Raw genomic sequence first — 69,153 nt, 5'->3', positions numbered from 1 at the left:
GGGCAGCCAAACTCCAGACACCCTCTTCTCTTTCCCATTCGTCCAGACGGACCACAGCCTGTCGTCTCACTCGCAACAAACAATTCTCAGCAACACAACGCAACGCGCAGCACATGGATGTGGCAGCTGCATCAACAACCTAACGGCAATTTTCCCAACCGATCAACCACACGGAGGAATTTCTTTGCACCTCTGCTGGTTTTGATGAAAATGTCTTTTTGATCTGCAGAACCAAGACAACTCTCCCAACCGATTACAGATCCAATTTATTCTTGAAAATTCGTCTCCTTGCTCTTGATCTGTAAGACTATAGATTGAGAACAGATTTCAACTCTGAATTGACCACAGGTTTGTATCAAAGTTGAAACTGAGAAAGGATATACTATGAAGCATTCGGTTAAAAAAAACAGAGAGAAAAACATGTGTGCGTATTCACCTATGGCCGTTATCCGCAGTGTAGTAGAGAAAGATAGCGCACCAATCATTTGGGATGATGAAAATTAATCTGCCTCTTGATAGGAATCATATACATACATGGAGATTAAAAGCTAATACGGATTAAGGAAGCAAGAGGATTAATAATTAACCAAAGTAATTAGGCATGATGTTTGAAACAAAGTTGTTTAGCAGTCCAAGATAAGGTGGAAGGCGGCGCCCCACCAAACCAAACATAAATTCCTCGAGGCGATCGGCGACTGGGGATTCCTTCCTTTTGCTGTTCTGCATCTCGAATGATTGATTTTCTCTCCTCCCAATGCAAGGTAGCGGGTAGCGGCGGCTATGGGCGCCGCCGTCTCCGAGAGCTCAGTGGCGGCTGAGCGTGGACAGCGCAACCACCTGCGCCCACTGCTTCAGCCGCATCTTCACCGTCTCCGGCGGGTCGCCTGCATGAACGAACGGGTCAGATAGATATCGAAACTATAATCACGTCCAAATCCCGTTGCATTTGGATCGACACATAAGAGGTTAATTGCATACAACAAAACCTCGCACAGCGAAAAAAGTACTGTACTATCAGGTTAGATGCGAGCACGCCGGAGATTACCTAGAGAGAGTATGGACATGGGGCTGCCGAGCGGCGACTCTTCGGAGGATACCTCCGACGCGGCACCGCACGAGCACGTCAATCCCTCCGCACCGCCCGCTCCGCCGTGGACGGCGTAGTAGAGGTCGAGCGCGGGCAGCGTCTCCAGGAGGCGGTTCCTCCCGGCGCAGCCGCACGCCGCGCACCCGGAGCCGGAGCCGGCGGGGGCCGGCTCGAAGCCGAACCCCAGATCGATGCACCCGCGGAGCTCGTCGAGGTCGTCGTCTGTGACGCTCCGGACGCGCCGCAACGATGTGCCTCCGCGGCGCATGCCCCGGCGCCGGCGCTCCCACGCCTCGTCGCGCTCGATGTCCGGCGACCACGAGTTCTGCTTCTGCAGCCCCAGCGCGGGCGCCGCGGCAGGCCCCACCTTCTTCCCGGCGCCGCCGCCGATAAGATGGCGTTGCCCCGCCTTCTCCATGGCCACGGGGGTCGGGGGCACTGCTGCCGTATACCCTCCCACCTCCCCTCCGCCCCCTCGCAAGGCGAAGGGGGGACTTGGAGAAGCGAGCTTCGAGGTGGGTGGAGGCGGCCGCGGCGGATTTTATCCCTCCCCTCCGTCGCTGCGTTGGCGTAGCGGATGCGGGCGCGGTCAGCCGCGTGACGTCTGCCGACGTAACGAGCCGTATATATAGAGAGATCGTACCTTCCTCGAATCGAACGGTGGATTTTTTTGAACTGGAAGGCAGCAAGGGTAATTATTAGGCATTTACTTCGGTCACGGGAGAGGATGGCAGGGATGAGAAAAGGACGGCAACAAATTTTGCGCTGACACTTATGGTTATATAAATGTCATTTCTGTTTGAGTTTTTTCTTGTACAAATTGGAAACCTTCGTCGATCCAGCCGTGCAGGCACACATTATGGTTCAACCACCTCTTGGTAACGTTCCATTTTGAGCTCCAGTACGTACCAAAATTACCCTTCGCAACATTTTTTTTCCTTTTCGTGGCGATCTACCCTTCGCAACATGACCAATGCCAGGCATGAATTTGCAAGCAAATTCGAACGGTTTTAGTTCAGATCTTAATCTCGCGGTGTATAGCACACGAACCTAGTTTAACTAGGTCCGGCACGCTTTGATGGAGCAGTTGGTGAGTGGAAAAAGGCGACAGGCGACAGCAAGCTAGGACACGCGGTAAGTAGGGCGGTAACTGCTACCGGTCCTTGACAGTGGAGAGGGTGAATGGCAGCTTTTCCGGCGCTAGCGACGTGATCATGTGCGTGAGGCGTCGTTGAGACTTGCTTGCAGAGTAAAGAATGGATCGATCGATCTGCCAATCGAGTCCTCCATGATTACGCACGCAGTACATATATCAACAAGTTCTGTTCTCTTATTGCACCTCGCCATCAATCGCAATCTCGAGACAAGATCGCAGAAATATCTGCAGGTCGATATATCACCGCATACGAATATCTTCACTGAAGATTGTTTCAGTCCGGGCTAAGTAATGATCAGAATGAGATTCAGACCACACAAACGAAGTATCTCAATCGATTTCGCCCAGATTCATGCATGACCTGCGAAATTACGGTTATCGGTCACGGATTGTGACTGACCACTGATGCGAGCCGTGATTTGCATCAGGCTAATGATGCGTTTGGTAATTTTCGAAAATATATTTTTTTGAAAAAAAAAATCGCAATGGAAAAACAACTTGGCGTTCTGCATCGCGTTTTGCATGAGGTCCTGTCTGCCTTTTTTCTCCTGAACCTCTGACGGCGCTCCTTTTGGGCAGTACAAATATGGAAGCAAAGCACGCAAAGACAAGCTGCGTCGCGGTGCAGTGTTGGAGCAAAACTGGCAAACTTTGCCCCAAGTAGATCAGCGAATCAGATCTCTGTAGCGTGCCGTGGACAGTGACATGCCATAAACTGCACGGCATGCTTTGCGTCGCTTGAGCTCTCAGACTCTCAGCCTTGCAGACGGCGGTTAACATGGAAATTAAGCAACTGGACTTCCAACGTCCAGGAATTCTCTGAAGTCTGAACCGTCTTTTTCATCAGCAAAAGCAAGAGAAATCCTTCAGAGTTTCTATGCATAAACTCAAACCGTGTGATGCAGTCTGATGATGATCAGAACCAATTACTTCTAGAAGCAACTAAGCAAGTCAAGTCGTTCTCCATATTTGTGATTTGATTAGTACGAGTCTAATTTCGCGGAAGACTGTCTCCAACTCCACTACATCATGGGCTTACAACAACCGGTAGCATATATATATAAAAAAAAGTATATATTGGTACGGGATATATGAGTACAATAATTATAATTATTATATAAGCAAGTTGTCTTTTGCTGGATCGTCGTTTCCTTGGCCAGGCAAGTAGTAGCTAGCAACTCATCGAGGGAGAAAGACCAAACGCAATATAATGAGAACGACAACGTCACGTTTCAATAATTGCGGTTTTTTTTTCTCTAATGGTGGCATCCCATGGCATTGGCAGGCCAAGATACGCATATGCTCTTATCACTGCTTTCCTGTTGGGAGCACAGGGACGAGGTGGTTAAGCCTAGATGAACTACCATCTGCTCTGCAGAATAATCAAGTCTCAAAACTAAACTATATAAATACTTTCCTGATTGTTTGTATGTGTAGTACTAGTCTGAACCGAAAGAAAAGTCTGATTTCGCCTGTCAAATTAAAGAAGGATTTAATAATGACAAAAATACATGGAGGAGTTATGAATCTGAAATACTACTCTAGATTTGTTTTCTGTGTGTTACGCTCTGTTCGGATGATGGTTTCTGCGGCTGATAAGCCGTCTGATGCTGTTTTATTGTAAGAGAAAAACATTGTACTATGACTGATAAGTAGTTCAAGCAAACAGGACATTAATTCGAACCTCTCTGGATTGTTCACAGAATCACAGGTAAGGTTTTGTAGAATACTCTAGATTTTTCATTCGAGAGCTTCCAACCCCAGAGCATTGATCGGTTATTATTATCGTCGTTTGCAGATGTATATATCCATATCTAGTGTCTAGATGACCTGTTTCAATTGTTTTCTTTACAACTTAGGAGTAGAAGTGTATGCATCAGATCAGAATAGTTAATTTGGCGCCTTAGCTTCTTCTTCCTGAAAGGCTGAAATCCTGAGACGATAACAGAGTTTCCTGGAAGAAAGCTGACTCTGACAGAAAATACAGGACGGAACTAGGACTAGGCCTCGTTCACTTTACAAAAAAAAAAAAAGTGAACCCGATAAATAGTACTACTTTCGTCTTATTTGACAAATACTGTACAATCGTGGACCAACTAGGCTCAAAAGATTCATCTCGTGATTTCCAACTAAACTGTGTAATTAATTATTTTTTTTACCTACATTTAATACTTCATGCAAGCGGCTAAAAATTGATGTGATGAAGAAAGAGCGAAAAAACTTGAAATTTAGATGGCATCTAAACCAGGCCTAGGGAGTATGAGTCCATGACATCACCTTCGATAGAGCAGTACTGATTTTGTCGTTCCCGAGAAGACTTGACCTCGGTTGGAAACTGGAGTACGAGTAGTAGTAGTGACCCGGAAACAGGGGCAGTACGTTTTATGTCAATGGTCAATGCATTACGGCCGTATTGATCACTACGCACCTCGCTAGTTCTCCAGTAGCCAACCTGAATGGACAGAGTCTTATGGAATGGAATTCATCTCGATAATCAAGCCCTGAACGCTTGAACATGTCAAAATCTCCGATCTCCAGGTTGACTACTACTACTTGCATATCTGAACATGTCACAAAAGCAGGATGTAAACACATCGTCAATTCTATACCAACTAGCGCTAGTGATATGTTTTAAAAAAGGACAGTAGCAATGGAGAAACATGACTTCAGCAGCACACTAGCAATCTCCCTCTCTCTCCCTTGCAGTATTTGTATACGCAGGTCGTCAGTGCGTGAATGGTCACCACGATCGGGCCCTTCCACGCCGACCCCGACGTGGAAGGTCATAAAAAAGAATCAGCGGCGGCGGCCGCCCCGTGCACTTTTACAACATGTTCTGCTTAGGCTAAAACGATCGTATACGATTGTGGATTATCACTACTGGCTGGTTTGATGTGAGATAAAAATACTATTCTGGCTAAAAATTTACGATCGTTTACGATCAAGCGAACGTGCCGTTAACTTGTAACGCTATCTGATCGCCCGCTAGAGCACGCCAAAAGCTTCTCCGTTCCCGCTTGCCTTCGGCCGAAAGATATTCCTAACCCCATTCCGTCTGAGGTCACCTTGCACCGTTCGGCGAATCGGCGCACGCTCGACGGATGGGATATTGGGATCTCTCAATCGACGGCGGGTCAACGGCCGCTTACGCGAGTGGAAAGCGTCTAGGGCTCGTCCCTTAATCCCTTTTTACGGCTTTCCCCGTCAAGAATTCACATGCACGTAAGCTTTGAACTGATCCAGCGGTGAGATTGCGATGCGAATTCTCGCTCACCGACGCGGCGGCGATAGCAGCATCTGCTGGACATTCCTGCAGAGAAGTATGCATGCATCGGTCTGCGTCTACCATAGGCTAGCCCGTAGTACACCGTACCGTACTAGTCTACGTGCAGTAGACTGTGGTGATCTCCTGTCCAATGTGGCAAACGTTAAATTTGTCGAGTGTTTTTATATTCGTCGAGTGTATTCTCTCGGACACTTAGCAAACAAGTTTTTTGTCGAGTGCTACGCTAAAAGCACTCGACAAAAAAAAACAGTCAGTTAAAAAGAGATTTGCCGAGTGTAAAAAAAACACTCGGCAAAGATGAGGTTTATCGAGTGTTTTTTTTATACTCGGCAAAGAAGTAAAAAAAATTCTAGGAAAAAAAGAGAAGAAAAAAAAACTTTCCTAAGTGTCTAGATTTAGGACACTCGGCAAAAGAAAAAAATATTTTTTCTGAGAAAGAAGAAGAAGAAAAAAATGAAAAAAAAACTTTGCGAGTCCTCAGATCTAGGACATTCGACAAAGAAAAAAAAAATTTAGAAAAAAGGAGAAGAAAAAAATGGAAATAAAATTTGCTGAGTGTCCAGATCTAGGACACTCGGCAAAGAAAACAAAAACTCTTTTTAACCGGCCCTACCCTTCTCCCCGCGCAGCCCCCTCCACTTCTCCCCACGCCGTGTTCGCACGCCCCCTCCCCTTCTCCGTGCACGCGCACGCGCCGCCCCCTCCTCCCTCTCGGCGCCAGCGCGGCCCCGCCCTCCCCTCCTCCCTCTCCGGCGTCGGTGCGGCCTGCCCTCCCCTCCTCCCTCGCCGGCGCGGCCCGCCCTCCCCTCCATTCTCGTCGGTGCGGCCCGCCCTCCCCTCCTTCGCCGGCGTGGCCCGCCCTCCCCTCCTCCCTCGTCGACGCGGCCCTCCCTCCCTCTCCCGGATCCAGCTGCGCCGACCCCCGGCCCTCCCTCTCCAAATCCGGCGGTGACGGGCGTGGTAGTGGTGGCGGAGGGAGGAGCGGCGGATCCGATGGCGTGCTCGTCGGCATTCGCAGCTCCACGAGGAATGAACGGGCGACGTGCGATGCTGGTGAGGACGGGCTTGGGCGAGGCTCGTCGAGGTGGATGGCACGGCGGTGGAGGCTCGACACCGTGGCTTCCTAGTGACGACGAGCAGAGGTGGCCACGACGAGGGTGTCGCAGCTCAACGGCGTGGCGGAGTAGGAGCCCGCGATGGTCGCGGATGACGATGTCGCTGTGGCGAGCGGCTCAAGGAGGTGGCTTTGCTGGTGGCGCGGTGGTGGTACGGTGTGGTGGGGCCCTCTCTTCTTCCCGGCGTGCTTTTTTTTATTTTTTTAGAAAAAAGTTTGCCAAGTGTTTTTTTTTGACACTCGGCAACATAAAACACTCTACAAACTAGCGTTTGCCGTTAACAAATTTACTAAGTGTTATTTGCCGAGTGCAACACTAGGCAAATCTTTTGTCGAGTATTTTTAGAACTTCGCTGAGTGCCCCTGGCACTCCGCAAATATCCTATATTCGGTAGTGGTCGTCGTCTCGTCGAGGATGGATGGTTTGGTATCCTTGCGCAGTTGTGCTGTGGCCCGTGTTGGAGTCCGGCCGATCGGACGGAAACACCGTGCCAATAGCTTCCCGCGTACGCATGGTTCCTGGCAAATATTTTTCGCACTAATTTGATTCTGCGTCGTGCCTCGCTCATCTCGCATGTCTGTATGCAGGTAGCGCGTAGTTCTCCAAAGTTGGCAGTTAATTAGCCAGATAGGGCCCACCTCACCCATGTCTCTCTCACCTCACGTAGCACGAACTAAAAAAAAAAATTCATAACTGTTAAACCAAACATTCAAAATAAATTTTGATTGCACCATCGTGTTTCTTACAATAAATCATTCGAAACAAAATCTCAAATGGATATACTTAGATAATTTTTTATTAACGAACATTTATCTTATGAGGATAGAACATTTTTTTATCAAGCAAAAATGATGTTCTCTTCATAAGAACAATGTTCTCGCTGTAGAAGAATAGTATTCTGGTTTTAGGTTTATAAAAGTGGTATTATAATACACATAAAATAAATAAATATATAACATAAATAAAAAACAATAAAATATAAAATAAAGCATAAGGAAATAAATAAATAAAAACACATAATAGAGAAAATTTTCAAAAGAACATCACATGGTTACTTTTCAAATATCCTAAATATACTATAGAACATCACATATATACTAAGTGAACACCATAAGATATATTATAGAACATCGCATACATATTACATAAAATCACTAAATATAACACAGAACATCATATGTATAGTATGTGAACGTCACAAAATACATCATAGAACATCATAAAATATATCACAGAACATCATATATATATACTATGTGAGCATCACAAAACATAAAATAATTAATTATATAGAAATAAAAATAAAATATAATATAAAATGAAAATATTTTTTTATTCATAAAAAATAACAGAACATCTGATGTATATCACGTGAACATAAAAAAACATTACAGAACATTGCATGTATAACACATGAACATCACAAGAAAAACATAGAGCATCACATGAATACTATATGAACATCACAAAAAACATCATAGAACATAACATTATATACTACACGAACTTCATAAAATACATCATAGAACATCACATGTATACCATGTGAACATAAAAAAACACCACAGAACATCACATGTATAACACGTGGACATCACAAAAACATAATAGAACATCACATGTATACAATGTAAACATCATAGAATAGAACAACATTGTATATTACGCGAACGTCATAAAAAATTATAGAACATCGTATGTATACTATATGAACATCACAGAACATGACATCATATACCACGTGAACATCGCAAACACCATAGAACATCGCATTAAGTAAGGTAAAATAGAAAAATAAAAAATAAAAAATCCATAGAAAACATAAAGACAAAGGAGAAAAGGAAAAAGAATAAAATAAAATAAAACAAACATAATAAATTAATTATAGCAAAAGCAATAAAAATACAACAAGTAAAAAAATAAAAAATAAAAATATAATGAAAAATCACATGAAACGAAAAAATAAAAAAAGATGAAGAAGGAAATAAAAAAATAAGAAAAGAAAAGAAAACAAAAAAGAAGTAAAAGAAACAAAAAATTCAAAAAATAAAAATAAAAATGAAAAGAAATAATAAAATAAAATATAAAAAGAAAAGAAAAGAAAAAAGAAATGAAATGAGAAGAATAAGAAAAGAAAAAGAAAAGGCAAAAAAAGAAAAGAAATAGAAATAGAAAAGAAAAGGAAATAAAATAAAAATGAAGCACGTAAAGAAAAAAAGAAATAGAAAAGAAAAGAAAGAAAAAGGGAAAAAAGAAAAAAAGAATAAGAAAAAAAAGAAAACTACCCTACCTGCTTCCGTCGGGCCGCGGATTCCCGCGCTCCCGTTCGACATGATGCTGGGTCAGGCCGTTCATACCCGAAGCTTTCCGGTTGTGCTGGTGTCTCATGCACGCAGCAGCGCTAGGGGCCTGGCCGCCCGAGCGACTTTTCCACGCAGCGACTGCACGGCCCCACCTGACAGCACGACCCGTGGTGTGGTTGGCCAATGGTCATCACGGATCAGTTGTCTGCTGCTGGTATACCTGGCTATGCAGCCCGAGGCCCGACAGCCCGAAGCCCGGCCTTTTGGCTCGACACGAGCACGGCCCCGCATGGAGGCTAGCGGGCCCGGGCTGGCCCGGCCCGGAGGGGCAGGCTGTGCCTGGGCCTTACCCTAGGCACGTGGGCCGGCATGGCACGGCCCGCTATAGAGCGCGCGGCCCGGTGACGGCCCAGCCTGCCAACCGCCCGCGCCCCGCATACATTAGCGGGACTCCCCGCTCGCCCACCCAGTCGCCCCTTCCCTCAGTCGCACCCGACGCCCCCGCACCGCACCCGATGCCCCTCACTCGCCGCTCCCTCTCCCTCACCTCGCTCTCTCTCCCATGACAGCCCCCACCCGAGGCTCCTCCCTCCTCTCCCAGATGTCGTGGCCGACCCTCCCTCTCGGTCTCTGAGATGCGGCGCCCGACCCTCTCGCCCTCGGGCCCTCTCCCTCTTTGTCTCTGAGATGTGGCGCCCGGCCTTCACCCTCCAACGGTGCGGTGGCCCCAGGAGCACGGCGGCGCTGGCCCCAGCCGGCCCACGTGCGCCCTCTCTCTGCCTCTCTCCCTTCGGTGGGGTGCGCCCTCTCTCCTCCCTACGGTGCTAGAACGGCGCGGGGACGCCAGCTCCGGCGACGTCGCTGCGCGGGGAGGCCGGATCCAGGCATCCAGCTATGGCGGGCACGGGGAGGTCTCCCGCGGCGCCCTCTCTCCTCTCCTCCATTCGACGGCGCCTGCACGTGACGACGTTGGAGACTGGCCAGATCCAACGAGGTGGAAGCCAGATCTGGCGAGCAACTATCGGATCCAACGAGCGGGCGACCTCCTCCAGTGAGCGGGCCGTGGGCTGGCACGGCCTATGAAAATGGCCGTGCCTCGCGGGCCGGCCCGGCACGGAAATCGCCCCATAGTGCTGTGCCTGGGCCGGAGGCGAGGCCCGTGGGCCTGTGAGGCATGGCGTGCCGTGCCGGCCCGTTGGCTATCAGGCCATGCTGGCACGGGCCCGTTGGCCATCTATAGCTGCTGGTGATTCGGCCGATGCGGATGCCGCAAAACCTGCCCACGGTACGGGGGGTTGCTGGCTTGTTGCGCGCCACGCACGGGGCAGGACCAAGGATAGATGGATGGCCAGTGCCGACCGTACCATACCGTCGGTGCTTTCCTCTGCTTGGTCTCATCATAAGACCGTCTCCAACAGCCCTCACCTAAATACAAGATGCATTCGTTCGTTTGGATCTCGCATGAAAAAAGGGTCACGCACCCAAACCTTCAGGTTTCCAACAGCAGATCCAAAAAAGGAGAGCCCCCCGAGCAGCCGAGCCTCCGAGCGCCGAGCAGATCCCGCTTCTCCACCGACGATGACCCGAAGCCCTACGGCCCCGCCTGCCGACTGCGAGCTCATCAACGTCCTTGCCTCGACCACCATTTGCACCGCGCCAGCGAGCCCGCGACCTCGACGCGCCAAGCCCCTGGGCCGTCGCTCCGGCCGCCTCTGTCGCCTCGGTCAACCGCGCGGGAGCCCCGGCGACCCCGCCTCGCGGCTGCTCGCGGGCCTTCCCCTACGCGGCCTCCCTCCCTCCCCTGAAGAAACGCGGCGAGCACGACTCGGATCCCGGCCAACGAGCTCCCTCCCCTGCGCGGCCTCCCTCCCACCCTCCCTCCGCCGTTCCCTCCCTGCGAGATCTGGCAAGCGTTGGGCGACCACCGACGAGCACCTCCGCCCCCACACGGCGTTGCTCATCACCGGCGGCGGGGGAACAGTCTCAGATCCGGCGAGGCAGCCAAGGCCGGCGGCTCTAGAGGTGCTCCCACGACGAGCTCGCCTCGCCGAGCTAGCCACGCCCCGCCACGGTCCCGCTTGGCAGCGCCGGCTGCTCCACCCCGACGCCTCCTACGGGCCCACCACTACGGGCGCCGGAGGTTTGCGTCTTGGAGAGAGACGACGCGAATAAGCGTCCTAGTTCGTCTCGTATCTAAAATACGTGCTCTGTTTACTTCTTCTGATGGAGTGCTGTTTTTCTTTCCATCTCGCTTAGCATGAGCTGTCGGAGACAGTCTAATTAGTGCTGTACTCCGTACGCACCAGCGCCTGATTGAAGGTTATTATGGTCTCGACTCTGGAGTGCAATGCACGTCGGCCCACCGATCCATGATCCATCCGTCCATCGCCTCGTACCGTGATGCCATCGTTTTGTCAGTACTTACGTACAGTATTTTGTTAATCCCTGGGGTGATGATTGCACGCACAGCGGCACAGGGGTGAACAGGGAGATTCGCGGTGCCAAACTGTCGATGGCTCGACGCGTTTCCCTCCAGGCTCAAAGCCTGCACTGCACAAGTGCACATCATCATCGAATGTGAAGTTTCATGATTAGACAGGATCACATGAACATCTTACTTCCCCGGTCCCATAAAACACGTAATTCTCACTTTTCACGACAAATTTACGTTTGTTCTCATGCGCTAGAACTCAACAGCACTCTAAAATGTTCCTTCAAAGTACAACATAGGATGTATTGGTTTTCTAAAGGTGCAGTGTTTTTTTATTGTTGAGGTTCATCTGAAAAGGTAACATGAACTCTAGGATTACATCAATTTTAGGATAAGATTTGAAGTTCAGGATTATGTCTTGTGAGACGGAGGGAGCAAGTCTGAATATCTCACGAGACGGGAGCAGGTTCTCGAGTGACAGCTCAAAATGGAACGGAACGAAAAAGGGCGCAGCCGCAGCACCACCCGGGATCCTGGACCTTGCGGCGCCGGCGGCCGACGGCGCGCCTCCGGCTGGATCGAAGTTGCGCCCATGGGCTGCGCTAGGTGTAAAGCAGCGCGCATCTGGGCCGTCAGCGGCATAAGATCGTGGGATTTTCCGGGTAGATCCTCAAGGCCTGGGCCCAAAAGAATTGGCCTGGCCTAAGACGATGCACAGGCTGGTTTTCTACACAAATGCCCTTAGGCCCAGATGTACAGGTCCACTGCACCTCTCATTGCGGAGGAAAAAAGTTATTTTTGGAGGCTCTAGCGCCCGGATGTCCGGACAAAAGCGCACGCCCGCAAGCATGCGCCGCATCTGCTGCTCATGAGAATATTTATCGTTGCCTAGCGTGTGCTTAGCGTAAAACGCGTGCTCGCCCGTGCCGGCCACGCCCGCGTAACAGGAGGACCGTTACCCCCGCTAGACCATACCAAGAGCGTGTCCCCGCGCCTGCCTCACCCCGCATGTGGATGCGCACCGGGAGGCATCTGCTGCCCTCCAGCGCCCGCACGGTGACCACAGGCGGTGCCCCAGCAATAGTAGCAGGCGGCTATGGCAGATCGCTGTCCGCCAGCCACTGGGGCCATTGCTACATGTGCTCCCCCAGATCTACCTTTAAAACATCCGATAGAAACACTTGCAACATGCGACTGAAACACAGATAAAACACTTGAAACATATATTTAAACACATGCGTGTGTAGCCATAACAACATATGCAATATTCAGATCTAGTTTTGCAACATCTAGATAAAACGCTTACAACATACGTATGAAACACTTAGAACATGCGTTTGAAACATGCATGTTATGCAACATCCAAATATACTTCTACAACATCACGATGAACACACTTGAAACGTACTTTTGAAACAACTAAAACGCTCGAAAACATATGCTTGCAACATGCGCATATTGTCATTGCAACATCCCAGATCAACTTTTGCAACATTTAGATGAAGCGCTTGAAACATAAGTCTAAAACGTCTAAAACACTTGAAAAACGACATCATCGGCGCCCATGGCCTACCTAGTGGGGAACTATGGTGGGAGATTGGGCGCCGCCTCGATCAGGGCTTGGGCGGTCGGTGCATAGCGCGACGTAGGGTTGTGACCTGATTTTGTCGAGCTCCACCTGGTCCCACGCCGTCGCCCGCTTGTCCGCCCGTTGCGTCGACCCGTTGCTCCACCGCTTCGACGTCCTCTTCGTCGTGCTCGTTAAGCAAGGGTTCTCCTCTGGCGTTGGCGACTCGCATGGGCTACACTGCACTGCCCAAAATGGACCGAAAGGTGTGCAAGATGTAGCGCTTGGTGGCTGCCACGACACATGTGCCACGAGCTCGACATGCTCGCTGAGCTGGAGCAGCCCGCGCTGGCGCCAGCGCCAGCAGCGTTGCATTAGGGAGCAGTCAGGCCGAGTGCGCGCGTGGTGTGGCTAGGAAAAAAGTAGAGGGCTTCTGTGTGTTCATCATATGGATGAGAATGAGCCACGTCGCTAATTAAAAGAACGGTGCGGACGAACTGAAGATGGGAGCAGGCCCAGCTAGGAGCGTCTGGGGAGCGGACACGAGCTGTGGAGTAGTATTAGCATTAATTTTTCCTCCTGGACTACTATCATAATTCATTTTTCCTCCTCGAGCTCTAAAATCGAATAGTCTGCCTCACTCAACTTTAACTCTCTCTTTATAGTTTCTTCTCTCCATTGAAACAATAGGGTCGTTATGCTTATTACAAAACTTGTCTTAGATATGACAACGGAACCATGGTATACCCTTTTTATTAGAGGTTAAATCGATCATCATCCGAAGAATTAGGGAAAATAGATATATTATGAGAAAATTAAACTTTCATGAAAGAGAAGCAAAAGAAACACTTTCATAAAAATTATTGTAGAAATGAGAATGAAGTTTTCATTCCGTATATATGCCAAATAACGAATTAGTAAGCACAACCAATCTCGGAGAAGTTTCAATTTTTTGGATTGGGATAGTTTCAGAATACCCATTAATAGGATAAAAACTTACTTCATGCTATTTTCATAAGATTGCTCTTTCTTTCTTATTCTTGTTGAGTAAGCCCCCGAGGGGGCTTGGTTCCCATTTTCCTAAAACTAAGTCTAATTTCTTAATGCTTATAGATTCATTTTCACGAGCTTTGAGTATTTTGCCCTGTTCATTTGGCTTATAAGCCGTACTTTTTCAGCCAACAAACAATATTTTTCTCTCACAACAAATCAGCCAACAGTACTTTCAGTCATGGCTTATTAACCAAGCGAACAGGGCATTTATTTGGATTTATCATGTGCTAATACACTTTTTAGGTTTTTTTTTGAATTTTTTAGAAGCTTCATATTTTTTTGTGGTTCAAAAATCTTACTCACTCTATTCTAAATTATAAGTCGTACTAACATTTCTAGATGCATAGCGACAACAATGCATATAGATATAGTGTGTATTTTGATGCATAGCTTTTAGAAGCCACGATGACTTATAATTTAGAATTTAGAGAGTACTAATTGTTTACCATGTTTTCTATAATTAAAAATAATAATAAAACCACCTTGAGACCACTTTTAAACAGGATAGCGAAATAATTTATACGTAGATTTTGGGAGGTAGGTTGTCTGGTTAGAGTTTGAGAACTACTGCGATAATTCAGCCATAGTTATAGAGATGAAAAATAATTTCCCCCCTCTGCGATAATTTATCAGAAAAGCTAAAGCTTGCGTGTGTAATTTGTTTTGCCTCATCACACAAATTTGTGTACGCGTCAATCTCTGATCTTCTCATCTTCTGTCATAGTCATGGGCGGAGCTACGTGGAGGAGATCCTGGGCGATGGCCGATGCCGAACCCCCCCCCCCCCCCCCCCCCCCCCCCCCCCCCCCCCCCCCCCCCCGCTTCATGCAAATTTCTACAGACTCAAGTCACTAGTACACTTGCCCAGTTAGTCTAGTTGACGTAAGGCTATCTTCAACAACAACACCTAAAATATAAGATCCATTCGTCTTTTGGGTAGCGTTACAGGTAAAAAGTTTAATACCTATTCGACATCTTCTCCAACAATAAGACCCAATAGAGAATTATTTCTACAAATGGGTTTCCAGGAGAGTGGATACTCCGTATAGATAGTCTGTTGAAGGCTAATTTTGGATCTTTCGCTATCCATTTTGGATTTGGATCTCCTTATTGGAGACCGTCTAAGTACATGTAATTAAGCATCACAATTCACTCAGAGTCTCGATGCACTCTCTGATTTTTCTTCGTCACCATGGTTATGTCTCCCGAGATAGCAGTAAGCAAGTACTCTCTGCTAGTCTGCTGTACATCTCTCCATGCAGCTCCACACGCTGACTGTAAGGTTAGGCTCTGCTCGGCAGGTCTCGAAGCCGTTTGTGCTAATTTATACAGATAATTTATTGGAAGAAAAAAATATTATGCCATGATTAAGCCGGCTTATAACCCCGATTTGGATGTGAGCTCTGCCACTGGTCATAGTGCCATTATTTTACCTTTAACCGTTCAAACGGTAGTGTCACCTTGAATTATGCTCTGACATACAAATTTACACGTCATCTCACAATGACGCTTCATTCCATTTTGTAGTTTGTACCTGATGCCGTATGCTTGGAGCCTGCACGTACACCAACACAAAAAAGACATGTACTGGACAGTTTTGCTTTGTCAAGTGACAGTAATTATTATTTCCAGTTCACTCATTGTTACCGTGGACTTTGCCTTTTGCTTTTAGTTCATGCGTTGAGATTTTAATTATGTTTTTTAATATTGTTGTGTTTGTTAATGTTGTTTATTTTGACAATAACTCTTGTTTTTTACTTAGATGGCTGGCCTTCTAACATTGTTAATTTGCATTCATCAAATACTACCATTTTTTGTTATTTCTCACCTTTTTTCCTTTGTAAGTTGAGATTTCCCTATACTTTTTATATGTTTGAAATTGAAGGCTCAATTTTTTTTACAATTTTTTTAACTTAGATTATTTGTTGATCTCGATATGCATTGTCCCAATTCTTAAAATTTATTTAGTTTCACTACATATATCATGCTCGGTTGTAAATCTTCTTTTTGTTACCTAGATTTTTTTTTATTTCATCACCTTTCCATTTCTTTTTCCTAATTAGCATTCATGAAAGGAACTAAGATCTGAGTCAAATTAGTCTCTCCTAGAATCTGATTTTAGTTACTATGAATTTATACTAGATTTACACTTTACTTGGGTTCATGTTATGGTGATTATTTTGGTATAATTCCTAGGTAGTATTAGTGTAACTTAATATTAATGTGAAGATTTGTGTTTTTTCTCAATTGTATTTGTTATTTGAAATTTTCCTATTTTGATATGTTTGGTTAATTGAAGGCTCAAATGTTTTGTTATTTTGCATCCATAATAAACTTTTGTATTTTGTAACTTTGATTATTTGTTCTTTTGCATATGCTTTGGTATAATACTTAAAATTGAAGTCCCTCTATCTTTGTTACAGAATAATATGTGTTTCTTTGTTTTTTTATAATTTTTTGTCATCTGAATTTTTCTATTTTTCTATGTTTGATTAATTGAAGGCTCAAATATTTTGTTATTTTGCAATTCCTAATAAAATTTTGGATTCTGTAACTTTGATTATTTGTTCATCTACATATGGAAGTTCCAAAACTTGAAAATTATCTAGTCTTACTATATTGCTCTGTTGCAAATGTTTATGTTACCTAATCTTTGCTTTCATCTCCTTTCCATTTACTTTTCCTAACTAGCATTCATGAAAGGAACTAAAGTTCAGGTCAAATTCTTTTCTCCTGGAATCTGATTTTAGTTACTAATTTATACTAGATTTACACAAGAAGTTATGGTGATTATTTTGGTGTAATTCCTAGGTAGGATTAGTGTAACTTAATATTAATGTGAAAATTTGTGTTTTTTCTCAATTTTATTTAATATTTTTTTTCATATTTTGATATGTTTGGTTAACTGAAGCTCAAATATTTTGTTATTTTGCACTCCATAATAATTTTTTGTATTTTGTAACTTTGATTATTTGTTCTTCTGCATATTCTTTGGTATAATACTTAAAATTTAAGGCCCTCTATCTTTGTTAATTTGCAATTCATAAATAATATGTGTTTCTTTGTATTTTTCACAATTTTTTGTTATTTGAAATTTTCCTATTTTTCCTAATTAGCATTCATGAAAGGAACTAAGATTCGGTTCAAGTTCTTCTCTCCCAGAATCTGATTTAAGTTACTATGAATTTATATTAGATTTACACAAGAAGTCATGGTGATTATTTTGGTGTAATTCCCAGGGTAAGGTTAGTGTAGCTTACGATTATGTGAAAATATTTGTTTTTTTTTCTCAATTTTATTTGTTGTTTAAATTTTTTCCTTTTTTGAGAATTATTATTTTCCTATTTTCAAATAACAAAGCAGATGATTTTTCCTATTTTCTTCTCATTCGAAGGCTAAAATGTGTACTTCTGTCATGATTTGGTCTTGTATAAATCTTGTGATGCATAGGGTTTTATCACATGAATACTTGGCATTATTAAATCGTGTGATTTTGTAGTTCCTGTCATCCGAGTGAACAGGACGAGTCAAATCGGATTTGCTTTCTCAGACCTTTATTTGTGTGATTTGACCGTATCAATTACTCGAGTGATCAAAGCTTACATATCACTCAAGTCATCAATAGACGGATCCTAATTTAAACGTAGATTCTGGGATTGGCCAATCGGGAGGTTGCGCAGCAGCAACCACGATTTTTTTAAAAAATAATATTTTTAATAAATAATTGTAAATATATCATCTGAAATTGTGAGAATCGTAAGCCGATAGGACCACTATCGACGACTGGCGGGCCGACATGACCGCAGGGCAGGCGCTCAGTCGCTCAGTGCTCACTCCCGTTCTGCGCACACAGCCAGACCCAGACCTATCCACTCCTCCGTGCAACTTCCCAGCCACTGGCCACTGCTTGCGGCATTCCCACCCGCCGCGCGGCGCAACCCAGACCCCCCCCGGCCCCTCCAGCTCGGGAAAACCCCCCGACGAGCCACCGCCACGCGACGCACCCTCCCTCCCTCCTGCCGACCGGCCCGCCGCGCGAGGCCGGGCCTGGGACACGGGGGACCCCGCCCGTACCCATGCCGTAATTGCCAACCGAGCCGCAGCCGCCTCGCCGCGTACACATGCACTTCCCCTCGCCGCGCGCGCACGCCATGGCCGCGCCGGCCGTCGCCCGCCCTCGCCTCGTCCCCGTGGCCCACCCCGCCTCGACCTCTTGCCTGCTGGTCCTCCGGAGCCGAGGGCGCGGGCACGGCCGCGCGGTTGCGGCGGTGAGGGCGCGCGAGCAAGGCGCGGCGCCGCCCGACCCGGCGGCCTTCCTGCGGCGGCCGGAGGTAGCGACGGTGACGTCGACGGAGGAGGAGAGGGACACCGATGCGGAATCCTCGTTTGATGGCCCGGGGGACGACGAGGCGCCCGAGGAGGAAGGGGTTCAGGGGAGGAGGAAGGCGACGGAGAGGGAGTGGGTGGACTGGGAGGATCTTATCCTCGAGGATACCGTGCCGCTCGTTGGATTCGTGCGGATGATCCTCCACTCCGGCAAGTACGCAACATTTCCCTCTTCCTGCCTTCTGCTTTGTTGATTAGCACCAGAAATTCATCACGAACTTTGTCATTCAGGTTAATACATTTTAAATTTAGAATAGCCTAACACCGTAGGTCATTGGTGCTGTCGCAATTCATCGAACTGATAGTCTGCTAGGTGAACTTATCGTGCGCATGCTGACAATGCCCCATTGATGGAGGCACTATTGGATCAATTACAGCTATATTTTTCTTTCTTTTTATCCAACTCCATTGCTATAATGGCACAGTTGGTTTTATGCTGGACAGAACATTATGGACAATGTTGACAAAGCTGTGAATTTATTGCTTTCTTAAAATCAGAGTATATATATATTTTTTTTTTAAAAAGAGAAACTTGTGAATTGCTCCCTCTGTCCCAAAAAGAATGGAAATCTAGGTTAACAAGGAGCAAACAGTCCCAAGTTTGACTAGGTTTATGATAGTATCAACACTTGTATCTTCAAATAAGTTTATTATGAAAATAGATTCCATAATTAATCTAGTAATACTTATTATGCATACAAAATATCAATAGTTTTCTGTATATATTTGCTCAAATTTGGGATTGCTTGACTCCTCGAGAACCGAGATTTGTATTCCTTTTGGGACGGAAGGAGTAGTTCAATTGGTTTTGCACCATTGGTTGCACAGATGTATTGCACTCAAGGCATGCAGTAGATTAATCTATCATGTATTACATATATAAGAGTATAAATTATCATATGTCGCAATTTGAAGGGAAGGTGCCATGACATGCTGCAGAAAAAAATGACAAAATCTACAACTCTTATAGGAGCGTTTGCATTTAATCCTACTTATCACCTGAGTGCACTTGATATGTTTTGGTCTCGATTGGCTGCAGCGCCTGGCTAGGGTGCCAGCAAAATTCTGAGTACACTTCTGAAGTACCTAGACTATTTATTTTTTTTAGAGCAATAATTCATTTTGAGAGGAACCTGCACTATTTTGACATGCATAGTTATTTGGATAGTTGATTCCAAAATGTGTTTCCTCCTTTCTTTTACAAAAGACCTTTCCTTGATGTATCTCAATTACATGCGGCTGTGAGCAAGGCGTTACTGAACCACCATTCCCCCTTGTCCATCCTTTTCAAACTTTTAGAGATGGTTACGTGTTCCTAGTTACTATTAACAACTGCAGATGGTGAACAAATACTCATTACTACTTGATACAAGTATCACTGTGTCTAGGTGGTAGATTCACTCATACAAAAACTTTATCGTCTACTTTTTTTGAATGGAAAATACAGCAGGGGAGGCCCCCATTGTTAGAGCTTTTTTTTATTAAAAAGAAGAAACTGTACAAAAAAGGAGCCACAACTATGAACAAAGCTCCCAAAGGGAGCCTCAAGCCTGAGGAAGGCTCGAGAACCAAAGACCTACTTGCATTGTTTGCTGAATCTTTCGAACAATTTAGGCAAAGGCAGCCAATTAGGCCATGATGTTTCGAAGAAACCATTCCATGCCATTTCGTGTCATTTCAGTGCTTTGTAATTTGCTTTTCCACCATGAATAAAATGTACCTTGGCAAAATTTTAGTAGCTACTCTCTTAATGGAACGTCGAACTAAAACCGAATACACGAGATGCGACTTTGGCAACGCTACACATGAGGAGGGAGAGGTGAGTTTGGAATCTCAAGTGGTGCCTAAGAAAGATACCTTCCGTTATCTAGGATCGATGCTACATAAGGATGGAGATATTGATGCAGACGTTTGCCATAGGATCAAAGCATGGTGGATGAAGTGGCGCCAAGCATCTGGCATTCTCTATGACAAGAGGGTACCACAAAATCTTAAAGGTAAGTTCTATATAACGGCGATTAGACCCGCTATGTTGTATGGAGCAGAATGTTGGACTACAAAAAGACGACATGTCCAACAACTGAGTGTCGCGGAAATGCGTACGTTGCGTTGGATTTTGGTCACACAAGGATGGACCGAGTTCGGAACGATGATATACGTGATCGTCTAGGGGTAGCACCAATTGGGCTTGTCCAACATCGGTTGAGGTGGTTTGGCCAAAGGAGACCTTCAGAGGCACCAGTGCATTGTGGAGTGCTAAGTCGAGATATCAATGTGAGGAGAGGTAGAGGAAGACCAAAGCTGACATGGGGGGAGGTAATAAAAAGAGATTTAAAGGGTTAGGACATACCTAGAGATCTTTGTTTGGATAGGAGTACTTGGAAAGTAGCTATTGACGTGCCTGAACCGTGACTAAGGGCTCATGTTGGGTTTCAACTCTAGCTTACCCCCAACTTGCTTGGGACTAAAAGGCTTTGTTGTTGTTGTTGTTGTACTCTCTTAATGGAACATGTTCAATGCACGTTCCTGAAAATGAAAAACAAAGCTTTGTCTGGTGCCAAGTTCAACAGAAAGAGTCTTCACACTGGTATATAGACCATGATACTGGTGTAAACATTGATCCATTCTACTATTCCGCACTGTATGTCTGTGTATATGCATTTAATTTAGCATTGTTTTGCGTTTGATTGAAGGGCGGGCCTGGTGCAAGCGGTAGAGTCTTACCGCCTGTGACCGGAAGGTCTCGGGTTCGAGTCGTGGTCTCCTCGCATTGCACAGGCGAGGGTAAGACTTGCCACTGACACTCTTCCCCAGACCCCGCACAGAGCGGGAGCTCTCTGCACTGGGTACGCCCCTTTTTTTGTTGTGCGTTTGATTAGTTTCCATGCGAGGCAGCAATTGTATGGTCGAAATATGCATCTTACTTAAACAAACATGCTGTTAGTGTATGGCTACTGAGTCCTGACTCCTGAGTAATGAAGCACACAAAGTCAGCACTAGGCTTACTTTATGATAACATGTCTTATATAGTATCGGACATGGCATGTGCTTCTATCATCATCCAACAATCAGCAGGATCCAGTTTAAGAACTGATCCGACTATACATCTATAGAAAAGGCTTAGGATACACCAACAGAAAGTATTACTTCTTCCTGTGGTAGTTGTCGTAGCTTGCAGTTTATGTGCTATGATTGCTGGATTGTTCTCTCTTTTGTCATAGTTTCACTTTGAAAACTGGGTGCAGGTATGAAAGTGGTGATCGGCTGAGTCCTGAACATGAGAAGGCAATTCTGGAACGTTTGCTTCCATACCATCCAGAATATGATAAGAAAATTGGATGTGGTATTGACTACATCACGGTATGTTGTCCTTGAAAATGGACCGAATAAATTACTCTAGTTGTCTTCAAGAAGTGGAGAGTTAAAGAAATAAACATGCACAACTGTCAAGATCTTATTGTTACCGAGTTTTGAGCTTGAACTCCCAATCAATTGTATGTCAACCTTGTGTTGTGACGTGTCAAGGACTTCAACACAATCTAGTCACAAGATGCAGCAAATATCAGTGTTTTCTGTTCTGAACAGAGATTTCCTTTTCTTTTTGAGAAAATCTGAATAGTTTGTTTGGTGGGTGAATGGTTAGGCTTAAAATTCAAATGACAGTTTTATTTCAATCATATCGAATGGTTAGCCTTAAAATTCAAATGCAAGTTTTATTTCAATCGTATCGAATGCTATTGGTGGGTGATAACTTAGTTGTTCATCTGACTTATTTGGCAACTAACATTTAGTATCATTTTGCAGGTAGGATTACATCCAGAATTCGAAAACTCAAGATGTTTATTCATAGTTAGGAAAGATGGTGAGCAAGTTGATTTTTCATTCTGGAAGTGCGTCAAAGGTCTCATCCGACAAAAGTACCCCATGTATGCGGACAGTTTCATTCTCAGGCATTTCCACAGGAGACAAGATTACTGAAGTAGTTGCTCGTATGATTGTTTCAGTGTAACATTTCTATGATATTGATTTTGTCCAGGCCTTTAATATCTGCGATTTTTTTGCAGTTGTTCAAATCCACGTGGAGTGTTCCTTTAACCATCTTATTCCACGCAACATAAATGGATATATAGGTTCGTCAATGCAGATGAAATTGTAGTGCTCCATTAAGTTACTAGCCTTTTGAAGCACTCAGCAGCCTGTTTATATATATTTTTCCTATTCGCTTAATGTACGAATGGCATTTAGAGGTCTAGATTAGACTACAAAATATGTACTCTCTCCGTTTTAGATATATATGACATCAATGACAATCTAATTAGTTTGTTGAACTAACTGGCCTGTCATAAACGTCATACATTTATATTAAAAAACCGAGGGGGGTAACTAATCGGTTTATGATCGAAATGCTTTTCTATCAAATGAACTCATGGAGGGGCCAGGGGGCCAACTCAAGCCGCTAAGTTTGAGCCAAGTAGCCAGCCTTGGGTCTCAAAATGAAGGAGTGTCACATAAGATGGAGACCTTACTGAAATTTTGGCACCAGCTCCACCGGTGGTCGTGTTGCCAAAACCATCAAAATTTGGTAAGACAAGCATGGTTCCTATGGCGCATAATCATTGTGTAAATTCCTTAAGGCCCCATTTATAAGATCCTTTTTTTTACAGGAATCATACAGAAATTATATCAATTTTAGATGAAAAAAACAGGAATTAGGAAATTTTTCAAACATGGCATAAGTTTTTTTTTTGTTGCTCAGCCTACGACTTTCGAACTACGGTTTCGTCTTTTCTGAACGAGAAACAGCAGCAGCTTGCATGCTCGCAATTTCTCGCCCAAATACGGCCTGCAGGACGCTTTCGTTCAATCAAAATCAAAATTTACGAAAACGAGTGTGTTTGCTACGCTTGGCTGAGCCCTGCGGGCTCGTGGCCAAGACGCGCCCCCGGGCCGGGAAGGTTGGCGTTGTCCAAGAGGCGCCCGCCCACCCGCCCAGGTCATCGGTACATCATGATGACACAATGGATGGGCACAGCCGCACAGGCACGTCGCCCTTGCAAGCGCATCAAAGGACAAAGGCCGCCCGGCCGCGGCGTGTGGCCTCCAAAGTCCAAACGTGTGGTTGGCCGCTGGTGCCGCCAAGCCACGCTGCCGTCTCGGCCGTTGCTGCCTGCTCGGCAAGGGCAGTCAACATAGCTTATATGGATATTAACTGTGCTACCACTTGAATTTTTTTTTTTGACGTGTCAAGATAGTTATCGAAGAGAGAGTAAAAATCATAGAAACTGAATTTAATGTTATGTTTGTTTGAGCTACTTTCCAGTCGTAGAACAGTACTTTTCTCTTACAATATTTTAGCATAAGCCAAATTTCATATCTACACGAGAATGAAGGGGGTGTGATTGATAGAGAATGAAGATAGAATATATATGATTGGATAAAAATTATTTGTTGAAACTATATATTGAGATTATAGTTTTTATATACAGTGTCTATAGAAATTAATGTGTATAAAAACTCCCGTGTAGTTTTGGGACTGCCTAGCATTGCCAGTACCGGTCGACCCATCACACACACACATGTTTGCCGCGTACGTACGCGAGTTTGCTTCCGCGACATTATCGGCTCTTGGGCCTGGGGTTGTTTGGGTGGGATGGAGCGACGCCGCCTCTGCTTCAGCAATAACCAAGCAGCTGCTGAAAATCGGGGCAGCTCTATTCTGCCTCTTCCTCTGCGTTTTCCATTGGTCCGAAACAGCTGCTCGTCCAGAACCTTGGTTCGGTGGTTATGGGGCTACTTAGATGTGAATGTGAAAGTATGTACTCTCCAGATTTTTTTTGAAGGTCTCTCCAGAAAATTTAGTTTTCCAAAGGCATATAATAATGGGTTAATTGGATCTTAGCCATTATAACTTTGTCATTTCTAAAGAATACCATTACTATTCGTCTATTTTAAAGCATGCCATTACAATTCTTTGTTTCTCACAAATATGCCACTGAATACGTATTGACACAGTCTGAGCCCAGCTGCAGGCGTATACGAAGACGTATACTTCATCTCCCCTGTCACTGACACGTGGGCCCCACATGTCATCTTCTTCTTCCCCCTCTCCTCATCACCTTCCTCCTGCTCCCACCTTCCGTCCATGGTTGTCGTGAGATGCTGGCATGACGCTCCAGCGACCGTGGTGGGCTAGCGGATGGCGGAGGAGGTCGAGGGTGGCCCTGCAAACACACCGATGGTGCCCTCGCCGATGAGAGCGGATCAGGTGAGGCCGACGTCGGTGAGGATGGCCCAAGGTCCGCCGACGTCCGTGGGAGACGAGGTTTCTAGCTCAGGTTAGCCACGAGATGTAGCGAGATGGCCTCTTCATGCGCTTGCGAAGCCGATGGAAGCAGCGGAAAGGCGCAAGATGGCTTGTGCGAGGAGATCGACGAGCTCGGGTCAACCCCGGCAATGGCGTCGGCGGTGCTTGGTGGAGGCGCTGGAGCAAGGAGGGCTTGTGCTGCTGCTGCTGCTCGCGGCTTGGAGATGCCCATCTCCTCGAGCGCGACCATCACCTCCTTCCCGAGGCCGAGCTCCTCGAAGCTCTCGACGGCCTCGACCTTCTTCCCCTTCCCCCGTTGCGAGCTTCGCTCCGCGGCCCTTGAGGCGGGCCTCGGGATGCCAGGGGACGAGGCGTCCTTGAGGTGGCGGAGGCGCTCGAGGAGGAGCTCGTGCCGCGGAGGGGGAGCGAGAGTGGAGGTGGGGCCGAGGGTGGGGGCGGCGCGGAGGAGGCGGAGCCGGAAAGGGGACGGGCGGAAGAGGAGGAGGCAGCGACCCGCGGTGGCAGCGCCGGCCATCGCCATGGGTGACCCGCGGAGGCAGCGACCCGTGGCGGTCTGGCGCTCGGGATGGAGAGAGAGAGAACCGGAGAGAGAGATTCACAGAAGAGGAGGAAGAAGATGACATATAGGGCCCGCGTGTCAGTGACAGGGGAGATGAAGTATACGTCTTCGTATACGCCTGCAGCTGGGCCCAGGCTGTGTTCATACGTATTCAGTGACATATTTGTGGGAAACAAAGAATTGTAATGTCATGCTTCAAAATAGACGAATAGTAATGACGTTCTTCGGAAACGATAAAGTTAATGGCATAGATCCAATTAACCCTATAATATACTTGAAATGTTGTGCTGTTCTTAACGTAGCTTATGTCAACGAGATAGCAGGAGTGTACTAGTATGACTGAATGAGTACCTGACAAAGGGAAATCAGCTTCAGGGCAAAGAAGAGAGAAAAAAAAATGAATATAACACATGCTATGCGAGCTGAGAGCCCATTCGGTGGCCGCCTGCCATTTCGTCGAGCTGCATCTGCCTGCCCTTTTGAACTCCCAAGAGCCAATAACCAGCGCGGCGCGCCCCCTCCCGCCCCACGATAAACAACCACAAGCTCGCCACCCATGGCCACCACCACAGCACAGGCACAGCAGCAGCAGCAGTGCCACCGGCACCGGCACCGCTACCGCCAACCATGGCCTCCTCAGCGTCCCTGCAGCGCTTCCTCCCGCCCTCCCCGCACGCGGCGCCGTCGTCGTCGTCGTCCCGGCGCCGCACCGGCCGCGCCCGAGCGGCCGTCTCCATACCATCATCGTCTCCGCCGGCGACAGGGGAAGTCCCGGCGGAGCGGCTGGAGCCGAGGGTCGAGGAGCGGCAGGGAGGGTACTGGGTTCTCAAGGAGAAGTACCGGACGGGGCTGAACCCGCAGGAGAAGGTGAAGCTGGAGAAGGAGCCCATGGGGCTGTTCATGGAGGACGGCATCAAGGACCTCGCCAAGATCCCCATGGAGGAGATCGACGCCGCCAAGCTCACCAAGGACGACGTCGACGTCCGCCTCAAGTGGCTCGGCCTCTTCCACCGCCGCAAGCACCAGTGTACGTCCACTCTGCGCCGCTGCAATGCTACTAGTTTACTTGCAGCTCGATTTCAGACGACTCTGTTCTTGATGCACTTCACTTCACGTACTGTATAATGGTGTATACATAACTGCTCTGTAGACAGTCTGCACGTTCGATGCTTCCATTTGATCATTTTCGCGCGCTCATGTTACTTTTGGGCTCGTTTTGGAATCTGAATCTTGTCTGTTTCCCTTTCAGAGCTGATTAATGCATATTGTATTAGAGTAATTACGTCAACGTGTTTGCAAAGTGGTTATTCGCGTACGTATGAGTATGCTGCGTGGGAGCCTTGTAGTCGGATGCAGAAAATTTCTGTGTCCTAAAATCACAACCGGTACTAATCTCCTGTATATCAATACAAGTTCAGCAGATCTCCTGCTGACTGTTGAAAAAACTCCTCAGACATAACTGAAAAAGGAAGTGTCAGCTTGGACTTTTAGTAGGCAATAGAAAATTTCTTGTTGGCATCAAGAGGTTGGTACTAAATACACCTGAAGAGCCAAAGGTCAAGCATCCCAGTTGTGCAAACTGCAAAGGAAATGCCGCGTCACAAATAACGATCTTTCATACTTTCTGTTATCCCGAACCAGAGGTTTCAGTTTCGTTCTTTCTTGGACCGTCCGTTGATCGGTCCTACGCCTACAGAGGATAGAGACGTCTCGGATTGGGTACACTCTGTGCTTGAGACCGTGAGACAAAATGGTGATTTTGCTAATGCTAACTAACGAGTCCTCCATGGCTGTGATGCTGCTGCTGCAGACGGGCGCTTCATGATGCGTCTGAAGCTGCCCAACGGCGTGACGACGAGCGAGCAGACGCGGTACCTGGCGAGCGTCATCGAGGCGTACGGCGCGGACGGGTGCGCGGACGTGACGACCCGGCAGAACTGGCAGATCCGCGGGGTGACGCTCCCGGACGTGCCGGCCATCCTGGACGGCCTCCACGCCGTCGGCCTCACCAGCCTGCAGAGCGGCATGGACAACGTGCGCAACCCCGTGGGCAACCCGCTCGCCGGCGTCGACCCCCATGAGATCGTTGACACGCGCCCCTACACCAACCTGCTCTCCTCCTACATCACCAACAACTCCCATGGGAACCCCACCATCACCAACCTGTCAGTCGATCTCTCTGTTTCTCTTCTTATTGCGTTGACACTGTGTCACCAATCTGACACGCACGCTATTGCCGGTAACTGCAGGCCGAGGAAATGGAACGTCTGCGTGATCGGCTCGCACGACCTGTACGAGCACCCGCACATCAACGACCTCGCGTACATGCCGGCCGTCAAGGACGGCAAGTTCGGCTTCAACCTTCTGGTGGGTGGGTTCATCAGCCCCAAGAGGTGGGCCGAGGCCTTGCCGCTCGACGCCTGGGTCGCCGGCGACGTCATCATCCCCGTGTGCAAAGCCATTCTCGAGGCGTACCGGGACCTCGGCTTCAGGGGCAACCGGCAGAAGACGCGCATGATGTGGTTAATCGACGAACTCGTAAGTTTCTCATCATCTCATTCAGTTAGATAATGATGCAGGACAAGTGTCGGCTGGTCAATAACAAAGAACAATGGTGTCTGACACGATGCGTACGTGCAGGGGATGGAGGTGTTCCGGTCGGAGGTGGAGAAGAGGATGCCCAATGGGGTGCTGGAGCGCGCCGCGCCGGAGGACCTCATCGACAAGACGTGGAAGCGGCGGGACTACCTCGGCGTGCACCCGCAGAAGCAGGAAGGCCTGTCGTACGTGGGCCTGCACGTGCCCGTGGGGCGGCTGCAGGCCACGGACATGTTCGAGCTCGCGCGCCTCGCCGACGAGTACGGCACCGGCGAGCTCCGGCTCACGGTGGAGCAGAACATCGTGCTCCCCAACGTGAGCAACGAGCGGCTTGACGCGCTGCTCGCAGAGCCGCTGCTGCAGCAGCGGTTCTCGCCGCAGCCGTCGCTGCTGCTCAGGGGGCTGGTGGCGTGCACGGGCAACCAGTTCTGCGGGCAGGCCATCATCGAGACCAAGGCGCGGGCGCTGCAGGTGACGCGGGAGGTGGAGAAGCGCGTGTCCGTGCCGCGGCCCGTGCGCATGCACTGGACCGGCTGCCCCAACAGCTGCGGCCAGGTGCAGGTGGCGGACATCGGCTTCATGGGCTGCCTCACCAAGGACAGCGACGGCAAGATCGTCGAGGCGGCGGACATCTTCGTGGGCGGCCGCGTCGGCAGCGACTCGCACCTGGCGGACGTTGACAAGAAGTCCGTGCCGTGCAAGGACCTGGTGCCCATCGTGGCCGACCTCCTGGTGGAGCGGTTCGGGGCCGTGCCCAGGGAGAGGGAGGAGGATGAGGAGTAGGAGCAGTGGACCACCAAGTCCCGGTGACCATCGACATTCCTTGCTCTTGCTCATGTTTCTTGTAAAGTAGACGCTGCCTTCTCCCATGGCACGATTTGTTTTGGTATTGTCGTAGCAAAAAATGTCCCCCTATTCACGTTACAGAGAATGCCGATAAATAAACTAACACGCTGCACCGTCAATGATCCTGCTACTACTGCCCATTAGTGATAGGTCATGGCACTCTGGTTAATTTTTTTTTTCTTCGAGGAAAACAGGAGGGGTTTGCACCCCTACCGCAAATTAAATAAATAAAACCAGAGAAAATGTACAAGGTAAATAATTCGAGGAGTACGTGGGAAAAGATTAAGGCACCCAGAAAGAAAGAAAGAAGAGCAGAAAAATAGAGGGGGAGGGGAAATTTAGGCTAGACCGTGTAACCATTCTTGAATCTTCGGGAAATATTTCTTCTTCGCCCGCCAAAGTAGCGAAGTAAACTCATGTTTGAAAATTGCTTTGCACTCCTGGATCGTTGCCGGAATGTTGTTGAAAATCAAGTTGTTTCTACACATCCAGATTGCCCAACTCATTAAGACTATAATTTTCATGAAGAACAGCTCATTGATTTGTTGCTTCAGATGCTCCAGGATCTGAAATGGTTCCAGCTGAATTTGTAGATTTAACTGAAGTATTCTCCTGCAATCTATTGCGAATCTGCAGCCAATGAACAGATGGAAAACTGTTTCCTCAGTGTTACAGTCACAGAGGACACAATTATAGTTGGGCAACTCCGTATTTCTTCTCTTCAGCAATCCTCTTGTGCTTAACCTGTCTCTCAGTAAGAGCCAGAAAAAGAATCTATGTTTATTTTGGCATGAACTTTTCCAGAGCCAGCCAAAGATTGGGTGTTCAGGCATATGGCCTCTCAGATGTTTGTAAACCTTTCTTGAAGAGAAGTGATTAGAACCCCAAATGTATCTTCAAATGTCTTTGGAGTCAGTTGTCGCTAGGTTGTTTAGGTTGTCCAATAGGTTTTCATATTGTGCAAATGCTTCCTCTGATAATGGTAAATGGAAAATTGTGTGAAGCTGGCTTAGTTCTTTTGCTTCCTGGATAGTGATGCTTTTCTTCTTTGTAAAGGAGTAGAGTTCAGGGAATTGCAGTTTTGGTACCCCTCCATTCCATAAATCATCCCAAAGTAAACAGGTTTTACCATCTTTGATTTCTATCATGGAGAAGCCTTTGTACTTATCAGTCAGCTTTAGGATGTCTCTCCACCAGAAGGAACCTTTTTTGTGTTGTCGTTTGCTCTGCCCTCTGAATGATAGGATTCCCATACTAAGTTCACCCACGGTAGGTCTTCTTTGTTGATAAACTCGTGGAAAAATTTTAACAGAAGAGCTTCACTGTGAGTTCTAAGGTCCAAGACAACTAGACCTCCCCCCCTTTTTGATTTCTTGACCAGATCCCAAGCTGCTTTAGCTCGCTTCTTTGAGTCCAAATGTGCACCTCTCCAAAGGCAGTGTCTTCTGTATTTGTCAATTTGGTCTAGGACCATGTTGTGTACCTTGAAGGTACACATTGCAAAAGTAGGTAACCCGAGATTACTGAGTTTGTTAATTCGAGACGGCCAGCCTGGCTGAGGAAGGAGGATGCTGCCACTAGTCTTCTTTCACATTTAGATACTAAGGGTGAGAAGTCAACAATTCTGGGTTTTGTCAAACCAAGAGACAGACCTAGATATGTGAAGGGAAGGCTACCTTTAGCACAGCAGAAGGTTCTTGCTAAATGATCTAGCTGTTGCTCAGAGATGTTAATTGGGTACATTGAAGTTTTTGCATAGTTTACTTTCAGACCAGTTGAAGTCCCAAATGAATGCAACAAGCTCTTAAGTGTGACCATTTGAGTTGCTGAGGCTTCCATAACCAGTAAAGTGTCATCTGCATATTGAACCACCGGAAAGTCATTGGTGTGTTGTAGGGGGAGAGGTAAAGTGATTATACCAATCTCTCTGGCTTTGTTGAGGATAGATTGTAGTAGATCAGCAGCAAGGACAAAAATTAGAGGTGAGAGAAGGGCGGGCTTGGTGCAAGCAGTAGAGTCTTACCGCCTATGACCGGAAGGTCCCGGGTTCGAGTCGTGGTCTCCTCGCATTGCACAGGCGAGGGTAAGGCTTGCCACTGACACCCTTCCCCAGACCCCGCATAGAGCGGGAGCTCTCTGCACTGGGTACGCCCTTTTTTTTAGAGAGGGTCCCCTTGTCTCACCCCTCTTCTGCAATGAATGGTTTTTTTTAGGAACCCCATTTTAAAGGACTGAAGAAGTTCTTGAATTTAAAATTAGTTTGATCCAATTCAGCCATTTGGATCCAAATCCCTTAGCTCTCAGAATCTGCCGGATAGCTTCATGCTCTAGGGTGTCAAATGCCTTTTCAAAATCTAGCTTCAAAATCACAAGTTGTGTCAAGGGCGTCAAGCCCTTGGCTGGCCGGACCGCGGCTACGTAGTTCGTAGCCGTCAGCCGTCTTCTCCGGTGAGGTTACACCCCTCTACCGTAGGCTTAGTTGAGAGACAGAGAGGATTAAGGATAATGATCTTCTTTCCCTCATTGTTTTTCGGAATTACATATAAATAGCCAATCAGCCAACTAATCTTGGAAACAAACTAATCTTTGCAAACTAAGGAAACCAACTCCTAAAATCAAGGCCAGCCCTTAGCCACTCGATCTGGCCTGGCTGTTGGGCGCGCCTCCGCTCGCTGCTGCCGCGCGCTCTGCGGCTCGCCTGATGACTGGAACGATGCCGGCGCGTTGCAGAGGCCAAATGGCATGACGAGGAACTCGTAGAGGCCGTCATGCGTGCGGAACGCCGTCTTGTGTACATCCTCAGGCCGCATCCGGACCTGGTGGTACCCGGACCGCAGGTCCAGCTTGGTGAAGAAACGCGCGCCGTGGAGCTCGTCGAGCAGCTCATCCACGACCGGGATGGGGAAGGCATCCTTGACTGTGAGCGCGTTCAGCGCCCTGTAGTCGACGCAGAACCGCCACGTGCCGTCTAGCTTCTTGACGAGGAGCACCGGCGATGAGAACTCCGAGGAGCTGCGGCGGACGATGCCCTGCACCATCATGGCGGCGCATTGTCGTTCGAGCTCATCTTTGTGAGCCGTCGGGTACCGATACGGCCATACAGCCACCGGCTGCGCGCCCGGTTTGAGCGTGATGCCATGGTCGCGGACTCGGGGCGGGGGCGGGGGCAGGCCGGTCGGCTCGGCGAAGGCGTCGTCGAACCTTGCCAAGAGCTCCTCGAGCAGGGAGGTGCTGGCCGAGGTGGTGTAGGGGCCGTGCTCGCCTAGGGCTGGAACGCCCGCCCAGCACACGGTGCGCCCTTCGTGCTGGAACGAGACTGTGCCCGCTACCAAGTCCCACACCAGCTTCCCCAAGGTGGCCATCCAGTGTGTCCCCAGGACGATGTCGTACCCTGCAAGAGGCATGACAAACAAATCGACGACGAAGCCGAGGTTGTCGATAGTGAGTGGAGCGCGGCGAAGGACGCCTGGGCATGGTACTTTCTCGCCGTTGGCGACCGTGGCCGTCAGGCGCGGCTGAGGTTGGACTGGCAGCCCGGTCCGGCGCGCTGCATCCTCCCCTATGAAGCTGTGGGTGGATCCGGTGTCCAGGAGGGCGATGAGGGACGTCGCGCCCACCGAGACGCGGACCTGCATGGTCGTGCCGACGGGCAAACCAGCGACCGCGTGGAGGGAGAAGACTGGGGCCTCCGTCTCACCGACCGCGTCTGCTGCAGCAGCGCCGTCGTCCGCGGCGTCGTCGACCTCCACGCCCTCGAGGAAGAAGAGGCGCCGGCAGAACCTGTTGTGGCCACGGGTGTACTTTTCATTGCAATTGAAGCACAGACCTTGACGGCGCCGTTCCGCCATTTCGTCCGGTGTTAGGCGCCGCTGGTTGCCCTCGCCGCGGCCCTGCTGGGCGGCCACCAGGGGAGCAGGGAGCATCAGCTGCTGCGGAGGTGCGGGCAGCGCTGGTCGGACCGCTGGAGCGACAAGAAGGCCGCGCGAGGGCGGTCGAGGGGGAGGTGGCCCCTGCCGGTCGAGCTCCATCAACTCCACCTGGCGGGCGAGACTCATGGCGGCCGCCAGCGTCTCCGGGTTGTGGATGCGGACGGCGTGGCTGAGCGGCGGCAGGAGTCCGCCGGTGAAGATCTGGACACGTTGAATCTCATCAAGACGACCCGCGCGAGGCAGAAGGGCCTGGAAACGGTTGGAGTACTCCTCCACGGTCCCTATACGCCGGCATTGGGTGAGCTCGAACAGCGGAGCCGAGCGAAGGGGCGGCCCGAAACGCAGGTTCAGGAGCTCCTTAAACCGCCCCCATGGCGGCGTGCCCTCGTCCTCCTAGAGCTGGTCGTACCAGAGCTGGGCGACATCCTCCAAGGCGTAGGAGGCCATCCACACGCGCTCCTCCGCCATGGTACGTTGTTGGCGAAAATAGGATTCGCACTTGTTGACGAAGAGCATCGGATCAGTCTTGCCGTCGTAGCGGGGAAACTCCAATTTCTGGAATTTCGGCGGGCGATCAAGATCGCGCGGCCCGTCCTGGCGACCGCCGGTGCCGCTGCCCGACGACGACGCCGATTTCTCCTTCATGGCGGCCATGTCGGCCTTCAGGTCCTTCAATTCCGTGGTGACGGACTTCAGCATCTGGACCACATCGGCGAGGGACGGCTCGCTCATGGTTGCTGGCTAGGGCACGGACGTGGGAAAGGGCGGCGGTGACGGTGGCGGGCTAGGATTTTGGCCGACTGTGGAAGACTGGGTGGAGCGGGTGGGAGAGGATCGGCGAGACCGTGATACCAGGTTGTCAAGGGCGTCAAGCCCTTGGCTGGCCGGACCGCGGCTACGTAATTCGTAGCCGTCGGCCGTCTTCTCCGGTGAGGTTACACCCCTCTACCGTAGGCTTAGTTGAGAGACAGAGAGGATTAAGGATAATGATCTTCTTTCCCTCATTGTTTTTCGGAATTACATATAAATAGCCAATTAGCCAACTAATCTTGGAAACAAACTAATCTTTGCAAACTAAGGAAACCAACTCCTAAAATCAAGGCCAGCCCTTAGCCACTCGATCTGGCCTGGCTGTTGGGCGCACCTCCGCTCGCTGCTGCCGCGCGCTCTGCGGCTCGCCTGATGTCTCAGGCCCGCCGCTGACGTGTGTACGTGCGGCCCCACATGACAAGTTGCCTCCTTGATTTGTGACATACATGCAAAAACTCTAGGACCCAAGCCAAGCAATCCTGAATTGTTCTGGATTTTATAAACCCATATTGATTGTTGTGGATCAGCTTAATGATTATTTTCTGCAGCCTGTTAGCTAGAAGCTTGGTAATAATCTTAATTGAGGAGTTGGGCAGAGAAATTGGCCTAAATTCTGAAACTCTTGATGCACCATCAACCTTTGGGATCAAAGTGATGTGAGGCCCATTAATACTTCTTAGACAGACCTCCTCATTGAAAAAGGCTTGGACTAGCTCATAGAAATCAAGCTTTATGATTTCCCAACTTTTCTTGATGAATTCATTGTTGAATCCATCCGGACCAGGGGATTTGTTGTTTGGTAGATCTGAAATTATGGAGTCTATTTCTTCTGTGGTGAAGGGAGCTTCAAGTTCTTCCAAGTCAGTATGGTGGATCAATAATTGGTCTAAATCAAAGGTGCACTGTTTAAACTCTGAGCTCCCTATTCTTGCTTTAAAATTTTCCCATATGAGCTGAGCTTTCTAGTTATGATTTGCTAGCCTAATATCTTGGTCATTGCTCAAGGCAGAGATGGGTTTCTTCCTGTGCCTTATTGTGGCATTGGCATGAAAATACCTGGTGCCTGCATCTCCTTCTCTGATCCATCTAATCTTTCCCCTCTGTTTCCAATAGGCTCTCTATTGCTTTAGTAGAAGAATTAGTTTGTCACAGATCAAGTTCTTGAAAATCCATTCAACCACACTTAGATCTCTTAGGAGTTCCAATGTTTCAAAAAGAGAAAGCAAAAGCTTAATATCTTTGATCTTCCTGTTTAGGGAGTAGAAGTTTGCCTGCCATGTCTTGAGCTTTCCTCTGAGAGCCTTGAGCTTGGATGTAATCTTTTTTGCAGGGTCAGTCTGGTTAGTAGGAGCTAACCAGCTTTGCTGAATGACCTCTAGAAAGTTATCATGTTCTAACCAACTGTTCTCAAACCTGAAGATTTTTGTCTTTGGAACTTTGGAGCATATTTCAATTAAGCAGGGCCCGTGATCCGAAGTTTCCATTACCAGAGACTTGACCAATGTATTTGGGTAGGAAAGGGTCCAGGATTCTGAGGTAAAGAACCAATCTAATCTCTCAAGCAGTGGGGAGGTTTGTTTGTTTGACCAAGTGTAGTGCCTGCCTAGCAATGGCAGTTCTACTAGCCCCAGGCTGCTAATTGCTTCATTAAAAAGGAGCATTTCTTGAATGTTTCCACCTTCTCTATTTCTATCTTTAGGTTTTCTTATGAGGTTAAAATCTCCCACTATTAACCATTGAACTATGTTAGGCATCTGAATGCTGCTAAACCACTGAAGAAAATTTCTTCTCTCTTCTGTCGTGCAGGGAGCACAAATAGATGTGAGGACCCATGTATCTTCATTGTGCTTGGAAGTGAATTCAACTGACAATGCATATTCAGATTGAAAAATGAGTCGACCACTGAAACTGCGACCCCTCCAGGCTATGAGGAGGCCCCCTAAAGCGCCTTCTGAGGGTAAGAAAAGGAATTTGTCAAGATTTGCTGGGCAGAACTGTCTGACAAAAGCCTCATCAATAATTTCTTTCTTTGTCTCCTGCAGGCAAAGGATATCACAACCACTTTCACTGATTTTATCTCTAACTGAATTCCACTTTTTGTCTGAATTCAGTCCTCTGACATTCCAACATAGCACTTCCCAAAGTTTGTGTTCAGCCATTGATCACAGAACAACAGAAAAGAGGACAGACGGGGTACTGGAAATCAGTAACCCCAGGAACCATATCCGAGAAGAGAGCATTTGAGAACAAAACAACAACCAGGCAAAAAGGGCCTAGCTGAATGAAAGAAGTTGTGAAGTCTTTAGGCTTCATCTTCATTTTCTTCATTTGGCTTCTTGGACTATCCTTTAGCATCTTTGGAAAGTTTCTTTCCCAATAGTAGTGGCTTCTTCTTCTGCTGCTGCATTTTTTCTTCCGTGAGCTCTGAGGGATCTATCTGACAAATCTCTGTACCAAGCTTTTTCAGAATGTCTATTGAAATGATTGGTGGGGACTGAGAGCAACAAAGGCAGTTCTTCTTATTGCAGATGCTGTTTTTGAAACCATTGTTTCTTATCTTCACTCTTGGGCTTCTCCTTACTTCAGTCTCCACTAGACATTCTTTGCCAATCTGTCTCTTGTTTCTTTTTATTGGCGGTAGAGATTCTGAGCTTGTGTCCTCCAGGAGCTGATCTTCTTCTTCAGCACTCAAAGGGGTCCAAAGGCTGAGTTTGTTGCATTCCAAAGCGGAGTCAGGGGTGTGAGTTTTTGGGATGGAAAGAGTTATAGTCTCTGTGCCTTTACTCAGGAGCTGAGTCGAGTTGCTGTTCAGGAATTCCTTTGCCCAGCAAAAGTGAGAGGGAGAAAGCAACATAGCCGAGAAAAAAAACAGCCCAGTCTTGTGGGACCTCTATAACCATTTTCCCTTTTTTGGGAGAAAAGTGCTTCTCCCAAATTGGAGTGTCAGGTGCTTTTCCAGCAAAAATAGAGTTGTTGGCATGGCTGAAATCCTGAGTCATTGCCATTCCAATCTAAAGATTATCCTGTTGGTTAACCATTTGCTCTTTCTGCTGTAGCAGCGCCGATTCAGCATCATCCATCAGTAGGCTTTCTGAAATTTCGTTGTGAAGAAAATCAACTGGTTCAGCTAGGTTGAGAGGAGGTGCTAGTTGCTCTTGGGGCTGAATAAAGGGGGCCTGAATTTTCGGCTCCATCTGGTTTTGCAGAACCTGAACTTCCTGTGGCAAGTGTTCTTCTTCCACTTCATTATCTAGTTGCCAGTTTGGTTCTCCCACTGGGTGGATTATGACCTCCATTGGATCTTCCTCTACAGGTTCTTCATTGAGGTCCTGCCCCAAAGCTAAAGATTGGAGGTTGATGCTTATGGCCTCACTCTGAGTTGGGACAACTAGGTTTTCTTGGATAACAGGGTGAAAGAGGACTTCCTGTAAATCTTCAGCCATGGGGGGTTCATTGAGGTCCTGTTCCAAAACAGGTGAAGCTAGGTTCAGGTTGATACCCTGTTCAGGTACCTGCTGCTGCGTGGAAATTTCTTTTGGCCGTGGGGGACAAGCATTATTTTGCCGTCCCACCACTGTCTGAGCTGGTGCCCATCCAATTAGACCTTGTTGCTACATATTTGGTCCAGCCTGTTCCCCATCTGCCTGTTGCCCCAATCCGAGCAAATGGGATTGGATTGAAGCGAATGAAGTTTTCTTCAGTGCCGCTGCTAGTTCTTGTATGAATCGGTGTAGCAGGTAGTGGGGCACTTTGCACCGCGTCTCTATTAATCTGAGTTGTACCCTCTTCCCTGTGGGTCTCAACTGCATCGGGCCCATCATTCATAGACTTAGAGAGCAGTGTCCATGGAATGATCCTGGACTCAGGTAGTTGAGGCGCCATCTGCAATGCCAAGCCTGCACTCCACCAATCTGCGAAAGAACTAAATGTGGGTGGGCTGCTCGTGCTCGGTCCAAGAGGCACGCTCGTGGCATTGGAGAACCATTTGGGCTGCTCAAGGTGCGCTTTTCCTTTGCTCCATTTACTCCACTGATTAGTCCTCAACATGTTTCTATCCAAACGTTGTTGCCCAATGCAATTCGCTGCAATATGTCCCCCACGCAGGCACTTGTGACATCTAATCTTGAATTTGCAGCCACTCCTTGAATGACTGTTTGAGAGGCAACGTGAGCAAATCCTGGAGTTTCCTGTCCATGGTAGATTCTGAGCAGGGTGAATAGCAGTGGGAGGATGACTCGTCCCAAGGCCTAAATTCAAATTCAAATCCATCAGAGAAGAGTCGGCTGCTTTTCCGCGCCCATTATTGACTGATTTCTCCCTGTTGATCAGGTTCTTCCCGACTGAACTTTGGGCCTGGCTATGGAAATGTCGGTGAGGAGGGACTGCACAAGAACCCAAGCATCTTCTGGGAAAATCAAACGATCGAAAACTGATTGTTTGATTGAAAGTCTGTTTGATTCTGCCAAAATGCCGAACTTGTGCTTGATCGGAAGGCTGTTTGCTCCTGTCAAAATACAAGACTTTACAGCATCCACATAACTTAGGTGCTTTGGCCTTTGCTGAGGACCTTTAACTGACACCCAGGAAGCATCTTCTTCTTTGTTGAAAGCTGCAAGCTCAAGATCCCAACGAGGGCCTCCGTTGCCCCAAAGATGAAAAAAGATCTTATAGCTAGAGCATTCGAAGCTGACCAGCTTGAAGATGTGAAAGCCCACACTTTTAGAAGAAACCGAAAAGCTAAACACCCGAGGACCAAGCTAGAGAACGCAAAAATCCTGAGTAACACCTCCAATGGTGGCTTGAAGGAGAAGACCCACCGAGAGAGGGCAAAGACGAAACTTGCAACGACCAAACGAAGCAACCAGAAAGAAAACATCAGAAGAAACACACGCTGGAGAGACTGGGAGCCCAAACCTCTGGTTGATGGCGGCTTGGACTCCAAAGCCCGGGCGGAAACTGAGGCCTGGGAGCTCCATCCCAGGCTGGATGGCGCTTACTTAGAGACGCCCTAGGAGAGCTTTAGGCAGGGAGGACACCGGGTGAGAAGACGAGTCATCTTGACTGAGCGTTCCCATCTTAGCGAGCTTCAGAGAGATGCCATGGCTTCAGCGGCAAAACATCGAGCAGCTTGCGGGCATACTCCGCAGCGGCCACCCACTTCCAGCTTAAGCTCCAGTGAAACGTCAGCGGTCAGGTGCAAACTCCAGCAGGGCTCAACCAAGGACCGGACACCAGCCAATATCGGAGAGGTCTGTGACGGTTTGGTAATTGTCGCCGTGGCCGGATTGGCCATCGGCGCAAGCGGGGGGAGGGCGACGCCGCAGCTGTGGGAGAGCGCACCCCCCCCCCCCCCCCCCCCCCGAGGCGCGCGCGGGAGGAAGCTACGGTGGGCGGCGGCGGTGGGCAGGCGTCGATGGGCAGGCGGTGGCGCCGCTAGCTGCTCACCTAGCAGTTCTACGGATGTGGACGACTTGAGTGTTTCGTCTCTGATTTCTCCTCACGCGGTCGTCGGTCACCATCGCAGCAAGGACGACGGTCAGTCCCAACAATTTAAGTACCGCTGATCAAGCCTTCGATCAATGGTAATATGGTAATGCTTTGTTCAGGGCGTTTGGGACGCCTCGTTCCCATCTGAACGCATCGAACCATCCACGTAGACAAAAGCACTCTGCATGCTGTGCTTGCCTAGCTCCACACGTGGTGCTCGCTCCCACCCGCGCAGATTCGCGTTCGCCCCGCCTGTTGTAGTGCATCGTCAGCGCCGAGGTATAGGGCCACGCCGCCGTCTTTGTCGCCAATTTTTTTTTAGCCACGCTGGCCTAATGTCTTTCCTCACCGCCGTCCCCAAGCCGCAGCGCCGGCCTGCCGCGGCCGACTCCACCACGGCGAGGCACCTCCTTCCGACTACCGCGACTGCCTCCACTGCATCAGGTGCCACTATACGCTGTGGCGGTCACCTCCACCGCATTAGTTCGCCGCGTCGCCCGTTGTGTTGAAAACACGTGTTGTAAACGTACGTTACAAATGTTTTATATGTTTTAGATGTATGTTGAAAGTGTTTTATACTAATGTTGCAAAAGTAGATTGGAATGTTGAATATGTTGCAATGGTTTATACACATATGTTGCAAACGTCTGTTTCCTATGCTTCATCTGTTTTTAAAGCATATGTTGTAAGTATGTTTATCTGGATGTTGCATATGTTTCACACATTGGTGTAAGTGATTTATTTAGATGATGCTTATGGGTTGCAATAGTTTTTAATTGTTTTTTACGTGTTTTTTTTAACTATTTTAGACGTATGTTTCGAGTTTTTATGTTGCAAGTATTGTATTGGGATGTTTTAAAAGTAAATTTAGTGTTTCACGTAGGATATGTGTGGATGTGTGTGGAAAGCAGGAGGGGTGCGAGCGGTCACCGCGCAAGCGCCTGGCGCAGGCCCTCATGTGGGCGCGCGAAAGGCAGGTACGATCGGGCGACGTCCGAGCTGCGCGGGCCCTCACGTGGACGGGTGAAATGGAGGCCCTCACGTGGACGTCCGTCCGGATGTCAAACGCTAGCAGTGCCGTTGGATCAATCTATCACTTTTGCGAATTCTACTGGTAGATTGCGAGACTGGTGGCGGCTATTTGACCTAGTCGTGGGGAATTTAGGAAGAAGAGAACTACCACCCGGGCGATCAGGTGCCGAGAGCCTAAGCATCTTGCATGCAAGGGCGATCAGGAGTAATTATTATGCAATGATATTTTTTCTATATATTACTGTACCATATATCATAAATATTATAAATAGCATATGCGATTGACAGCAATCACGTCACCGACCCCAAACAATTTTTTTCCTTTCGCTCCAACATACTTTCCTTTTCGTGGAATATTTTTCTTATATCTTATGCCACACCTAAGCCTATGTGTCTTCTATCCACTACTCCTCCGTTTAAAAAAAATACAATTCCCAGTTTCCATGAATCAAACAAATTCACATTTCATCAAATAGATTTAAAAAAGTACTAATATTTATAATTTTAAATAAGTAACATTAGATTAATTATAAAATATAGTTTTATAGTAAATCTATTTAAAAATAAAAATATTCTATTATTTTCTATATATAAACCTGGTCAACCTCAAAAAAAGAAGAAATTTAGATATTTGGAACTCCAAACATTGAGCTTCGCAGTTTTGATATTCGTAACGTGGGCTTCGCAAAAATAGGTCTCAAAACATGTGACACTTGATTTCCATGCCATTTTGTGTACTTCCTCTCTTTTCTAATCTCTATACTCGTATTTGGCGCTGAAAAGAACAATATTACCCTTCTGTCCTTTTGCACAGTACTATGTACGTACACCCGGCCCTTCCCCTTGCCGGCGCTAGGCAGGCAGGCATCGTGGCCGCCGCCTGGGCAGGCTGGCTGGCTGGCGCTGCCGCCGCTGGGCAGGCAGACAGGCCGCCGCCGCCGCCTGGGCAAAATATTTTATGCCGTCGGGTGGCCGGCCGTCCATGGACTCCGGAGTGTCGAGGGGGGTCCAGGTCAGGGATTGGGCGTCGGGCGGCCTACGAAACGTTGGGCTCGTGTCCATGCATATGCAAATTAACAGAAGGGTAATATTGTCCTTTCAGGTGCCAAATACAAGTATAGAGATTGGAAAAGAGAGGAAATAACTGCGAAGCGTAATGTTTGAAGTCCACGTTATATTTTTTTGAGACGGAGTATATACTCCTTCCATCTGAAAAAATGCTTCTAGAATTTTTAGAACAGATTAGTGCTTAATGTAAATTATCCAAGTACCCTTATTTATTAAAGGTGAGACATAGTAATTAAGGAATATAAGCCCCCTCATTTCATTAAAAGGAATACACGGCGTCATGCAGATTGCAATATTGTCCAACAGCTAAACATCAAGTTTCTGAGATATTTTTAAAATCCTAAAATATGAAGTTTTATGAAATGGGGAGTACATACAATAGTGTTAAAATTAAATGAGATTTCACGTTCGTCGAGAGGGTCTATAAATTACAAGATTAATAAAAAAAAATGCACCGTTAAATTTTATGATGCTTTGACGATCTAGATTTAACCAAATAGTCCATATCAAATACAACATGTTTCACATCTCAACAATGCCAAACATCATAATCCAATACTAATACAAAAAGAATAGTCCTATACTATCTACAAAAGAAAATGCTAGGTTAATTTTTAAAAATAAATTTTTAGCCAAAGAAAAGGAAATAAAACATCATTATTTAAAAATACTTCTCCTCTATTTCACGTGCCTGAATTTTAAGATGATTTCAGACAACACTCTCATATCACAAACTAGTACAAGTCAACTGTTATTTTTTGATTTGTTATTTGTCTTTATGTCATAACATATTAAATTTTTGTCTTTGTCTGCCTATAGAAATAATTGTAAATTGCTAATTGCCTTTGTGCCAACACAAATCAGATTTTATCAGGTTTGTGGTTTTATCTAGCGAGTTTTTTATTCTCGGTAGCAAAAATTACAGATTGCGTCTACAAAAATGGCAAGGAACGAAATTTGCAATTTTAATATAAAATATATGCAAATAATCATCGTCTGAAAGAAAGCTAAAATTCAGACATCTGAATTTTTGCAAGTCCCATTTAAAAATAAAAAAGAAATACAATCATGAAGGAAATAGGGAAGGGAACGGAATTGGACCAATGGGCATGTTCTAAGCATTGGAGGTTGCAGCGATGTGCGGCTCTAGAACGATGACGATGATGAGTAGAGCAAACGGACGGAGAAAAATGTAAACATATTTACCTATACTTACAACTCAAGGTATTATATAGTTCCAAATTATATTCTAGAGGGTAACCACATCTGGACCCTAATTTCGTGATTTGGAGCTTTGATGGTTGATGAACATAAGTGTTGCCACTAACGTGTGTTTTGCAGCGGTATTCTCATTTGAGTCAGTCACAAGTTGATTGGCCACAAGTGTCTTGGCACCAAAGATTTAGTTCCGTGATTGGAGTATGGTGCGAAGGATATTCATGAAGACTAAGAACACTATAGAGAAAATGTATGGTTGGTGCTCGGAAACATTTGTTGTAGTGTGTACTACGACTTTGTTTTTCCTTTGAAGGCGTTCATCTTGAGAGAGTCTAAGTAAGAGTATTTTGATGCACAAGAGGCTAACTCTCACTTAAAAACATGATTGTAAGGGACCCCATTGAAGTGTTTTCAAGTAAAGGATACCAAAGAAATTGAATTGGTAGAGGTTGGAACTGAAACGGGCTGAAAAACAGTGCCAGAGTATATGCCGGACGATAAGGTTGAACCGTGGCGGATTGTCCGATGGTAGTATGCTCCGGACAGAAATGACTTTTTCTCTATCACAGAGCGTTCATCATATGATCCAGTGTGCCTATGTGGCACCCGACAGATCATCCGATGAGACCCAATTTGACTTAGTGATAAGTTGGCTACCCCACCAATGTGTGTTGTATATGATGCGGTGTGCCTGTGTGGCACTCGGTGGACCATCCGGTGAAGTCAAACTTGACTTGATGACAAGTTGGCAATTTTGCTTATTTGAAAGATCGGATATGGAAAAGAATGCAAGGGTGGAATGAAAAGTTTTTGTCATGGACAGGTAAGGAGATTTTAATCAAGGCTGTTGCCCAGTCGATGCCGACATTGCTATGGGATGTTTTGATTTGTCCAAAACTTCGTGCGATCAAATTAGTACAATGATCTGGTGGAATCAGCAAGAAGGAAAGCACAAGATCCACTGGTTGAGCAGGGAGAGACTCATGCAGCCCAAGAAGGAAGGGGGCCTCGGGTTCAGAGACATATATGCTTTTACCTTGCGATGCTTGCTAAACAGAGTTGGGGACTTTTGAAAGATCCAGATTCACTTTGTGCGCAGGTGCTGAAGGCTAAATATTTTGCAAACACCTCTGCCCTGGAGGCTAAGCCAAAGGCGAATATGTCATATACTTGGCGTAGCATATTGCGAGGGCTGCAAGTGATTAAGCAAGTAATGATATGGCGGGTCGGCGATGGATGCAATTTAAATATCTGGAAAGATCCCTGGCTGCCGAAGGGTATTTCTAGAATACCGATCACACCAAGAGGTGCTTGCCTATTGACCCAGGTTGCCGAGCTAATTAATCCGGCTACGGGTAGCTGGGATGTTGACTTGGTGAAGGAAACTTTCTGGGAAGAGTATGCTGTGACTATTCTAGCATTGCCGATCCATGAAGAGAGAGAGAACTTTCTTGCTTGGCATTTTGATAACCATGGCAGATTTAGTGTGAAGAGTGCCTATAAAGTCTGTTATGCTGATTTTTTGCCAAACAAGATATCTCAGGTGCACAGGGAAGTAGCAGCAACTATCCTGATCCTGTTTGGAAGATGATCTTGCAGCTAAAATGCCCAAACAAAGTTAAGAATTTTCTTTGGCGTATGGCTCATAATAGTCATCCTTTGCGAGTTAATCTTGTGCAGCGTGGAATGAAGATCGAGTCCCATTGCCCGGTATGCGGGGAGATTGGAGAAGATGGCGGCCATCTTTTCTTCAAGTGCAAATTGGCAAAGGATATTGGGCGACGTCTGCATATAGAGAAGGAACGGCAGGAGATGGCTGCAATCATGTTCGTCAGAGATGCGATCGAGCTGATCCTTGAAAGCGAAGGAAGAGAAAAGGCTGCTGATGGTCATCACGTTATGGTTCATATGGAATGAACGAAATCTCATTAGAGAGGAGGGGCGCAGAAGGAGTGCAGACTTTGTGTCACGATGTATTAAATCGTATGCTGATGAGAACACTGAAGTGCTGAAGGAATGCAGATCTACAGGCAGCATGAGCGTGCGACGAAGAGAAAATGGTGCAAACCTCCATCACATGTACTAAAGCTGAACTGTGATGCTTCTTTCCTGCCAAGCTCATTATCGGGTAGCTGGGGTTTTTTGATCCGGGATGACGCTGGAGATGTGGTCATCACTGGTCGGGGAAAGGTAGATCATCTTCTGAGTGCATTCCATGCTGAGCTTGTGGCGTGCGTCCAAGGTATACAAGCGGCAGCGGACTTGGGGATTGGGCACCTGATTGTTGGAATGCAATCGGTTTGGCTAATCCCGAACTTAATTACAAGATTAATTAAATGTTAAGTTTTTAGTCCACCTGTCATTTATTTTTAACTAAATAAGATCACCTTAGATCTTCTAGGGTTCGGCCCTTGGCCCACAGCGTATCTTATAAACAAGAGGAGACGTCCCTGACCGCTTCATCCACGTGAAACATTTCACACAACTGGTCAATTAGGCGCTGGAGGGTCTAGGAAGGTCGTCTCCCACATCCATCCCGTCCGGGTCCATCTCTTGGCGTTCAGAAGGCCGCCGCTACTCCGTGCGCCCTCCAGCTCACTGACAGAGGGCATCCTAGCCCTTAGGAGGTGAACCTACGTCATCTACATCTACGACCTCCGTCTCCAGCAACACAGATGACATCCACAAGCTCTGGTTAATATCTAAGATTAGTTTCCGCATTAAGATGAGTTAGTGATCATGTTTTAGGCTAAGTTAAGATCCTGTTTAGTCTTAGTTTTATTTCAACACTGATCGCTGAGACAGATGGTAAGATGGTCGTTCAGGCAATCAAGACAAATGATTTCGATGATGCTGTTGTGGGGCTTCTGGTGACGGAGATTAAGAACTTGGTGTCCTCTTGCTTTCTTAGATTTGTTAGGAATTTAGGTATTTTCATTATCAGTTTAATCCAGAAATATAACATCAACAGGTTTGTGACAGTATATATGTGCATGTATATATTTCTTATGAACGTTACACCATGCATAGATGACATACTTATTGCTACAGCAAGAATACAAAATACAGTAATCATAGATATTAGACTGTACCCAGCGGAGGGTCCCATGCCGAGGGCATCGGAGGTTCCATTCGCACTAGTCGACATAGTACGTTGCTCGAAGTCGCGGACCACAGTCGATGCAGGAAGATGTTCGCAGTGCAGTCCCACGAACGGATCACCAGGAAGAAGAAGAAGAAGAAGAAGAAGACACCTTGAAGTTCTAGAGAGAGGACTGATCCAAGAGCGATCTCCAGGAAGAAGATGTACGAGCAGTCACTGATCGCTCCCCAAAAACCTAATCGTCACTCACCCCATGCAGGATTCTCAGGCGGACGAGGGTTCCGGAGGCACTGCTCTCCCGCTCCCACGACGGTAACTGATGCAATCAGTTGCCTCCACCATCAAAGAGCGAAACTCCCGTGATAATGTGGATTTAAGTGGCAAAAGACTGCCCACGCCCGCCACGCCCCGGCCGGCGGCGGCGGCGCGCGCGCGCGTGGCACGCTTTTATCCCTTTTCCAGCTTCTCAATTTAGATGAATAATTTTCAACCATATAAGCTGAGTCAGCGTTCAGTCAAAATTCCGCAACACTTAATGTTACGTACCATAGAGTTTTATTTGATTCATTAAATATTATATGGGCCAAGCCCATATTATATCCAACAAGTTTTCAGTGTGTTTTCAAATGTCGAGAGTGTAATTAAGCTGCTCACGAGCTAGCTGTGCTAGGTCTGTTATGTAATCAGGGTGAGGAGCAGATTATGAGTTCTGTTCCTGATAGCGTTCAGGTACTTGTGGCTAACGATTTGTTAGCTGTTGAGTAATGAAATTTACCCAGTTTCAGGAAAAAAAAAGGTTGTTGGATTGTGTCATATGATCCGAAGGAGACTTAGTGACATCGTGGTGGATCATCAGACAACCCTAGGTTGACTACATGACAAGTTTAGCCATGTATCAATGGTGCAACGTATGATCCAGTATGATTGTGCGACACATCAGTGTATCATACGGTGAGGAATAATCTGGTATATTTTCCAATTAGTCATTGCAGGAATCAGCCATTGTTAACAGATGAAGTACTAATCTCGAATACAAGCGGTAGCTATCCCGTATTAGAAGTAATATAAGCTAGGAAAAATGCAGGTCCAATCTGCTAAAACTCTTCCTACCGGACGAGGCACAAATTTGGCTCAGTTTTTCTCCCAGACGGCGTAGCCATCTCCGTGCGCTACGACCTTGAAGCCTTGTGGGATGAGGGGTGCACAATCGAATCTTGGTCCGACCTTCACGATGACCTTGCCGTCGATCTCAGCGAGGTACAGGTCCGCGTCGGCCTTGATGATGCGCAGCTCGCTGTCCGGCTTGATCCCGTGGCGGTTCCTGATGGACACCAGGTGTGCGATCTCATTCTTGAGGCCCGAGTCGAAGAAATGATCGTAGAACTGCGGAAGCAGAAATATAATCACAATTTTTGTCTTGAGTTCATCCGGATCTTGCACGGAAATTTATAACTTTTCAGATTCAGGACAGAAGTCAAGAACTCACGATGCATGGGTTCCCCGGGTGTGTGAGGATGTAGGCGTAGCCCTGAATGACCTTGTCGGCGGGGAAAGGCCACATGTGCTGCGTCGAGCCAGTGTCGTGGTTGTCGATGAATGTGACGGCCTTGGCCGGCCACCACCCGATCATGCCGGGCGCCTTGCCGTCGGCTCCCCGCAGCCGCCACAGCTCACCATCGACGGCGACGTTGAGGATGCCCTTGGTGGTGAAGTCGAACGCCGTGGCCGGGCTGGCCTTGCCGCCCACACGGTCCACCCAGTTCACCAGCTCCTGCCGGTGCGCGTTCTGGTCTTGGAAAGGCTTGCCGTCGCCGCCGTAGGCTAGCGAGGTCCATAACTCGGCGACGGCGAACGAGGGCTTGGCGTTGTCGATATAGATCTTGGCAACCTCGGCAGAGTAGCCCTTGGCGAAGTCGAGGCGCCACGCGTCGAAGCCGATGTCCGTCTTGAGCCAGTTGAGCCAGCCGATGAGTTCGCGCTGGACGCGCGGGTTGAGGTGGTCGATGTCCGGTGCGCCGGGAAAGTCCAGGCCGGTGTCGGGGTTCCCCGTTCCATCGGAGTACACCTTGTCGTCGCTGCAGATCATGTGGGGGCCCCAGTCGAGGCGGGAGTCCGGCGTGCCGCCCTCGAAGAGGCAGTAGATGCCGCGGCCGTCCTTGTGCTCCGCCGTGCGGTGGTTGATGACGATGTCGGCGATGACCTTGACGCCCTTGTCGTGGAACGCCTTGATCAGGGACTTGAGCTGCGCCTCGTTGCCGTACTTGGACGCGTCAAGATCGTACAGGCGCCCCGGCAGGTAGCCTGCGCACGTAACCGCGCCAAAGAGACGTGCAGTACAGCAGTAGTCACAGGTTAGCATATGCAGGACAGTGAAGCACGCAGTGGTCGGAGTTACAGAGAGCAGAGGAGAAAGCAGACACCTTGCTCGGCGACAGAGTGCGACGCCGGAGGGAGCCAGACGTGGGTGATGCCGGCCTCGGCGATGTCGTCCACCTTGCCCATCAGGAATTTGTACCATCCCCCGCTCTGCTTCCAGGATTCCCAGTTGAAGCCCTGATGCAATGCAACCAACATACACACAAAAGTTTCACAGCCAGGCCACTACTCCGATCGAGACAGAGGGTCCGGTACAAAACGAACCACAGGGAGATCGTGGTATGTAGTATGCTAGTATTTACTTGGTGTCGACGTCGATGTTACCTGAAACAGGACTTGGCCGAGTGCCAAATTGGAGGACAGTCCAAGAAGCACGAGTAAGAAGCACATGCACAAGCCTGTGCTCGCCATGTGCACCCTGTTGTTTTGTTCACTTCAAGTGCTTGCACTGCCTGGAACTAGGTGAGATGTGTGGGAGCAACTAGTGTGACTGCTCGTTATTTATAGGCGAAGGCGAGCAAGTTCTGGTCATCGGGTGTTTAACTTGCATGTCCTTCTGGATGTGCGGCGACATGGCTTTGCACTGCAAATAAAGATAGTCTTTTTTTATGAGTGGCCAGTGGTTTCGGTGAGTTTATTGTTTTTTTCTAGTATAATTTGCATCTTTCCTAGTAGTTTATCAAATTGGCAACAAATTAATTACACACAGTTATGGTACGCAGTTATTCAAATAATATATACTAAAAATAGTTAGCAACTCCTAAGGGTAGTCCCAACTCAGGAACTAGGGTGGTTTTTATGTTTATTAATTAGAGTGTCAATTAAACAAAATGATGATTGGGCATGGAATTAAAGAAGAGAGACGATGAAATAGTTTTTTAGATAAGGAACTATGTCTAAATGAGATCCAAAATATAAAGAGATGTGATAGCTACATGATGGAGAGAAAAGATACATGATTGGATAAAAATTTATTTTGAAGAAACTATTCATTAGAAATGTGATTTCTATATGTAGTATCTACATGATTTAGTAACTATAGAAATTACTCCGTCCATTCTAAATTATAAGTCGTTTTAGTTTTCTAGATACATAGCTTTTATTATATACTTAACATAATGTGTATGTAGATGTGTAATAAAAAATTAGAGTAAATTTCACTGACGGTCCTCGAACTTGTCCCGAGTTCTCTTCTAGGTCTTGCTACTTTTAAATTGCACATTCAGCTCTCTAAACTTGTCCCGAGTTCTCATCCAGGCCTTGGTACTTTTAAATTGTGCACTCAACTCGCTGAACTTGTCCCAAGTTATCATCCCGGTCCTGTAATTTTCATATTGCACACTCAGGTCCCTAAATTTGTATTCTTGTACCACTATGGCCCATTCGGCCTCGCACCACTGTCCTCTCCTACACCACGCCACACATGCCTGACTTACTCGCATAGCCACATAGCGTTGCACCATGCTCGCCCTACTACCCTGCGCCTGTCTATGTTGCATTGTCGGTGTGGTGTCATACCCATGTTGCCACGCTAGGCCATGCCATGCCCGCTCGCGCCGTCAGGCCATGTGCTACATGTTGATGGTCCTTACACCTCAATTCTAACCATCAACACTCCGACATATTGACCATAAAACCAACATAAAAGCAAAGTTTTTGCTATAATTGTACTTGGTTCAACTTCTACTTGGAAATTTGTGCTTGTAGGGCAAATTAGTAAAAAGGCGTCAACACAAAACTTCAAGAAGGCAACTAACGTAGCACGGGTCTATGGCCCACCTAGTGGGGTCGGCCGACCCTAATAGGGTCACCCGACCTTGCTCTCTTCACTGCCACGTCACTAATCCATGGGTTGCCAAAGAAACACATTTGTGCAAGCTGTGGCACGACGATCTTCTGTCAGTGTCGGTTTGATCCGATGGCCACCAGGACGCTTCCCATGGATTGAATGGCCCACCACCATCCACTAGAACAAGTTACCAACTCCAAACCACCTTAAATAACTACCAAACGCCACCAGGTAGCATCAAGAACCGTTGGATGGCATGGCAGTGCCATCCTAGGGTCGCCCGACCCTAGGAGGGTCACCCGACCCCACTTGGCCACTCCACCGCCTCTGCCACTCCTACAAGTACCCCCCCTACACACTATAAAAGGAGCTTTTGGCGCCAAGTGAAGCATCCATTCTAAGAAGAAGCAAGCAAGAGATGTGTTGAGCTTATGTGAAACCATATCATTGGTATTAGAAGATAGGGAGAGAGTGAGGAGAAGTTTGGGTAGGGGCTAGGCCTGTCGGCAACCTCTTATACTTGTACCTCGACGGATGCAACTCTAATCGAGCAAAGTGCAGGATTGTCTATGGGTTTCACCACTTGGTTAGAGTGCTCTGATCTCACTTCATCGGGACCCAGATCAGAGTACTGAGTTTATAGATTAAGCATGGTGCTTAGGCTATAGCTTGCCTATGTTTACGGCTAGGCCTTGGGATAGATTGTGGTAGGTGGCACGTGGTCATAGCCCTGTCCATCCTCTATATTCCACCACAATAAGACTCTTAAATCGCAGGGCTCATTGCATTCCTGGTCTAATTAATCCTTTTGTGTTAATTAGGGTAGGCTGCGCCCCGAAGTAAACAACTTTGATATCTTCAACCTTGTTCTTACCTTTTATTAGATAATCCATAGGAAGTCCTCTCTACCCACATATCTTACCTTACTCGCTCTAGTCTTAGGCGTTCTTTGTTCTTACTCTTGTCACTTCTCGTTCCCCGTGGGAATTGCTCATATGCAATGAGCTCCTTCATCTCACTAGTTGCTCATATGCCTCTTCATCTTCTCCACCGAGCCACATGCGGCTCTTTCATCTCACTAGTTGAGCACTTGCAACATGTCCAAGCCACCTCTCCACCATTGCTTTCTCACACTAGTGTACTTGTGGACTAATCACCTGTGTATCTCGATATAAACACATATTAGACCACCTAGGTTGTTACTCAATTATCAAAACCAAACTAGAGCCTTTCAGGAACTGAGTGCGAGGAGATGGCGAGAATGACTATGAGCTCCTGCGAGACGGGGAAGAGGAAGGAGTGCAGTGGTGGCATTGAATCCGACTACTACAAAGCAAGAGCTGGCACCACAATGAGGTGGAGCAGGAGCTAGGAGGACCACGGCAACGAAGGCTTGACTGGGACATGTGGTAGGGCAAACACGACCAACTGACATAGCAAGTACTAGAAAGCAAGGTCTACACATCCCTCGTGAGCTCCCACCACACATCCTTGCCCCCGTGTGGTACACAACTATGGGCGGACGAACGCTATGCAGTGCGGTGTGGCTGCACGAGTGTGGTGGGCACATGCAACATAGTGTGGGGAAAGGGGATGGACCAGGATGGTATAGTAATACAAGTTTAGGAAGTTGATTGTGTATTTTAAAAATATCGGGACTAGGATGAGAACTTGGGACAAATTTAGGGAGCTGGATGTGCAATTTGAAAATTCCAGGACCTAGATGAGAACTCAGGACAAGTTTAGAAAACTAAATATGCAAGTATCAGGACCTAGATGACAACTCAGGACAAGTTCGAGGACCACCGGTGAAATTTACTCGAAAAAATACGTAGAAAAGCCCGAACAACTTTCAATTTAGATAAAAGGGAGTATCTCATGAGTTTGAGTTAAAACTACCCTAATAAAACTATTGGAAAATTTGTTAGCCCTGTAGTGTTGGGATTTGAGAGTAGATAGGTGCAGATCCATTTGATTGCTGGGCACATGAAATTCACAACTATGTAATGGAATACTACTTTCTCAATCGATATTCAGGTGTGTCCTAACCCCTAAATCAAACTTTGTTAATTTTGATCATTAACATCTTTAAATTTATACTCATAAAAAATCTTAAATTTTATAAAGATAAAAAAGCATAATATTGAGTTTGTCAGATTTGTTAATTAGGAAACTACATGTATAACCCTTTTCAATTAAGATGTTTTTTGACACAAAAACTGTGTGGGAGATCCCCATAGTGGTTTTAAATATATTTAAAAGGAGGTTAACAGAGTTACAGACCTGAATTAACTGAAAGCATCTAGCAAAAGAGAAAGGAGGACCTAAGGTTTTTCTTGAATCTAATTGACTGTACAAGGCACTCGTTCTTAAAATTAGCGAGCCAAAGTATATGAGTAGGGTCCCTTCTCTGAAAGATCTCGTCATTACGCAGCTTCCAAAGTTTCCAAGAAGCTATAAGCACGACCTCTGTGAAAAAAGTCAGACCCTGGAGCTCTCTCTTTCACGAACCGTTCTCGAAGAGGAAGGGCGACGTCCCAATGGAAGTTGATGGTAGACCAGCAATGTTGTGGAAACGGGTAGGAAAAGAAGACGTGCTCAATGTGTTCTTCTACCCCATCATTGCACATTACACATAACGCGTCATCTTGAGTATTTAGGTGCCTCCTTCTCAGCATTGCTTTCGTATTTAGCCGGTCCACCAGGATTAACCAAGCAAAGGATTTCACTCGTGGTGTGCAGCGAGAAGACCTCCAGATCATTTTGTAGATGGGATGTACCTCCATGGTGCTGAAGACATACGCATAAAACTTTCTAGAAGAGTATCTAGGGCCCCAAAGTGACTCCCACGAGTCTGAGGATTTCTCATCATATGGTATGGCATCGAGGTGATCTTGAAGGAGTTGGAGCTCATCAAAAGCTTGTGTCAACAGAGGAAGTTCAGTTAAGATGTTGCTAGTTAAAGTTAGATTTTTTTTTTTTTGACTTGGAACAACATTAAATTAAACATACTTATATTTCTTTTATCATAGGAAATGCTTGAGCTAAATGACCCTACACTATTGTAATCATTAATAATCTTTCGGGCGATCTGGCCATTCATGATGTCAAAATAAGCATATAAGATGAGTTGTACTACAATCTGGCATGTGTTGAATGAGCTACATGTTATTCAGGAGTTTGTAACTGCCTTGTGCTAAGGAATGGGTGGCTATCTAACGAAAGATAGGTACACAATGGGAAGTTATATGTAATGTATGCTAGAACGTCAAAGGGGACGTAGCTCATATGGTAGAGCGCTCGCTTCGCATGCGAGAGGCACGGGGTTCGATTCCCCGCGTCTCCAATTGTTTTTACTCTTGTTTTATTTACTCATCAAGTTGAGCATTCTAGTCTCTCTCTATCTCTCTCTTCTTTTTTCTTTATACAGGTTACATGCACAAGCTCAGCATGATTACCCAACTTGACTTCAGGAGCACTTCATTTTTCTCTGATTGATGATGATGATAAAAGGACCTGATCTATGCTTGTTATACATACATAGTAGGGCATCAAAACTACTCTCTGCTTTGAAGGAAATTCATTTGTGCTAGTTCTGCAGAGTTGGTACAGCATCTGACAACTTATCAGCCAGTCATGGCTACCGGCTTGGAAACGGAGTCTGCTTATACAGAAGCATGAGCAATGAGCAGGAAAAGGCGGTTTGGCGGATCGCAAAAGGATGCGGAGACCTGCAACCGCAAGGTAAAGCTTGGAGTACGAACCGATTTAAATCCGGGGTGAAATTCGCCGTGCCCATGCTAAAAAAAAAACCGTGTTTCCCCTACCTTATCCTCGTAAATCTGGGTGAAATATCATGTGGGCTACCTTATCCTCGTCAAGAAATCGACGTGGATCACTTATGGTTCTCGAACGAATGCAGCCCAGATAAAACTTCCAGCACCGCTTTTGATCCGAGAATGGTGTAGGGTCGAGGAGTAGAGCTGTCAAGTAGTTCAGGCTCTCTTGCTGGAAGTTGCTGGAGTCGAAACTCATAGCCCCTAGAGTTATCCGCTTCGAGAGACGAACCATATCCTGAATTGAACCTGTAAATACATACTGATACTCCTACAGTAGATCGAAGCAGTATACAGCCTGCACGTACGCGTGGTCAAATACCACAGCATGCAGTGTCCATGGTTTCTTTTCTTCAGTTGTGCAGGAAACGTTGCAGCATCGTCATATGTCTAGCTAGTTGACCTTGCCTTTGAGGGCTGCAAATATCTGAACGCTAGATTTTTCTACAGTGACACTGACACTAGTAAACTGTAAATGCCCTCTGATGAGGACCTCTGAAGTCTGAACGTTCGTGACCCTGCAGATTTTCTGTCGCAACTCGCCGTCGATTCTCGATCTGTATGTAACCCAGCATCCTCGCAAACGCCATGCCGTTCGCGGTTGCTGGTTCTCTTCTCCAATCGATCGGTTGCGCGCGGACGCAGTTCCGCCGCGTGTTTTTGCTTCAGGATTGCTCACGCACGTTACCGATCCGCATCAGGGGTAACAGACAAACGTCTTGACCGGGGCTGCCTTCGTCTATGGATGGGCTCACGGGCCGATGACAAGTTCCGGCGGCGGCTGGTTATTAATGCACTGTGAGAAAGCAACGCTCAAGCCTCAAGCTCAAGCACATCCGGCATGCATGCTCGCCTATAAATACCCGGCCAGTTGCACCGGCCAGCTCCATCCAGCCATCTCCTCCAGTTCATAAGCACACCAGCAGAGGCGCAGAGCTGAAGAACATGGCGAACAAGCGCTTGCCTTTCGCCCTGTTCCTCGTCCTTCTGGGCCTGTCGTCCAATTTGGCTGCCGGGAAAATCCTGTTCCAGGTAAGTTTTAGTGTTGTTCATCACACATCAGTGGCTAACAATGGTTTCTACTGAGATTGAGATTGAGTTCATGCCACCTTCCACCAGGGCTTCAACTGGGAGTCGTGGAAGCAGAACGGAGGATGGTACAGCTTCCTGATGGGCAAGGTGGACGACATCGCCGAGGCCGGCATCACCCACGTCTGGCTCCCTCCGGCGTCGCACTCTCTCGCCGAGCAAGGTGCTTGCTTTCTCCTCTACTCTGTAACTCCCACGGTCCAACTAGTGCGCTGCAAACAAGCCAGGTGCTTCACTGTCTTGCGTGTGCTAACCTGTGGGCTGTGACGACCGCACGTCTCCTTCGCGTGGTGACGTGCACAGGTTACCTGCCAGGACGCTTGTACGATCTTGACGCGTCCAAGTACGGCAACGTGGCGCAGCTCAAGTCCCTGATCCAGGCGTTCCACGACAAGGGCGTCAAGGTCATCGCCGACATCGTCATCAACCACCGCACGGCGGAGCACCAGGACGGCCGCGGCATCTACTGCCTCTTCGAGGGCGGCACGCCGGACACCCGCCTCGACTGGGGCTCCCACATGATCTGCAGCGACGACAGGGCGTACTCCGACGGAACGGGGAACCCCGACACCGGCGCGGACTTCGGCGGCGCACCGGACATCGACCACCTCAACCCGCGCGTCCAGCGCGAGCTCATCGGTTGGCTCAACTGGCTCAAGACGGACATCGGCTTCGACGCGTGGCGCCTCGACTTCGCCAAGGGCTACTCCGCCGACATCGCCAAGATCTACATCGACAATACCGAGCCCTGCTTCGCCGTCGCCGAGATATGGACCTCGCTGGCCTACGGCGGCGACGGCAAGCCTTTCTACGACCAGAACGAGCACCGGCAGGAGCTGGTGAACTGGGTGGACCGTGTGGGCGGCAAGGCCAGCCCGGCCACGACGTTCGACTTCACCACCAAGGGCATCCTCAACGTCGCCGTCGATGGCGAGCTGTGGCGGCTGCGCGGCGCCGACGGCAAGGCGCCCGGCTTGATCGGGTGGTGGCCGGGCAAGGCCGTCACCTTCGTCGACAACCACGACACTGGCTCCACGCAGCACATGTGGCCTTTCCCCGCCGACAAGGTCATGCAGGGCTACGCCTACATCCTCACGCACCCCGGGAACCCATCCATTGTGAGTTCTTGACTTCTGAAAAGCTGTAAATTGCCGTGCATGATCGTGTTGAACTGAAGAAAATTTTGTGATTATATTTCTCTTCCCCAGTTCTACGATCATTTCTTCGACTGGGGCCTCAAGAACGAGATCGCGCAGCTGGTGTCCATCAGGGACCGCCACGGGATCCAGGCGGACAGTGAGCTGCGGATCATCGAGGCCGACGCCGACCTGTACCTCGCTGAGATCGACGGCAAGGTCATCGTGAAGATTGGATCAAGATACGATTGTGAGCACCTCATCCCAGAAGGCTTCCAGGTCGTGGCGCACGGAGATGGCTACGCCGTCTGGGAGAAAAACTGAGGCAAATTTGTGCTTCGTCCGGCACGAAGAGTTTTAGCAGATTTGACCTGCATTTTTATTAGCTTATTGTTCCTACTAATATGGGATAACTACAACCTGTATTCGAGATTTAAGTACTTCGGGAGTGTTTAGTTCTTTAGTCGTTTTTAAAATTCATGTCACATCAAATATTTAGATACTAATAATGAGCATTAAATATAGATTAATTATAAAATCAATTATATAGATGAAGGCGAATTTGCGAGACGATTTTTTAAGCCTAATTAATCTGTCATTAGCACATGTTTAGTGTAGCACCACGTTGTCAAATCATGGACTAATTAGGCTTAAAAGATTCGTCTCACAAATTAGTTGCAAGTTGTGCAATTAGTTTCGTAATTAGTCTATATTTAATATTCCATGCATATATCCAAACATTCGATGTGACATGAATTTTAGGAGGGACTGCAGTAACCAAATAGGGCCTTCATCATCCGTAAATAAGTGAGGATGAGGGGCATGCATCTATATAATTTTGAGGAATAATGGCAGAAAATAACATTTTTTTCACTGAATATGATGGCCGTATGGTTCTTTGTACTGCATTACCAACAGCCAAGATGCAATAGCTGTGGCATAAGAAAACATGTTTCACGAAAGGAAATAATGTTCGAGCAAAAGAATAATGTTTTTTGTTGGTGATGTGATTGTTGTCAATCGTATATGCTATGTATAATATATTCATGGTATATGGACAATAGTCACTCACTCGCTCCTAAGAGCATCTCCAATAGTTAAATAAAACTCCTAAAAATCCTGATTTAGAATGCTCCAAAAGATTATTGCAAACAAAAAAAAAAACTTCTCCAAGGGTTCCTTTTCTTTTTTTCACGATCATGCTGTAGCACATTCTGGCTTTGACTGATCACATCTTGGTTGACCTAAGCACACAACGCCTCCATTTACCCACGCCTGCCATAAGAGCAACTCCAACAGGGCCACACAAATCAGAGCCCCCAAATTTAGACCCCCAAATCCATTTAGGTAGACACTGACAAAAGGGACCCGCTCGCCATCCTCACGCTCTGTCTACTAAGCTATACACACGGGTAGAGGAGAAGCAGCAAGCAGCGCCAGATCCGCGACATTGCGGCGCAGCTTGTCGGGGGTCGGGAAGAGCAGGAGGCGGAGCGGATCGCAAGAGGCGGAGCAGGAACGTCGGGAAACGCCAGCGAGGTGCATGCCGCGCCGGGAGGAGGCCGCGCCGCCGGGCCACGTGGGGAGATGGTCGTGCCTTCGGGCCGTGTCAAGCAGTGGCGGGGCCGCGCTGTAACACTCGTGCCGGGCAGGGGAGGGGACTCGAGCTCGCCGGGAGGGGAGGATTGGCGCTCGTTGGAGCCCAGAGGGGAGGCCGCACGCGGTGGAGGCGGAGGCGGGCGGCTACACTCGCGCGGAGGGAGGTACTCGCGTGGGGAAAAACCGTAGCAACGGCCGGATGGGGGCTGAGGGGTTAAGCCCCCATTCTCCCACACGAATGGGGTTTGGAGGGTGAATTTTGGTGCCCACCATAAATTAGGGGGCTTGAGTAGTGGCCATGTTGGAGCTGAGTTTTTGGACTGGACATCTATATTTAAGTGGGAGCCCTGCTGAGTTGCTCTGTTCGCCGTTTGCAGCCACCCCACTGTCGGGCGCTGCCTCCACCAGCCTGCGGGCAGCAAAGCCAGAACCACCCCCAACTAGGACAGCGGCGGCCACAACCATCCAGGACCGTGCACCTAGCGCACCGGATCGCCGCTTAGAGAAGCAGGTGAAGGAAAAATGTGCAAGTGATGGAATTTCCTCCACTTTGTGGCGCTAGTTCACAGATCGTGAAGGCCAAGCACAAGAGTATACATGAGGAGTTAGAGAAGGATTTTGTGCAGGGTACAAAAAACACAAGCTCGGAAAGGAGTTGCTACTTGTTAGAGACCAACTTTTTCACCTATGCGCCAAAACAGGTGATTCCCAACTTGACGGATATGCTTGCAAAACAATGCAAAAGCATTGTGTGACTAGGACTGAACAAAAAAAAAACTTATGGCTCGTTGGCACGCTTGGCCGTGACCAACTTGGCTCATTAGAATTTTTTTAATGGGGCCAATCCAAAGTTTTAGAACAAGCCAAACGAGATAGAAAGGCCCAGAGAACAACCATCAAGTTGTTAGCCCAACAAGACCCACCTTCAACCCTAGCTTTGGAAAGCACGCATCTCTTGTCTGCTTGTTCCGCAAGCCAACCTTCACCATGTCTCTCTTATGTAACTCCATAAATATGAGCGTCGCCTGCTAGGCCGCTACTCTTAGGCGGACTCTGTTATATCGTCCCGTGGCCCCGTCCCATCGTCATCCACAACGGACCTAGAATCAGGGCATGTTTAGTTCCTAAAAAATTTTGCGCAGTACCCATCACATCGAATCTTGCGGCACATGCATGAAGTATTAAATGTAGACGAAAAAAAACCTAATTGCACAGTTGGGCGAGAAATCGCGAGACGAAACTTTCGAACATAATTAGTCCATAATTAGACACTAATTACCAAATACAAACGAAAGTGCTACAGTGGCCAAAACCCAAAAAATTTTGCATCTAAACACGCCCTCAGAAATCAAGACCTCTCCATCACTCAAGTAAAGGAGGACGAGGTAGAGGAGGTTATGCATCCACATCCACCGGCCAAACCCCTGGTTTAAGAACATACATACGAAGAAAAGGACTCCTCGTTGGCATCAGCACAGGTGGCTCTAGGAAAGCTATAATGACCATGAGTGTTCTAAATGTAGAGAAACCCAAGAGGGGGAAGGCCAAATTGGGCCTTTAAACATTTATGACTATGGCCTTGTTCGTTTTGCTGAAAAGTCATGGCTAAAAGTAATGTTTGTTGATTTGTTATAAGAGAAAAATATTGTTCGTTCGCTGAAATAGTACGGCTCAAAAGACAAGCGAACAAGGCATGTGTCTCTACTAGAACTTCACTATCTCTACTAGAACTTCACTAGAAAACCCGTAAATTAAAGCATGTGGATCACAACACCACATTTACTTGTCTTTGCGACGCTGGAGCAAAAGAGTTACGCACACTTCAAAGGTAAACCACATGATTACAACTTTACAAGCAATCCTTTCTACAAACACCATCATAAAAGCAATTACAAACAACAAATAACACGTTGAAATGCCCATAACCCATCGTTAGCACCTACTGATACACTATCGTTCATGATAGCAGCATTGTTCCTTATACCCATGCATTCAAAAATACTCAAATGTCGCTAGATCATAGAAAGCTTAATTATCAACAACATTGATATAATAAGATTTGTCATATGAGATCTCTAAGACGGCTTAAACTACCGCTGAACTTAAGTAAAAATTCTGATGATGACCAAAATAGGAGCTACTTCAAAGTTCCATAAATGGAGATGTAGTACTCCAAAAATAGTGCACTTTCCCAATATGTAAATATTATTAGAAACACTACCTCTTTTGTTCATATCAAAAGCTCTAATTATTCTGTTACGATGGCTTAAAATACGTCAGATCTAAAAGATCTAGATTCTCGTCATTGAATAAAAGAAACAAAGAACAATGATGCTATGTGTGCTCCCGTCAGAGAAATAGGAGGCACCATTTTTATAGAGTCAGACTAACCCAATACATGAAACAACATGTCATGGAGGGCTAGGCCCATTATAACACACCATGTCACGTCACGAGCGCGTGGCACATCTTTCACCTCTTTCAACTTCTTAATAGGTGCACACAATAATTATCTATTTAAGTCAACATCTAGTTACAATCCCATGTGGCACTAAACATTTATTGCACCTAAAATTAAGATTTGTTGGGGCCAAACTTAATAGTCAATAAAATCCAACGTGATGACCAACTCATATGTTGTAGATTTAGCACTTCATTGATGTCTTGAATGTCACGCTCTCTCTCCTTGAACCACCGCCCCACAGTGGTCTACGATAGCGAAGCCCCCAAGCCGTAGCCTCACGCACAAGAGTTGTTCTTGAGAGATGGCTTTGTACAGTTCAGTTCATGAGGACAGGATCACAGGACTCAACCGGTCGACATGACAAGCAAGTTGGTACCTTGACGAGTCAGAAGCAATTAAGCGAGGACCCACTAACCTGCCGACCTCAGCTGACAAGAACACCACCGCGCCGATCCGAAAACCACTTTAGGCCTTCTTTAAATAGGGGGTATAAACGTCGAGTACGGGATGTTGTACAAGTGTTCACATATTAATAAAAAATAAATTATAGAATTCATCATTAATCCGTGAGACGAATCTATTAAGCCTAATTAACCCATCATCAACGCATATGTTACTGTAGCACCATATTGTTAAATCATGGACTAAATATATCAAAAAAATTGTCTCATAAATTAGTTGTAATCTATGTAATTAATTATTATTTTAATCTATATTTAATACTCTAGGTATGTATCAAATATTCGATTAAACATGGAGTAAACTTTAATCTCAACGAGTCCACGAGTCCTTACCCTCGTCGACATCCACGACGACGAGGACACGCGCGAAACGCACACGCACCGCCGGCCCGGCCCTCGCGTACTGGTTAGGTGGGCCGGCCGACCACAAGGCGAATACAAAAAATACCCACTTGGGACGGTATTATCTGGATTTTTTTTTTGAAACTTGGTATTATCTGGATCTAGTCTAGTACTAAAAAAACAATTGTGGTCCCCGTGCCACCGCGAGATCCCAGTCCGACTTTCTCCAATGTGGAGTTGTTTATTCAGTCCAACGACCGGTCATCACTCGTCAGGGTCTTCCAGTTCCATTCCACGATCCACACAGGAACAGGGTCTGAATTTCTCTCTATGGCAATTTTCATCTTGTTTGAACACTAGTCCATTAATTCTTGAGTTATTAGCGCTATAGTAAGGTCTGCTAGCACCAAGCAATTGCTAACCAAGGATTGAAGTAACATCAATAGTACTCCACTTTATTTTCTTACAGCAACATCAATGGTATCTTTCTGAAAAAAAGGAGTATATTTATTGGTCCAGCACGAAATTAACGTGCGTTGAGCTCATGATATGCACTAATCATAAGATAAGAATGCCAAACCGGGCACTATAATAATACCGTATGGACCTCCACAGATTACTAGATTAGAATACCACTGTAATCGAAGCCGCTTGTATCCACCTAACCTAACCATGTATCTTCGCCGGCCACTTCTATTTCTGATCTTCCATCCATTCATATCTCAAACTATCTGCACCCGTTCACACTGATGACGAGAAACGTGCGCCAAAACAACCCGGGGCGGCACCGCTTGGACTCCGCGTGACGCTCGTGCCGGTGCGCATGCACGCGCGCGTACGTGAAAAAATCGGTAATGCTCCTGTTTGAACGTCAACGTTTCGGACGCTCCTCAAAAAACGATTCGATCGACGCTTTGTCTTATCCGTCTGCTCGACACCCTCTCCATCCCTATTCCGTGTCCGCGCGTTTTACTTCTTTCGCTCTTCTCTCCCTCTCCTCCTCCCGGCTCCTCCACTCTGCTCGCGCCGCCGCCCCTCCCTCCCTCCACGACCTCCATGCCGCGACGGCGGCGGCTTCCGGCGAGCTGCCCCTCCCTCCCTCCTTACCTCCTTCCCTCGCTCTGCGACCTCCATGCAACTGGAGAGGAGGGCGGCGGTGGCGGCTTCCGGCGAGCCGCTCCTCCCTCCCTCCTTACCTTCCTCCCTTGCTCCGTGACCTCCATGCAATCGGAGAGGAGGGCGACGGTGGCGGCTTCCGACGAGGTACGTGGGTCCTTCTCTGGCCCTCCTCCTTCTATCTCCTTCCTCCTCATATGGATTTGAGCTCTCCTCCTCCTCCTCCTCCTACCCCTCCTCTGGATCTGGATCTGAGGAATGCGGCGGTGGCTAAGGTTCCGACGAGCTCTATTGCAGTAGGCTTGCTTTGCTGTTGCAACAAGCAATATTTTCTTTGCTGCATTAGTTTTTTTTTCTGATGTTGCATCTCGCATTGAGCCTTTTGTTTATGTTGTTACAATAGCGTCGTTTTGCTATTGCAACAAGCAATATTTCTTTGTTGCATTAGTCTTTTTTCCGATGTTGCATCTCACATGGTGTTTTTGTTTCTGTTATTGTAGTAGTGTTGTTTCGCTGTTGCAACAAGTTTTTTTTTGTTGCATTGGATTTTTTTTCTGATGTTGTATCTCGCACTGCGTTTTGTTTTCTGTTTTTGCAGGAGCTTTGGTTTGCTGTTGCAACAAGTAATTTTTCTTTGTTGCATTAGTATTTTTTCTGAAGTTGCATCTCGTATTGCAGTAGCTTTGTTGTGTTATTGCTGTCGTTCTTTTACTGATGTTGTAGTAGACTTGTTCTGATGTTTCACCTCGTATTGTGCTTTTGTTTGATGTTGCAAACAATTTTCTGATAGGAGTGCGTTGGGGGCGGGCGAGGTTGGGGGCGAATGGGAAACCCGTTCTATTCGATCCGTTCCGTGCGCGGAGGGCGGGCGGGTTCCGTGCGCGGGGAGCGGAGGATGAACGGTTCGATCTCTTCTGTTCCGTGCGGACGGACGTGATCCCGTGCAGGAGGGCGAGGCGTTGTAGGAAGGGCCCGATGTGGTTGCGTCCACGCACCGTCCAGGCGCCAGCGCTGCCCTATAAAAATCCCACAGCACAGCAGCCTGAAACATCGTCGCCGCGACCTCGGAGTCCAAGACACCTTTTTCCGCCACTTTCTCGCGACACCGACGCCACGTCGTCGCACAGCCACCACCCCGCCATGGCGCCGAGGCTGGAGCGCGGCGGGTTCCAGCTCCCGAACACCGAGCAGGAGAACTCCCTCTTCCTCCGCGCGCTCATCTCCGTCGTGTCCGGGGACACCGCCGCCCCCGCCGCGCTGCTCCCGGAGGCGTCAGCACCGGCGGCGGCGGCCGTAGAGGTTCCCGCTCCGGCTCCCGCGGCGTGCGTCAGGTGCGGCGCGGACGGGTGCCCCGGCAGCGGCTGCGAGCTCGTCGCCGGGTCGAGCAGCGACAGCGACGGCGCAGAATGCTCCGCGTCCGCGAGCCGCGGCAACGGCGGAGGAAGCGTGGGCAAACGGAGAGGGAGGGGGAAGAGGGTGAGCCAGTACATGGGCGTGCGGCGGCGGCCGTGGGGCAAGTGGGCGTCGGAGATCCGCGACCCGCGCCGCGCCGTGCGCAAGTGGCTCGGCACGTTCGACACCGCCGAGGACGCCGCGCGCGCCTACGACGTCGCCGCGGTCGAGTTCCGGGGCCAGCGCGCCAAGCTCAACTTCCCGGCGGACGCTGCCGCCGCGGCGCCCGCGCCGGCTCCTTCCTGGGCGGGGGCGGCTGTGCAGCCGCACCACCGTCCAGTGCCCGATCAGAGCCTCCGCGAGAACTGCGGGTCCAACGCCGCGTCGCCGGTGCACGTGGCGCAGGCGCCGACCACGCAGCAGGGAATAATAAGGCCGGCGCCGAAGGAACAGGACATCTGGGACGGGCTGAACGAGATCATGATGATGGATGACGGCAGCTTCTGGTCCATGCCATGATCCTGCTCCTGCACCTTCGTCCATCCATCTCCGGATCTTCCTCTTGTTTTAGTGCTTTTATATTTTATATGATGAGATTCCATGATTGTTTTTTAGGGAAGAGATTCCATCATCTCCCTCTGAAAAAGAACACACTTTAGCTTCACGAGAGATTGATCGGCATGCAGGCGCACCTAAAACTAATTACTCACTGATTCGCGAGACAAATCTATGCGAGACAAATGTACTAAATCTAATTAATTCATATTAGCATATGTTTATTGTAGCACCGTATTATCAAATCATGAACTAATTAGTCTTAATAGATTCGTCTTATAAATTAGTCTTAATTCGTACAATTAGTTTTTTAATTAGCCTGTACTTAATACTCGAAATTAGCGTTCAACGTCCGAACTAAACTTTAGCTAACGGATGCCATCAGATGACTGTACTGTGAATCTGTAACTCGTCAGTCACCAATCGCTTTCATACGACTTTTACACCGACCTCTGACCACCGTTGTCGTGTGACTACGTTTACAGTATGAGTCGATGAGTGGCTACAAACAATCCAGCGTTCCTCGGTTCCTTCGCCTTCGTTACCTTTGAGTCTTTGACCACGGGCGCTGCACGTGCACCCACATCCACCTTCAGGCCTCCTTTGGATGGGAGGGTAGAAAAAGGATAGGAAAAGCAAAAATATAGGAATGAAGTACACCACTTCTCTAATTCTATGGAATTAGAAACATAGAAATATGAACTTGGAAGCCCTTTGGCAACAACTCAGGAAAACCAAAGGAATTGTACAGCGTGCTGCTCTCAATTTGTATTAAACTGGCCCGTTCTCAATTTAGCGGCTTGGCCCATTCATGACGCACAGCCGAAGGCCTCAGGAGATAGGGCAAGCAAACTAGCAGTAGTAGAGCAGTGACGGCGCACTCCCAGCCTCCGATCACGCTCGCACGGCGGCTCCGCCCCGCGCGCCCGCGCTGCTCGCCCGCTTGGCCGGCCGCCCTTCGGTCCTCCATAGCTGCACGCCGGCGACGCGCGCGATCTGCTGGGTCCATTCCTTCCTCCGCGCTCGCGCTGCTCCGCCGACCGCCCCGCCGTTGGCCCGCTGCCGCTCCGCCGACCGCCCCCGCTGTTGGCCCGCGCCGGGACCGCGAATCGATCGAAGTCCAGACGGCGGCCGTGCCCTGCGCGCCTGGGCCCGGTGGCCTCCTACTGTAGAGAGGGAAGTGATGCGCCTATATGCACACGCGCCTGTACAAACCACATCCTGTTCATCTCCAAGCACACAGATCATCTCCAAACACAACGAGCTCACCTCCAAACTCTTCAAGAGCTCTGACCAGATACTTCATACGGTGAGTCATGAATCTCATAATTTTGTTTTTGTTCTGTACACGTCAATCTTGCTAGTGACATTTATTTGTTATTTCACATCTCGAATACCAGGTGGTAGCCATCTGTTTATAGTGAATCTACAACATATTTGAGTACCCTACTTGGTTTTCCACTGTGTTAGTCATGGATCCAAACTATCGACGCCGATCACAAAATGAAGATGAATTCATGTTATTTGTTCTCCCTACCATAGAAGATTCATCAAAGCCATCATCTAGTAAAAAACCTATACATACATCAAAACTGTCAGGAGCTGAGCGTGTTCAAGAAATCTTAACAGGCCATGAGAGCCTAAGTAAAAGGAACTTCAGAATGGAAGTTGATGTTTTCCAAGCTTTGGTCAATAAGTTGCATGAGAAGCAACTACTTGATGATTCAAGGATCTCAGTAGAAGAGAAGGTTGCTATATTCTTATATGCACTAGCAAAAAATGCAAGTAATGAGACCTTGCAATATGAGTTTCAGCACAGTGGAGAAACAATTAGTCGTCATTTTGGAGCAGTGCTTGATGCAATTACACAGCTTACATGTGTATATATACGCCCACCTTTGCTACACCCGCACCAGATTTTGCGAAAACCAAAATTCCACCCCTTCTTTCAGGTATGAACAAATGCACTTGATTGTTTTCTTAAATTTCATACGTTCAAACAAACTACTTAAAGACAATATACCATATAAATAATGTTATTTTTTTATTTCTGTAGGATTGTGTTGGCTGTATTGATGGGACTCATATACCAATGATACTTCCACTAGATCAGCAAGAACCATATCGGAATAGAAAGCAAACACTATCTCAGAATGTTATGGTAGCATGTGACTTCGATCTAAAATTTGTACATGTTCATGCCAGTTGGGAGGGATCAGCTTCAGATACAAGGGTTCTACACGATGCACTTAACCATGGCTTTGAAGTACCTCCTGGTAAATTTTTTCTAGTAGATGCAGGTTATGCAAACACAACACAATTCCTTGCGCCATATCGTGGAACAAGATATCATTTAAAGGAACAAGGAAGAGCTAAGCAAAAGCCTCGAGATTACAAAGAATTGTTCAATCTTCGACATGCACAGCTAAGGAACCATATTGAGCGGGCAATTGGCATATTAAAAATGAGGTTTCCTATTCTAAAAACTGGTGCACACTACCCGGCTAATAAAACAAGTGGACATATCAGTTGCTTGTTGTGTTCTACACAACTTCATATGCCTACACAACGGAGATATGTTGTGGCCATGTACCTCCAATGTTGAAATTGATGCAAACCAGATTGTTGATGTGCCAGATGGAGATCTGAACTACAATGGTGACATACAAGCATTCAATAACGCTAGAGAAGCTGGGAATCAAAAGCGAGACGACATAGCACGAAGGATGTGGGCTCGTTACGTAGCACGAAGGCCTTAGTACCATTGTATATAGTGATATTAAATTCAGGGTCATTGTAGCCCTTGTACTCCAAATTAGCAACTTAATATATTCTAGTATTCTACTTTCATCTCTCTAAATAAAATCCATGAGATAGCACTCTACTTTTTTACCCCTCACTGTCATGGCATATACACCAAAAGAGCAACTAGCTACAACCAAGTTTACCAAAAGCTCTCAGTCTAATGCAAAAGTACATCTTGGCATCTCTCTAATCCTGAAACAAATCCTGAAGGTTTGTTTGCGCACGCCCAATTTCCCTTTTAAGCCAAGCCAACCGTAATTCATCGGTAGAAAATAATAAGAATACTTCCCTGTTCTCCTTGCATTTGAAGATGTCGGCTGCCACCAATATTTCTCCCATCTGTAGACCCTGTAAGCGTTCAACCATACTGACACACTTGTTGATGCTGTATGGATCCTCCAATTTTTTCTCCTCAATAGCAGCAAATCGATCTATTTCTTCCTTCTTCAATTTTAGGTATCTCTCATGAAATCCATCATCCGAGAGAGCAACTTTGCTCTTTTGTTTCTTATTACCACGTCGAGAATCAGATGCCTCTCTATGCATGTGTGTGGAGGTAGGTGCAGCTTGTGGCTAATGGACATGATTAGATGAAGGCTGCGAAAAATCAAAGTTTGCCTCCTCTGTCTCTTCATCAAGATGAAACTGTAGATCTGATTCACCCGGAGCATTTAACGTTGGAGATGGTGAGTCATATGTGTCAGCCACTTGTGTTGTTTGTGTTGATGGAACTAACACATTCTTTGCTTTGCTTGCATAATGGTCCATGCCTTGACGGGTTCTCCCTTCGGCATGACGACCTGCAGGATGACGTGCAACAAAAAAAATGATTACCAAATTTAAGAAATCAAAGAGACATGCAAATAAAAATGTGCAGAATATGTAAGCCTCACCATCGTACAGTGAAGATAAAGCATCATAATATGGGAATGACCTATCTTGCCAATGGAAAGCGTCCTTATTGTTGTTGCGAGCAGTAAAACTAGACCAAACACTTGCAGGCGCAGTCACCATCATTCGCTCAGTATCCCATCCAAATCCACTTTCAGCCAGCAAATCTTTAACACTTCGGTATGCTTTCTTCAAGTCTTGCTCCTGCTATTTGACTTGGTTAATAGAATATGATGTACCAAACTTTGCATTCACGCGATGAACAATGTTTGTCCATGCATCCTTACTCCAAGCATTATGTGTTCTGAAACCCGGCACATCATGTTCTTTTAAAAGATCAATAAGGAATAGTTTCATTTGGTGACTCCATCTGGCTCTCTTTGTGGTCCCCAAATTCACTGCAGTTCAGAAGATTACATAGACCCTGTTTCATCAGGAATATGCAACTATAAATTATAGGCAGGGTACTAGTGCATCTGAAATGAGAAGAAGCATCACCTAATTCCTGGGTATTTTCTGTAGACCAATGCTCATCGTCAACATAATCAGACCATTGTGATTGGGAGTGGTGTTGTTGTTTATCAGACAAAGTGCGTTGATCAACCACATTAATCTGAGTGGATCCTTTCCACGGCATCAGTACCCTTGCAATAAAATAAAGTATGTTATATGATTTAGGCATATAAAATATGGTAGAACAAACTACTTTGCATCAGTTCATTCTGCTTCTTGTAGCTGCAGGCTCCCGACGCTAGTAACAGCCCGGCCAAGCCCGTGGCCAGCGGCACTTGCTATTGCGCCTCTTGTCTGCTCGCCGCAACCATCCCACACCCCCAAATCCTCCTCTTCCATGGCTACAACCTGCTAGCGAGTGGCGCTGTGGCGGCCTGCTGGGTATGGCGAGCGGCACGGCATGGCGGCGCCGGTGCGCGGCATGGTTAGGGCTGCGGCAAGCGGTGTGGGTGCGGGGCAGGGCTAGGGCGAGCGGCGTGGTGGCAGTAGCTGCCGCTGGGGCCTCGTCCTCGAGATGCCATGCGGTCGCATGGGGAGCTCCGCCTCCGACTCGCTTCTGATGGGGAAGAATAACGCACTTGTAGATGGGGAAAAGGAAAGTACCTGGATGACGGAGGAACTCGCGGATGCATGATTCCGTACGGCGTTGTCGCTGCGAGTGCCGGACTAGGTGGCCGGAGATGGGTTCCGATGGATTGGGTCACCGACGTTGAGGCAGGCCGACTCGATGGTCTGCGATGGGAAGGACCTCGCGCCATCTCGTGCAGAGGTGACGGTGCCGCCGACGCCTCAACCGGGGATGGTGCGGCCATCGCCTGCGCCGACGACGGTGTCCGTCAGCCGTCCCGGCGATGGGGCGGCCGCTGTTGCCCCTTGGCTTGCGATGGGGATTGGGGAAATGTTCTGTTTCGACTGGGCTGGAAATGTTCTGAAAGACACAAGCGCGAAGCGAATCGAGCGAGCGGGAGACGAGCGAGGGCGTGAGGCGCGCGAGCTGTCCTTTTCGCGCCAGGAAAGTTTTCAAGAGCTTCGATCTCATTTTTGGTTTCCTATAAAATGAGGCCACGGGAATGGAATCCTAAGGATTTGTTCCTTTGTTTCTCCAGTGAACCAAAGGGCTCCATAGGAATAAAACCATAGGAATCTCAATCCTCCAAAATTCCTTTGCCATTCCTTCAAACCAAAGGGGGCCTAAGAGTCCGTTTGGTAGTTCTACTTCATTGGTATGTAATGTAGTTTTTTGGCTTTTCCTGATGAAACAGAGGTTAAACTGTTTTAGAAAAATATTTGATAAAATAGTTTTTTATGATTATTGAAAACACTAAAATATCTATAATACCTTTTTTCTTTCTTTATTTTCTTGCTCACTTATTTTACCTTCTTTCTCAATCCTCTGTGTGACTTATCTTCTCCACGGGATCCTTCTCCAC

The 69,153-nt window shown here is 47.5% G+C and overlaps 6 protein-coding genes, 1 non-coding gene and 3 pseudogenes across 9 annotated transcripts; 6 read left to right on the top strand and 4 right to left on the bottom strand.

Annotated features, from left to right (window-relative positions):
* Positions 1 to 491: 491 nt before the first annotated feature.
* On the bottom strand, positions 492 to 1,683 carry LOC136467807 (uncharacterized). The gene is made up of 2 exons (XM_066466594.1): positions 1,046 to 1,683; positions 492 to 884 (listed from the first exon to the last, which is right to left on the bottom strand). The coding sequence occupies exons 1-2, from the start codon at positions 1,503 to 1,505 to the stop codon at positions 805 to 807; spliced, it is 540 nt and encodes a 179-aa protein (XP_066322691.1). The 5' UTR covers positions 1,506 to 1,683; the 3' UTR covers positions 492 to 804.
* A 16,195-nt stretch (positions 1,684 to 17,878) lies between these two features.
* LOC136467803 (protein DCL, chloroplastic-like) lies at positions 17,879 to 23,450 on the top strand. Of its 3 annotated transcripts, none has more exons than XM_066466591.1 (4): positions 17,879 to 18,538; positions 21,630 to 21,744; positions 22,189 to 22,310; positions 22,449 to 23,450. In XM_066466591.1, the coding sequence occupies exons 1-4, from the start codon at positions 18,120 to 18,122 to the stop codon at positions 22,477 to 22,479; spliced, it is 687 nt and encodes a 228-aa protein (XP_066322688.1). In that variant the 5' UTR covers positions 17,879 to 18,119; the 3' UTR covers positions 22,480 to 23,450. The 3 variants fall into 3 exon arrangements, with proteins under 3 accessions (XP_066322688.1, XP_066322687.1, XP_066322686.1); XM_066466590.1 differs by having other exon boundaries at positions 17,881 to 18,538; positions 22,189 to 22,373; positions 22,449 to 23,449; XM_066466589.1 differs by having other exon boundaries at positions 17,881 to 18,538; positions 22,189 to 22,363; positions 22,449 to 23,448.
* A 2,244-nt stretch (positions 23,451 to 25,694) lies between these two features.
* On the top strand, positions 25,695 to 28,789 carry LOC136467802 (ferredoxin--nitrite reductase, chloroplastic-like). The gene is made up of 4 exons (XM_066466588.1): positions 25,695 to 26,295; positions 27,079 to 27,433; positions 27,518 to 27,806; positions 27,909 to 28,789. The coding sequence occupies exons 1-4, from the start codon at positions 25,896 to 25,898 to the stop codon at positions 28,647 to 28,649; spliced, it is 1,785 nt and encodes a 594-aa protein (XP_066322685.1). The 5' UTR covers positions 25,695 to 25,895; the 3' UTR covers positions 28,650 to 28,789.
* Positions 28,790 to 29,007: 218 nt separating this feature from the next.
* Positions 29,008 to 36,894, bottom strand: LOC136466175 (uncharacterized; annotated as a pseudogene).
* A 9,518-nt stretch (positions 36,895 to 46,412) lies between these two features.
* Positions 46,413 to 47,876, bottom strand: LOC136467801 (alpha-amylase-like). Its single transcript, XM_066466587.1, has 3 exons — positions 47,780 to 47,876; positions 46,846 to 47,660; positions 46,413 to 46,742 (listed from the first exon to the last, which is right to left on the bottom strand). Exons 1-3 carry the CDS (start codon positions 47,859 to 47,861, stop codon positions 46,491 to 46,493), a joined length of 1,149 nt encoding a protein of 382 aa, XP_066322684.1. The 5' UTR covers positions 47,862 to 47,876; the 3' UTR covers positions 46,413 to 46,490.
* Positions 47,877 to 52,797: 4,921 nt separating this feature from the next.
* Positions 52,798 to 52,870, top strand: TRNAA-CGC (transfer RNA alanine (anticodon CGC)). Its single transcript has one exon. It is a non-coding gene; the product is annotated as a tRNA-Ala (tRNA).
* Positions 52,871 to 54,242: 1,372 nt separating this feature from the next.
* Positions 54,243 to 56,042, top strand: LOC136467800 (alpha-amylase-like). The gene is made up of 4 exons (XM_066466586.1): positions 54,243 to 54,392; positions 54,480 to 54,612; positions 54,753 to 55,567; positions 55,658 to 56,042. Exons 1-4 carry the CDS (start codon positions 54,306 to 54,308, stop codon positions 55,907 to 55,909), a joined length of 1,287 nt encoding a protein of 428 aa, XP_066322683.1. The 5' UTR covers positions 54,243 to 54,305; the 3' UTR covers positions 55,910 to 56,042.
* Positions 56,043 to 62,632: 6,590 nt separating this feature from the next.
* Positions 62,633 to 63,738, top strand: LOC136464569 (ethylene-responsive transcription factor ERF021-like). Its single transcript, XM_066463514.1, has one exon. The coding sequence runs from the start codon at positions 62,708 to 62,710 to the stop codon at positions 63,476 to 63,478; it is 771 nt and encodes a 256-aa protein (XP_066319611.1). The 5' UTR covers positions 62,633 to 62,707; the 3' UTR covers positions 63,479 to 63,738.
* Positions 63,739 to 64,697: 959 nt separating this feature from the next.
* On the top strand, positions 64,698 to 66,273 carry LOC136466174 (protein ALP1-like; annotated as a pseudogene).
* A 232-nt stretch (positions 66,274 to 66,505) lies between these two features.
* On the bottom strand, positions 66,506 to 67,847 carry LOC136466173 (L10-interacting MYB domain-containing protein-like; annotated as a pseudogene).
* Positions 67,848 to 69,153: the final 1,306 nt, after the last annotated feature.

The sequence above is a fragment of the Miscanthus floridulus genome, chromosome 7, assembly GCF_019320115.1.
Source record: "Miscanthus floridulus cultivar M001 chromosome 7, ASM1932011v1, whole genome shotgun sequence".
Taxonomy (NCBI): Eukaryota; Viridiplantae; Streptophyta; class Magnoliopsida; order Poales; family Poaceae; genus Miscanthus; species Miscanthus floridulus.
Note: the sequence above shows the minus strand (reverse complement) of the source record. Positions and strands in the feature narration are given on the sequence as shown.

Bases quoted from the DNA above. Each gene is read 5' to 3' on its own strand.
- LOC136464569 (XM_066463514.1), top strand. From the start codon at position 62,708: ATGGCGCCGAGGCTGGAGCGCGGCGGGTTCCAGCTCCCGAACACCGAG.
- LOC136467807 (XM_066466594.1), bottom strand. From the start codon at position 1,505: ATGGAGAAGGCGGGGCAACGCCATCTTATCGGCGGCGGCGCCGGGAAG. The intron at 885-1,045 runs GTAATCTCCGGC...TCGTTCATGCAG, and splicing joins CATGTCCATACTCTCTCTAG to GCGACCCGCCGGAGACGGTG.
- LOC136467803 (XM_066466590.1), top strand. From the start codon at position 18,120: ATGCACTTCCCCTCGCCGCGCGCGCACGCCATGGCCGCGCCGGCCGTC. The intron at 18,539-21,629 runs GTACGCAACATT...AACTGGGTGCAG, and splicing joins ATGATCCTCCACTCCGGCAA to GTATGAAAGTGGTGATCGGC. The intron at 21,745-22,188 runs GTATGTTGTCCT...ATCATTTTGCAG, and splicing joins GTGGTATTGACTACATCACG to GTAGGATTACATCCAGAATT.
- LOC136467800 (XM_066466586.1), top strand. From the start codon at position 54,306: ATGGCGAACAAGCGCTTGCCTTTCGCCCTGTTCCTCGTCCTTCTGGGC. The intron at 54,393-54,479 runs GTAAGTTTTAGT...ACCTTCCACCAG, and splicing joins CCGGGAAAATCCTGTTCCAG to GGCTTCAACTGGGAGTCGTG. The intron at 54,613-54,752 runs GTGCTTGCTTTC...TGACGTGCACAG, and splicing joins GCACTCTCTCGCCGAGCAAG to GTTACCTGCCAGGACGCTTG.
- LOC136467801 (XM_066466587.1), bottom strand. From the start codon at position 47,861: ATGGGCAAGGTGGACGACATCGCCGAGGCCGGCATCACCCACGTCTGG. The intron at 47,661-47,779 runs GTGTCTGCTTTC...TTACGTGCGCAG, and splicing joins GCACTCTGTCGCCGAGCAAG to GCTACCTGCCGGGGCGCCTG. The intron at 46,743-46,845 runs GTGAGTTCTTGA...CTGCTTCCGCAG, and splicing joins ACCCGGGGAACCCATGCATC to TTCTACGATCATTTCTTCGA.
- LOC136467802 (XM_066466588.1), top strand. From the start codon at position 25,896: ATGGCCTCCTCAGCGTCCCTGCAGCGCTTCCTCCCGCCCTCCCCGCAC. The intron at 26,296-27,078 runs GTACGTCCACTC...CTGCTGCTGCAG, and splicing joins CCACCGCCGCAAGCACCAGT to ACGGGCGCTTCATGATGCGT. The intron at 27,434-27,517 runs GTCAGTCGATCT...CGGTAACTGCAG, and splicing joins AACCCCACCATCACCAACCT to GCCGAGGAAATGGAACGTCT.